This window comes from Euprymna scolopes, chromosome 28 (assembly GCF_053919585.1).
Source record: "Euprymna scolopes isolate OS-2025 chromosome 28, ASM5391958v1, whole genome shotgun sequence".
NCBI lineage: Eukaryota > Metazoa > Mollusca > Cephalopoda > Sepiida > Sepiolidae > Euprymna > Euprymna scolopes.
Window position 1 is genome coordinate 45392183 of NC_136509.1, and position 72089 is coordinate 45464271.

Sequence of the window (72089 nt, forward strand, 5' to 3'; positions counted from 1 at the left end):
ATATTGATATCTTATATATATACATATATATATATATATATAAGGTATCAAGGTATATATACTCGAGATCCAAAGCAATGTAAATAACTGTTGTCCTAATTCTTCATGACTTGTGCTATGACAACAGTATATTCTTTTTATTGTTTTGACTCTCGAGTATATATCCGACACAGTTAGACACAATTAATCAACCGAAAACCACATCACTCTACATAAAAACATATAAGATAATATATATATATATATATATATATATATATATAAATATATATATATATACATAGTCATCCACATAGAGTACTGTTTCGCTGTTTTACAGCTCATAAGTGTGGCTAGACAGACAACTGCCACAATCCAGAATCGAAACCCAACCGCCCAAATAACAATCAAGTATTCTCACCATTAGGCTATACGGATGATGCGTAGTGGGTAATGAATTAACGATGTTTTGACATATATAGTATATTTATGATATTTAGAGTGATGTGGTTCTCAGTTGATTAACTGTCAGATATATACTCGAGTGCTGAAATAATTATAACATATTTTGTTATCCTAGCTCCAGTAATGATGAATTTTTTTAGCAAATACTGTGTGCTGTTATTCCGAAGTATATTAACGAGAAAAAGAAGCGAACATCCTGCGTTTTACATTTTTCTTTTAGCTGTAAAACGAAGGTTTGTTGCTTTTTATCTGTTTATGAATATCATTAAGTGAAAAGCGAACACGACAACACAACATGTTGAGAAATAAGCACCATATAATACACTTCTTGTGAGAAGTGATGAATCAAAGTAATTTACTAAATGAACGTATAAAGAAAACGAATGAATTTTGAATGACCAGCTATCACGTGAACACGGTTGGTAATCGAGAAGTTAAAATACCGTAATTCATGGATAAAAGTAGATATACTTTTATGTCAATCAAAGCAGACTTCATTTGCGTCTCTTTGTGCTAAAGTGTTTCGGTGCATTTTCCGAAGGGAAACATTTTAAATTATAATTCGCGTGCACTTAGATACCTTTTCATGTATGAAGCAGGAAAATGATTCAATATACGATATTATATATAACGTTCAATAAAGAAACGTTTTAATAAATACAGTAATTTCGATCCTTCCTTTTTCAAGCTCCATAGCTTCAGGAAAAGAAAGCACGTGCAGAGATGTGTTTAGATAGTTATTTCTGAGTTAAGACAAGAACATTCTACTTTCGATCGTTTTTAATTATTTGCGGATAGTTCTTTTCATCTTCGTAGTTGTGGTTCCACTATGTTTCGGCAAACTCATCCTCAGGCCTTCTTCAGTGATTAGCTCCAGGGATAGGAATGCTGAGTGTCGTAACTGTATCCCCAGCAATTACTGCTTTCCAAATTGTGTGTTGTTGTCTCACCACATTTTTGGCCTGCTTTTGCGTAGAATTGAAACCGCTCTTTTCAGATAATACTCACCTGAAACCGTCGAGATTCAACGCCTTTATCCACTGCGCCACTGGTCCCAAAGGCGATCAATGTATACTTTTAAAGGTTCCATAGAAGGCTAGAGGATGAGTAGGCCGAAATGTGGTGAAACAACAATTTTATGTTGAGGATAACTGCCCGCAAATAAATAAATAATACACCTCTAAGGATTCCAATAAAATAAATTATATTTTTCTATCGTTTCGTTCATTTTTTTTTTTTTTTTTAGTGCTGGTAGTCTTTCGTAAGAAGAAATGTAAAAGAAATCCATAGAGGTTCTTTATTCGCTTATGTCTACTCTTATTCGTTCCGCCGACACCGTTAAGAGAATGTTATAAGGAACAAAATTTGACATGCACCGGTTCGTCCGCGTTGTCTACTAGATCTTCAAAAATATTTCCTCTTGATTAGCATAACTACCAAACTAATTCAGTTGTCAGCTTATTAAAAAAAAATATAAATACAATATTTATAGTCGCTAAGCTTTTAGAAGGGCTTCATATAAATGGTCACGGAAATGGCGGGGTCTCTAAATGACTCCTATATTATGATTAGGGCTATCACAACAACATATTCTTTTCATTGTTTTGACTCTCGATTATATATCTAACACAGTTAGACATAATTAATCAACCGAGAACCACATCACTCTGCATAAAAAAAACATAAGATATCAACGGGTATATACATGAGAAGCAAAACAAGGAAAAGAATATGCTGTTGCCGTAGCCCTTATCATGACAGTAGAAAAGTTCATAAAAAGAGGGTTATTCGCCAATAAACATCGCATGTTTACGTTTTAAGAGTCTCAAGTTATCCTACTAACGTGTTAAAAGTAAAATATTTTTTAATCATCTACATCATAATTAAGGTCATAAAGAGTTATTGAAGATATGATGATTATTTTCATGTTTTCTTACCTCTACACAACGGTGAGTGTGTCCCAATGATTACCTCAATGGTCGTGCTATAGTAAAAATATATTATAGATATGACTTAGCTGTGTGGGTGTGTAACATTGTCTTTGCTAGGGATCCCAAACGCTGTTGTCCAGTTGTGTGCGCCTCAGTGACAATCTTTGTCTGATATTGAGTCATTGACTCTCTGATTCTATTGATATGCTTATTCAGATTAAAATGTCCAGATTTCTAATTTGATTTCTTATTTTTCTATTAGAGGTTCATAGTAATACAAGAAGCCCACTCTGCGTTGCACGGATATAAGTGTAATATTATGAACCTTTTTTCTAGAATTCAAATACACAACAACACATTTGGTATAAGCAACAGTTCGTTTCTATTCCTCGTTGTTTCTCTGTTATGGTGGAGAGAGAGAAGAGTGGAAGGGAGACAGAAAGAAGTATATCGTTGCGTCCGCTTGGTTGACAATCAAATCACAATCCCCAATCTTTTTGTGTCATTTTTTCTGTCAACTTTTAAAAACTAACATAATCAGATTCCTTTAACTGCTACATTTCTTCTTAAACAGTAACAAATTTTGTTTACATTCGTGAGAAATATTGAAACTATTTTGATTTAGCTGGCATGTTCCCCACATTCCATCCGCAGACGCGTTCCACATTTTTATCCATATAAATACATATATGTATATACACATATACACATATATATACTAGCATGTCAACCCAGCTTAGACGTGGGCCTTTGTGTAACATAAGATACACTTAAATATAATATTGTAATATATGCAGATTGTATATTATTATAGAGCCAATTCCTTATTGATTATTATATTATACCCAATATAAGGTAGTTATTTTAAGTTTTCTATAAAAAAAACTGACATGGGTGCCATCAGCTGGAATTGAAACTAACCCATATAGTGTTCCAACCTTAGTCTTAAAGTTTGGAAAATATGCGAGAAATGGTGTCATGACGTTAAAATTTGAAACAATGACAAACAAATTCAGACATTTTTATTATTACAAAATTCAAGGAAGCAAGGTCGGCGGGACAGTCCAAAACTTTTCTAATCATTAACATTTGTAGGCCTGTTTGTGTACATGCAAAGGTCTATATTTCCTTTTTTATAAGTTTAAAATATAAAATTATAGAAGGTGAAAACTGACAATAAAGATAGTAAGATATACCGCGACTCACTGGGCAAGCCTTTATAACGAAGAATACGATCGTATCCATGTGTATTTCTCTTTAACCACTCATCAATTCGAATTGGTCTCTGTTATATCTTATATCTTTACAATGAGAATATATAACTATAATATAATGATAATAATTTTGGCTATAAGATTCATCGATGAATTTACTTTCGTTTCGAAATGATTTTTTTACATTTCTTTCTCTTTAGATTTAACTTAGTTTTGTCGTCGCCATTTTGGATATTTTAAACATTAAGGGAATATTGAGTCATAAATCGTTGAATTCTTGAAAGCGAATAAGTCATTCGAAAACGATTTATTAAATAAAATGTGAGCATTAATTGACTTTCATTGTTTTGTTTTTTGCGTGTGTGTGTGTGTTTTAATCAGGGATGCAACTGAACAATTATGTCTCTTTTTGCTAAAGACCTTGATTCCCAAACAATCCATGTCTAAACGTTTCTTAGCATCGATGATCAAACGAAAAACATTTTGTCAATGTGATTATACTATATAACTATTAAAATTAGAATAAAAAGGAGTATGTGTATGTATGTGCTTTACGGTGTCGTCTATTAGAGGAAGCGATCTAGTAAGTTAACATGATTTGGATACCAACTTAATTCTGTAAACGACGTAAAAATGATTAGATGTCTTTTGTCACGATAAAATAGTCCTACGGGGTTGTTTCGGGGCATTACAGGTCATCTAGATGTGCGTTATTGTAAATTGCTGGAAAAGCAAAACCTAAAACCCAGAAACGAATAAAGGCTTATTATTTTTGTTGTTGTTGTTGTTTTTGTTTTGTTTTTTTGTAGTTTAAAATTCCTCCCGTTATTCCAGCAGCAAGTGCGGGATAGCTGAGAGATGAATAAACACAAAGAAATTTGCGATGTGTCGACAGAACACAACAGCGATATAATATCCTAAAAAATAATGTATGTAACACCTGCCATGTAATAACTAGGGATATGACAAGAGAATATTCTTTTCATTATTTTGACTCTCGAGTATATATTAGTTAATATCTTATGGTTTAGAAAGAGAGATGTGGTTCTCAATTAATTAACTGTGTCTAATTATGTCGGATATATACTTGAGAGTCAAAATAATAAAAAGAATATTCTCTTGCCATAGTCCTAGTCATAACTAATGTTATTGCTATTGTGAGTACCTTTCTGCCAATTATTGCCATTGTGAGCACCTTTCTGCCAATTATTGCAATTGTGAGTACCTTTCTGCAAATTATAACCATTGTGAGTACCTTTCTACCAATTATTACCATTATGAGTACCATTCTGCCAATTATTGTAATTGTGAGTACCTTTCTGCCAATTATTGCAATTGTGAGCACCTTTCTGCCAATTATTGTCATTGTGAGTACCTTTCTGTCAATTATTGCAATTGTGAGTACCTTTCTGCAAATTATTACCATTGTGAGTACCTTTCTACCAATTATTACCATTATGAGTACCATTCTGCCAATTATTGTAATTGTGAGTACCTTTCTGCCAATTACTGCAATTGTGAGTACCTTTCTGCAAATTATTACCATTGTGAGTACCTTTCTGTCAATTATTGCCATTGTGAGTACCTTTCTGTCAATTATTGCCATTGTGAGAACTTTTCTGCCAATTATTGCCATTGTGAGTACCTTTCTGCCAATTATTGCCATTGAGAGTACCTTTCTACCAATTTTTGCCATTATGAGTACCTTTCTGCCAATTATTGCCATTGTGAGCACCTTTCTGCCAATTATGTCAATTGTGAGTACCTTTCTGCAAATTATTACCATTGTGAGAACCTTTCTACCAATTATTACCATTATGAGTACCATTCTGCCAATTATTGTAATTGTGGGTACCTTTCTGCCAATTATTGTAATTGTGAGTACCTTTCTGCCAATTATTGCAATTGTGAGTACCTTTCTGTCAATTATTGTCATTGTGAGTACCTTTCTGTCAATAATTGCAATTGTGAGTACCTTTCTGCAAATTATTACCATTGTGAGTACCTTTCTACCAATTATTACCATTATGAGTACCATTCTGCCAATTATTGCCATTGTGAGTACCTTTCTGCCAATTATTGCAATTGTGAGTACCTTTCTGCAAATTATTACCATTGTGAGTACCTTTCTGCCAATTATTGCCATTGTGAGTACCTTTCTGTCAATTATTGCCATTGTGAGCACTTTTCCGCCAATTATTGCCATTGTGAGTACCTTTCTGCCAATTATTGCCATTGAGAGAACCTTTCTACCAATGTTTGCCATTATGAGTACCATTCTGCCAATTATTGCTATTGTGGGTACCTTTTTGTCAATTATTGCCATTGTGAGTACCTTTCTGCCAATTATTGCAATTGTGAGTACCTTTCAGCAAATTATTACCATTGTGAGTACCTTTCTACCAATTATTACCATTATGAGTACCATTCTGCCAATTATTGTAATTGTGAGTACCTTTCTGCCAATTATTGCCATTGTGAGTACCTTTCTGCCTTTTATTGCCATTGTGAGTACTTTTCTGCCAATTATTGCCATTGTGAGTACTTTTCTGCCACTTATTGCAATTGTGAGTAACTTTCTACCAATTATTACCATTATGAGTACCATTCTGCGAATTATTGTAATTGTGAGTACCTTTCCGCCAATTATTGTAATTGTGAGTACCTTTCTGACAATTATTGCAATCGTGAGTACCTTTCTGCCAATTATTGTGATTCTGAGTACCATTCTGCAAATTATTGTCATTATGAGTACCATTTCTGCCAATTATTGCCATTGGTTGTACCTTTCTACCAATTATTGCCATTATGAGTACCTTTCTGCCAATTATTGCCATTGTGAGTATCTTTCTCCCAATTATTGCCATTGTGAGTACCTTTCTGCCAATTTTTACAATTGTGAGTACCTTTCTGCCAATTATTGCCATTGTGAGTACTTTTCTGTCAATTATTGCAATTGTGAGTACTTTTCTGCCAATTATTGCCATTGTGACTACCATTCTGCCAATTATTGCTATTGTGAGTACCTTTCTGCCAATTATTGTCATTGTGAGTACCTTTCTGCCAATTATTGCCATTGTGAGTACCTTTCTGCCAATTATTGCCATTGTGAGTACCTTTCTGCCAATTATTGCCATTGTGATTACCTTTATGCCAATTATTGCCATTGTGAGTACCTTTCTGCCAATTATTGCCATTGTGTACCTTTCTGCCAATTAATGTCATTGTGAGTACCTTTCTGTCAATTATTGCCATTGTGAGTACCTTTCTACCAATTATTGCCATTGTGAGTACCTTTCTGCCAATTATTGCCATTGTGAGTACCTATCTGCCAAGTATTGTGATTGTGAGTACCTTTATGCCAATTATTGCAATTGTGAGTACCTTTATGCCAATTATTGCCATTGTGAGTACCTTTCTGCCAATTATTACCATTGTGAGTACCTTTCTGCCAATTATTGCCATTGTGATTACCTTTATGCCAATTATTGCCATTGTGAGTACCTTTCTGCCAATTATTTCCATTGTGTACCTTTCTGCCAATTAATGTCATTGTGAGTACCTTTCTGTCAATTATTGCCATTGTGAGTACCTTTCTGCCAATTATTGCCATTGTGAGTACCTTTCTGCCAATTATTGCCATTGTGAGTACCTATCTGCCAAGTATTGTGATTGTGAGTACCTTTATGCCAATTATTGCAATTGTGAGTACCTTTATGCCAATTATTGCCATTGTGAGTACCTTTCTGACAATAATTGCCATCGTGAGTTCCTTTATGCCAAGGTAGATAAGGCTTTGACTTCGTTAGGAAATATTAAAACCTGTTTATATTTTGCACTTTAAGGCATTATGCTACGTTATGTTTCAAAACTAAATGATCGTAATGTGGCTGACGTCCTTGCGTATCCAATGCATACAATAACCATAGAAAATTGACCTGCAACCAGTTCTATCCCCTTAAACTTAGAGAGTACCTGTCCTACATATGAAAATATTCCAACACTAAAACTATTGATCAGTTTGGTCTTCGCAATCTTCATTCTTAGACATTTACAAGAAGGTTCGTAATTTTACTTTTCCGTGTCAACCATTAAAGGAACCGATGGAGTAATTCAATGTATATATATATGTGTGTGTGTGTGTGTGTGTGTGTGTGTGTGTGTGTGTGCGTGTGTGTGTTGCAATATCTTTCTCTGGTATTTTTCGAGAAGTAACATCTTGACATCCGTAGCAACTTTTCGTCAAATAAGTATCCAGATAATATTTGATCTTAGTAAGCAAATATTGAGACGCGATTGTTCTTGTCGCACTTTTATGGTAAGTACGTTGTGTTTCCTACAGAAATGATCTTAATTGGATTTTGTCATCTCCCGAAAAACAAAATATAAAACTGGAATAATGTAAATTGTAGTAAATAAGTAAAATTAATGGACGGCAACCTTCGTCGTTCATGTGTTTAAATCAAATAAAATAGAAAAATAAACAATTTAGGCATTTCCCTTTTAATGCCGTATGCGTTCTTTATACGATTACCGGAGAATAGAACAGGCTTTTAATACAATGAAATAAAGCAAAGCACTAAACTAAGGAACAATATACAACGTGCAATTTCTTTTCTGCCCATTTATTCGATTTCTCAAAACATCTAAAATGTGTCCTTCCCTTTTGAAAATGGATCTGCAAAGATTTGCAAAGGACTCAACCATATATGTTTACGGTTAAATTTAAGGGAAAGATAAATATAAAAAAAATTATGAATTGAGCATTAGTATTAGATTATCTCTTGGCGTCATATGATGTGAACTCAAAATGAAGATGACCTTCTTTGCATAAAACGCAAGGAAGATAATAAAAATGTTGCTGTTTTCTGTTTCCTGTTTATTGATTTTTTTTTAACAGATTTGGAATATAAGAGAATATATTAATATTAATTGCAGATACGAAATAACGATAGCGGACGTAAAAACTAAAAGATACGGTTATGATCACGTTGACTCGTTGGTTCAGGTTAAGTTAAGAGATGTTGAGTTTGGTCAGCACGATATGGGTAACAATTTTCGAAGACACAAGAACGCAACCATAAAAACAATCCACAAATCGATAATATACAATGACAAAGTTGCTTCTGTGTCACCTTCAAAGCGTTCTATGTTAAACCTTCCTCGACTTCGCAAGCAACAGCATTCTCCTCAATCCTGTTTTTTCGTTTTATTCCTCCTCTTTCATTTCTTTCTTTCTTCTTCTTTTATTTATACATCATTCGCCTGCTCTTATTATTTTCTTATTGTTCGATGTTTATTTACGTCATACACCTCTATGACGTCACTTTTGTTCCTGACGTCTCCTAATATATAAAATGTGTCCTTCTCTTTTGAAAAATGGATCTGCGAGGATTCGAAAAGGACTCAGTCATATATGTTGACAGTTAAATTTAAGGTAAAGATAAATATCAATAAAAATGCGAGCATTGATAAGACGTATCACTATCTACAGAAATGTCTGTATTATTTTTTCCTGAAGCTATCGTGCTCGAATAAAAAAGGGTCGAGGTTACTTTATTATATACTATAAATGTAAATAGAATATCGTATATTTGATCGTTTTTCTGCTTTATTTAAATAAAGGGTTCCGTTCGAAATATAGTGTAGGTTCATAAGTTCGACAGAAAACATTCCCGAGTTCGACAAGATATTTGAAATCCGAAACATTCCAGATGAGAACAGTAGTCCGAAAAATCCAAATGAATATTGCAATTCAGAAATAAATACTCATATTTTAATATATATGATTAAAAAAGAAGAAATAACAAAGAAGTCAGATTTTACCTCATTCTGCTTAATCGAGGGATTTTATTTATAGTTATAAGGAAAAGAAAATGAAGGGAAACTTACATACTAAAATAAATCCTCGCTATGATCTGGTAACGGGGAGAAAAAAAATGCAAACAAAAAAACAAGGCAGACTATATATTTCAAATTAAAGCTGTGTGATGATCGATTTACAATGCTAGAACTTCCTTTAAGCTTATCTCATTCACACCAAGGAAAGATTCTTCCTGTTTATTAAGAAAGTGTCTCTTCAAACCAATGTGAATAATCTCCAAGATGTTCAGATGAAAGCTTGAATGAGCATGACCGGGAACGGTAAACGAGTCAATGCTGAAGTTTGTAGGTAAATCCGACATCTGATTTTGCTAAAGGTGTGCTGTTGGACTCTACTATCCAATATTAACGTCGTTTTACCCATGTAGTAAGCACTGCAACTAAATTTAAATCGGTAATTTACATTATTTTTTATAGTGTTTCAGAATGGCTTTTTGGGAGAATGCCATTAATGATTCAGTAGAGAACACAACTCGTACATTGAAAGCAAACATTTTTCTACTGTTGAGTTCATTTAGTTGTCGAATTTCTAACTTATAACTCCAGTCTTGGAGACTATTCACGTTCGTATATATTGACATGTTCTTCATAAACAGAAATATGTGTCCCTTAGGTTAGAACGTTATTAGTCTCTAAGAGATTTCAGCATTGTACATAAATAATAACGCAGCTTTAATTTTAAATATGTAGGTTCTCACTTGTATTTTCCCCCGTTAATTAACCATACCGTTGCTTTATTTTAGTACGTAAAATTTTCGTCATGTTTTCCCCTTTTAATTATAAATAAAATCCCATGATTCAACTCTAGAGGGGTAATGGAGAAACCGGTGTACTGGCCATCTTGTTTTGTTGCTTTTGTAATCATAAATATCAAACAAAAATAAGTCTCCATTCGTTATTGCAATATATATATATATATATATATATATATATATATATATATATATATATATATATATATATATATATATAACTACTTCATTTACTCACATAAATTAATATACGAAAGTATAAATTTATGCGTAAACTTTACGTTTTTACTTCAACAGTGCTCAATACGTAGGTAGAGCTAGTTAGTAAGTTATAGATCGCTTAATCGCTTATAATATATATATATATATATATATATATATATATATATATATATATATATATATATATATATATAGCGTAATTGTGAGAAGCCCTGACTGTCATTTGGGCAGTCGTGTTTCGATCCTGGCTTGAGGCAGTTGCCTGTCTAGCCGAACTGATGAGCTGTGAAACAGTGAAACAGCGAAACAGTACTGTATGTGGATGACTATAATGCTCCCTATCTTGGGTTGAGCATACTGGGAAGTGATATACAAATTGCCATTAGTGTATTAAGCGACGCTCCTTGTGTAAACAAATTGAACGGAGGCATTTAGACGATGTCAAAACATTGTTCAATACATTACCCTCACAGCAGCAGCCGTTTAGCGTAATGAGGAGAAGCATTGGCTGTCATTTGGGCAGTCGGGTTTCGATCCTGGCTTGAGGTAGTTGCCTCTCTAGCCGTATTGATGAGCTGTGAAACAGGTAAACAATACTGTATGTGGATGACTATATATATATGTGTGTGCGTGTGATAGAGAGAGAGAGAATGTGTGTGCATAGAGAGAGAAAGAAAGAGTAATTTTTAAAAAATATATATGGCAATTAAGCTACAGCGTTTTATCCTCGTGAGGATTTGTTAGGCAAATGTATAGAATTGATGTTGCTTCTTGTTTTTATATATCCACCTGCTACTGGATTTGTTAGTTAGCCAATCATAATTTTAGTTACGCTCACGCCCAATTGTGTGTAGTTAATGATCGCACACACTTGTTTCTTTGTTTTATCGAGGAATTGTCTTTTTTTGTTATCTGAGATAACTTAGTTTTAATTTAGATGTGTATTTACATTTTATGTTATACTACACTATTTTCGTATTTGTTTATTTATTAATTATTATTTCATGATTATCATTTTATTATTGTAGTTGCTATTATTATTACTATTAGTAGTAGTAGTAGTATCAGTAGTAGTATTAGTTCATATTTTTCGCTATCTTAAGTTAAAGTTTATTTTGTGTATAATTGTGTACGATTGCTTTTTCACTCTTGTAGCTTAATAAATTTGAGAGTTCTAATTTCTCATTCAAACATAGTCTACACGGCTCATCTAGGTTTCTATAAATGCTGGCTTGCCGTACTATTTTCCACTCTACTACTCCACTTTCTTTGAACTCCCGGTAGTGGTTACGTAATGCTGTTTTTATTCGCCATTTTTAGTATTTAGATGTACTTCTCTGATCGTAATATCTGCTTTTAAAATTCAGGGAGGTCATATGTAATACGTAATATTTTTTCGTACTTTGGGGTTTCCCTGGCAAAGAAATTGTGGCCTGATAAACGATACTTTTAGTTAGGCATTTATTTGTAGTGGTCAGGTATCTGATTTTTGCAGTTTCATATGCTGGCTCATTGCTAGTGTTTTTAGTTCTCTTAGGAATTTCTTCAGTATTATTTTAGTAGTTAATATATTGTTCTGTGTGTTATTTTCGTTGTTGTTATATGTCGGTCACATTTTTATTCATTTTATTATTGACTTCTTCTAAGTAGTATTTGATTATTATGTGCTATTATAATTATGTATTATTATCATCTATGGATTTTCACAGCAACCGTAACATTAGCTTGTTTTTCGTAACGGTTTTGTGTAAGGGGTGTGTTACAAGAGAATGTTTTTCGATAAGGTTTAAGTATATTTGACCAAGTTTTGTTTTTACCATTTGGTTAGAGGGCAAAATATACTACAGTATATTTCTGTTTTCGTCTTTTTTAGTATAGTTGTAATTATTTATGCTCTGTGGTTTATATTTGATATCGATATTTATGGTATCCACAAGTTTTTATATCTGTATTGTATACGTTGCTTGATTTTTTAAAAACATTTTTGTCGCTAGAAGTCTTTCTAAATCTACTCTCGATAGAGTAAGAGATCATTTTTATAATTGATTAGGGATGGCTGTACTTTGGGTTTACGTATATTGGATTACCGTTATCTTTTAACTATGGCGGGTAACTCTTTTATTAATGTTTAGAGTTACATCTAAGAAATTAATTATTTTTAGGTTAGCAGCTACTTCTATTTTTAAGTCTATCTTTCATTTCCATATGTATTATTCTCTTATGTTTTTCCTCTTAACTTTGTTAGAGTTTCTTATAGCTAATTCATCATTTCTATATAGACTATTATCTGTATTATTAAATATATTTGTAAGATTATATAAAATGAATAATCTTACAAGGTTTGATGACTTTGCAGAATCCAAGGCACTTGTGACAAGAACAAAGGAATTTGTCATTTTTATTTTAACCCATTAGTTGTTAGCGTTGAATAATGCTACATTCATAACAATGTGGATTTGATTTTTGGATATATCGGTATACATATCGGAAATATCCAGGGTATTGTTGAAGTGTTCCTCGGATTTGGATGGATAGAAGTCAACGATGTCAAATTGTAGAAAAGTGCATTTAATTTCGTTTTCGATTAATTTAAACCAAGAGATTGCTTCGGTAATACTAGCGCATTGCTTTAATTCCAGGTCTTTTTCTATCGTAGTTTATGGACTATTTAATAACATTCTAGAGAAATACAAAAGGCATAAATGTTGAGAGTTAGTGGGTCATAGAGGATCTTATATATATATATATATATATATATATATATATATATATATATATATATATATATATATATATATATATAACACGAACAAGGCCGCTTCTGGTTCTCAATTCCTGATATGACACTCCAAGGAATGACAAGGTCGTGTAAAACAAAGGGAGGCCTAATTCGCTCGGTTACAAAAGTTCCTGAGAGTCCACTTTTTAAAATTAAAAATGCTTGCTGTGTGTATCTGATGAACTCCGGTTCACTTTTGTGCATGAGCAACGTTATTGTTATCAAAAGAAGTCTTCATTCAACAGGCCGATGTGTCGTTATTCTTAGCAAGAGTGCAAAGAGAAGGAAAGAACAATAAAAATAAACGTTTCATTTACTCGATGGTAGCAACAGCGAAAAAGGGAAAGAGATGCAACGACAAGCTAATGACACGATTCTTTGGTTTGTATTTTCGAAAAAATATATTTGCAACAAGTGTCAGCAAGCGACAATAGTTCAGTTGTGTGAGGGATACAAAACAATGAATAACAAGAGAATATGAAATAGATAAAAGACAGCGAAAACAGAATGAACCAACGTCTTTTAATTTAACAAACCATTGTCCCGCAAGCTATTTGTTCTTCTCTCTCGTTTATCGCGTTAGTTCTGTGCTATGCGCCATAGCAGTTGTCAGTGCTTAAGAAAACGAAGGGGTTGCGTTCACCTCACAAGCGTTATCAATAAATTAATCGGGCTGGTTTTTACTTAGTCCCTTTTATGAAGTAGTCTATTAGCCGGATTGAATGTAACAAGCCCTTCACAAGTTACTGGTAATCTCTTGGTACTTGCTTTACAATGTCTGGAGAATGTCTTTGATTATCACGAGTTTATTATTACGGGCCTCAGTCTTTGATTTCGTCGGTGTTACGGGTTTGGTTCTGTGGTTCCAGAATTACGTATTTCCGGATGCTTTGCAAATGTTCGAAATGTTTTGAAGATTTCTTCATTCGCCCATCTTTGGGAACAAGTCTGTTTTACTCCAGCGAACCTTACCATTCCTGGCCTTCTACTCGGTAAGTCAACAGCACTGAATGAGTTCTCAACTCCAAACTAAACTCAGCCAACTCCAATCCCAACTAAAGAACACAAGTGGACAGCTCTCTTAATACTGAGGAAAGTGTGGATTTGGGAAACGCCATCTCTCTTTGTCCACAAGTTAAGGCTCGTTAGTCTGTCTTCTTCGCCAGATTGGTAGCATATCAACAATACTTCTTGGGGTAAATTATATATTCACAACCATATTATTTGCAAAGGTCAGGCGGAGACAATTTCAGGCTTGACATTTTTGGTCGAGAATCGAGAATTACAGTAAATTCATATTTTCTCATCGCTCGATAAGATAATCTTAATCGAAAGAATTATTGTTTCTCTTTCGCTTAGTTTTACGTTCAATGTATCATTCGGTCATATGGATATATATATATATATATATATATATATATATATATATATATATATATATATATATATATCCACTCTGATTTCTACTAATGGATGTACAGTTAACATAGTAAGTAAATTATTTCTATATTCACTTAGATTTAGCAATTTGCTGACTTCTCTACTCCTACCTCACTTTGCCTTATGGTCTAAATCTGTCGGGGCTAGCTAGACTGATGCGGTACAGGGTTTTCACTTAAACAGTAGCGTTACACACACAAACAAACAGTTGTATGTCTAATCGCACTGATGAGTTGTGATACAACAAAAATGTTGTGATACAACAAAAAAGCACTGTATTTTTAAATGTGGATGATTATATATATATACATATATATATATATATATATATATATATATATATATATATATATATATGAGCGGCGTTCCAAAATTAATGCCTCGTATTTTTAATTCCGCACAAATGGATCAGATGGAATTACAAATGGCATTACTATGATTAATGATTTCATGCATTCATGACCTGAAAGTTGCATCTCTCTGTTGCAGATATTTTGGGAAAGCGGCAATAAAGTGGTACACACTTAAAATTACCATAAAATAGATTAGCATAATATTCAAAATATTTTTTTAATTCCACAAAATCAGGAAAATGAGGCACTTTGTTATGCTCTTCCAGTGTACCGAATTTCACATCTCTGCATTTCATAGCAATTTCCAAATTAAAAACAATATTGACTTGGAAAAAGCGATACGCAGTGTTTATATATATATATATATATATATATATATAAATATATATATATATATATATATATATATATGTATATATATATAAAGGGCGCGGTATATGTAACGCCTTTTTTAGTGAAACAAAATTAGAGCTTTTGTAAATAACCTTTTATTTTTTTAATATCAGTTTATTTAAAAGAAAATAAAAGTAAAAGATATAAGAAGACGTTACTTATGCCGCGCGCTGTATATATATATATATATATATATATATATATATGTGTGTGTGTGTGTGTGTGTGTGTGTGCGTGTGTGCGTGTGTGTGCGTGCGCGTGTGTGTTTGTTGTCAGCAAATCATTATTCAAGCACGTCTGATTGAATACGACAGTCATTCTTTTTTCCGGTCTTTCTGTATATCTTTTCCATTTGCCGAGCGATCTTCTTCATTTCAGCAGGCATGTTGTATAAAATTGCGCCCAAAAGTTGTTGTTCAGCCATATTGTTCTCAAGCGCTTTCTATCGGTGCATCCGATTATCATCAGGACCGATTGTTGCTGTTTTCTTTTCCTTGGTATATACATATAAGGTGCCGCTGTCTTATCAAAGAACTAACTTCTGAGTTTATGAAATTATTTTTACATAATTACTTGAATTAAAGTAAAACGTACTAAAATCAAGTATCATGGCTCAATTATGCTCTAAAATGATACACCTATTTTGAACGTGCCCTGTCTTATTAAAAAAATATACTTTTGATTTTATAGGCTGGGCATTTCTGCTTGTGCGATGATAAAACTTCTCAAATACAATTGCGATATTATGCTGTATAGAAAGTGTGGATTTTGGTCAAAATCGGACATTGTTTCTTAAATCAGATTGTTTCGATTATCGATTTTCGATAATTTTTGAAAGCATTCCAATGGAAAAACCTATGTAGCAATACTTTCAGATATATAATACGTATGAAATTTTAAAAATATCAGTGCAGAAGTTTTGGAGTTTTATGAAACTCACACACAGAGACAAAGTTGATTTTATATAATAGTAGATATATAGATATATATATATATATATATATATATATATACATACTGTATTTCTTATATTTATATACATATATTATATTTCTTATGTATATATATACATATATATATTATATTTTATATATATATATATATATATATATATATATATATATATATAACCACTCATATATATATATATATATGTATATCTTAAATTAATTGATATATATATACACTTGTGCCCGATATTATTCATACCCCACCTTGAAAATTGAGTTTATTATGTGTAACTTTGTAAGAATTTATTGTTTACGTCCATATTGATACATATTCTTAATAAACCTCTTCTGATCATTTTCGTCATTTTAAAATCTCGGGATACTTGTAATAAAAGAAATATACAGCTATTTATAAAATCTGCAATGTTCAAAAATAATCATACCCCCTTATTTTTTCAGTATTAATCGAATTTCTGACTGTTTGTTTCCTGTTTGATTCTTATTTTGAATGCTTTTATACAACCTTTGATTAATTTCATTTCGTTTTTTGCATTTTTCAGAAATTAAAATGATATCAACTGAAAACCAATAAAAGAATAAAAATTATTAGAATGGGGAAGAAAAACGAGCTTAGTAATGATCTTAGGACTAAAATTGCGAATTCACATAAGGATGGTTTAGGTTACAAGTCAATTTCCAAGAAATTTGAGGTCCCTACAGCAACAGTACAGAGCATCATCAAAAAATTCCAGAGCCACCACACAACAAACAACTAGATTGGTAGAGGAAGGAAAAGGAAACTGTCTGCTAGAGCCACCAGGAATATTGTAAGAAGTGTTAATGCAAATCCAACCACCACTACTAAGGACATTTTAGAAAATCTGGAGTCTTCTGGCATAAAAATATCAAGGCAAACATTGCAAAGGACTCTGCATGAAAATGGTCTGAAAGGAAGAAGACCAAGAAGGACCTCATTGCACACCGGAAAACACCTTGCAGCACGTCTAAAGTTTGCTAGGACCCATGTGAATTCTCCAGAGGTCGTTTTCTCAAGTATTTTGTGGACTGACGAAACAAAAATTGAATTGTTTGGCCATATGGATGCTTCTTACGTTTGGAGGAAGAAAGGAGAAGCTTACAACCCAAAGAACACCATACCCACGATGAAACATGGTGGTGGTAGCCTAATGTTTTGGGGCTCCTTTTCGGCTAGTGGTCCAGGTAGTTTGGTCAAGATAGATGGAACCATGAAGAAGGAGCAATATTTGGAGATACTCCAGAAAAACATTAAACAGGATGCGGAGAATCTCCATTTAGGACCAAACTGGGTCCTTCAACAGGATAATGATCCAAAAAATACTGCCAAAATAGTCAAGAAATGGTTTGAGGATAATCAAATTAATGTTTTGGAATGGCCTTGCCAGAGTCCCGACCTGAACCCTATCGAAAACCTCTGGCACATATTGAAAACTGAGGTTAAAAAGCGGAAACCTAGAAATTTGAGGGATTTAGAGAACTACTGCATTGAAGAATGGTCAAAAATCAGTGTTGATGCTTGTAAAAACCTTGTTGATAAATATCCAAAACGGTTACAGGCAGTTATTAAGAATAAAGGGCATGCTATTGACTATTAGTAAGAGAGGTATGAATAATTTTGAACTAGTGCCATTATTGTTTTTCTTTGTATAATGTTTCAAACTAGCATAATTTATTTATTTGTTGAGTTTAAATTAAATGCCTATGCTTGATTTATTGTCTGAAATCCCTTTAATATTGTCTACCTTCTAGTTTGAGCAATATTCTTATAAAAATCTCAAAGATCCGAGGGGTATGAATAATATCGGGCACAAGTGTATATGATATTTCTTATGCATATACATATATATGGTATTTCATATATATTTATATATATTGTATTTCTTAATTTTATATATATATATATATTTACATATATACCTACATATATATGTACATATATCATAGTTCTGATACACTCATATATATATATGTATATATATATATACATATATATATATATATATAGAGAGAGAGAGAGAGATAAAATCTAAGTAAATGTCGCTAAAACAGCAGTATTTCAGGTGAAAGGATTTAATTGCTGCGAAAATATTGTAAGCAATAGGTCAGATTATATTTTTATTTCTGTTTCTTTTAATTGTTTGTGTTTTTTGTTTTGTTTTTTTTTCTTTTAGATGTGTTTCACTTGTTAAGCGTTTTGGATATTTTATGACACAATTCTTTAGATGATAACGTTCTGAATGTGTTCGTGTTTTCTTTATACACATGTCATTGCATCAGCATTGCGAGCCTTTGTCTGTCAAACCCCGTTTGCTACGAAACATCATCTGATTTTATTTAAAATTGTAAGGATGATAAAATGTATTTATTCCACATCAATATAATTTTGCACCACTTTTATATCATTCAATGCAAGATTTGATAATAATAATTATTATTATTATAAAAATAATAATAATTATAATATTAATAATTATAATAATAATTATAACAATAAGAAGAATTATAATAATAATAATTATTATTATTATTATAATAATTATAACAATAATAATAATAATAATAATAATAATAATAATAACAATTCAGATCAACGAAAAAGTAAAAGCGATAAAAACCCAAGATGACTAAAAGTCGATAGAAAAGCAGAAAGACGCTTTACTAGAAACAAGAATTAGAGTAATAACAATAGAAGCAAAAGGAGGGAGATTAAGACGATGCAGATACAAATCTGAACTCTGCAAACCAAACAGAATCTTTGAAAACAATGAAAGTCAGTTTTATCAAAATGTGAATGGACGAAAAACAATAAAAAGACAACCGGACCCAACAGAAACAAAAACGCTGTTGGAGCCAGATATGGGAAGAGTGGTAGGATAATAATAGAAATGCGGGATAGCTGAAAGACATGAATAAAGAGTCACAGCAAATAAAAGAACGGGCAGAGAATCAAATCAGCAAAGAAATCCTCAAGACAACCTTACAAACCATAGCAAACATTGACTGAATACGTGCATATTGGTTTTAAAATCATTTACAATTCTACAGGGTGGCCGAAAAGTCCCAGGACACTGGCCGAAAAGATGTTCGAAGTGCTTTCACAGAAAGATCTGGAAAGCCCGCGCCATCAAGAAGTAATCTGTATCTGTGGGAGAAGAAAATTTTTGACACAGGTAGCGTTCTGGATCAGGCAAGAAGTGGCAGGCCTGAAACACGAAAGGAAACGTGTGCTGGTGTTCAAGAATCACTGCAACAGTCTCCCAAGAAATCCACCAGAAAACGTTCTGCTGAACTTGGAATACCAAGGGCTACCATGATGGATCATATGAAAAAGGACTTGTATGTCAAAGCTTATAAGCCATGTGTATAGTGTCCTGGGACTTTTCGTCCACCCTGTACATTAAAGGCTAATTCAGAACTTGAAAAGATTTATCCAGGAAGCCCATGGATGACCAAAGGCAGAACAATACTGGTGCAAAAAAATACAGAAAAATAACCATTCCAGAAACTACAGGCTGATAACATATTTACCTATTATGTGAAAAATAATTACAGCGCATCTGAGAGAACAACTTTACCAGTCTTATATAATCGCAAACTACCCATTTAGGAACTGAAAAGATGCCAAAAAGTAAAAAGAAGAACACATGACCTATCATACATAGACCAAGTAATCTTGAAAGAAGTAAAATTAGAAAAAAACTAAGCCATGGCATGGATCGACTACAAGAAAGTGTATGGTAGCATCCAGCAAGCATAGATAAGAGGATGCCTGAGAATGTAAAAAAATATCAGGCAAAATTATAGATTTAATAGAAAATGCAATGAGAACATTGTGACTTGAACTGTCAACTGATGGACAATACATAACTGAGATCAAAATTCAAAGAGGTATCTTGCAAGATGAGTACCTATCACCACTATTTTCTGTGTTACCATAAACCAGCGCCACTCCAAATAAGTTAGAAGGGTCAAGGAGGATGGGAAGACCGAAGAGGGAATGCACTAGCATGAGATCCGCTAGGTTAGTGCAATTACCACCTAAATTCCAGTGAAGAATAATGGTCGCTGCCAATGAGAAACCAATGGTAAGCGGTTGTTGCGATAACGCAATTTTACTAGAAATCTGGAGAAATATGTTGTCACTCACACTCCAGAGAGTATAATTTGTTCTTAAAGAGATTTTTTTATGGTGGGTTGTGTGATTAACCCTAGTAAATAATAATAATAATAATAATAATAATAATAATAATAATAATAATAATAATAATAATAATAATAATAATAATAATAATAATAATTATAAACCTTATTTTAAGAATAGTTATTCGAATATAGATCGAAACCCTGTTCATGATTCCGATTTCTGAAAATGTCGAAATTAAGGCTGCATCTTTAGAGGAAATTAAAGATCAAGGAATCTCCCTACTCATAACTCATGCCTAAATTCAATGCAAAGCTGCTACATTTGAATTTTCAAATAGAAGGTCGTTCCCATGTTTTCCGATCTCATTAAAATAGTCCAAAGAAACTTAAATCTAGGGAACATTTATTAATTAATGTACAGAGTGCGGGGAAAATCCCCGATCTTGTAAAAAATGTTTATTTAACAAATAATAAAGGATGAAATCAATCAAAAATCATCATAGTAACAGATTGAACATTTCTACTGAATTATTTTTCAATATGGCTACCCTTGGCTGCAATTATTCGTTCAAGTCTTCCCCTGAAGCTCTTTACTGTGGCACGGAGGATTTCCTGGTGAATTTTGGCCCATTCTCACTTAAAGGACTTTTGTATTATCATGAGATGTAGCGCAGGTCTCCTTCTCTAAGATGGACCAGACACAAAAGTCCGGAGATGAAACAGGCCACAGTTCCTTCCTCCAAAAAGCAGGAAAGTGACTCTCACACCAATCCTGTGTGTTGTTTGAAGTGTGAGAGGGCGCACCGTCCTGTTGAAATTGAGAGGTCTATCCTCGAAATGCTTCTTTTCGACATTTGCAGGAGTCAAATAGCCTCGAAGTACAGATTTGCGTTAATGTTTGTGCCTTCTTTAACAAAAATGTCAGGGGATTTTCAACTCTAAGAAATGGCAGCACAATCCATTACCGATGTAGGTTTTCACGACGAAAAACATATTTCACGGAATAGGGAATGCTATTCGCGCTTTTTGCCGAAATTATGTCGTTCTGCGAGTTGAATTTGACCTCGACAGTGAACATTTTCTCGCTAAAAAAGATGATTTCACCAGCGTCCGTGACATACCTCATTCAATTCAAGAGAACCTTTTTTGTTTCTGCAATGTCGTAAGTTGTTTTTTTCTGCTCGTAATCTTCAGAGAGGACAACTTAAAATCTTTAACACTGATTCTAAGTATTTTTTCGTCAATTTCCAAGCTCCTACCCATTTCTCTCATGCTTCTCTTAGGGTTCCTTCTTATTTGCTCTCTAATGACCTTAATTTTGAGTGATGTACGAGTCGTTTGGGGTCGTCCACATCTGGGTGATCATTTGTTGTCTCAAGTTTTTTGTAGCGCTTTACTTCATCCCGATCTGTCGATTTTGGGGTTTTTAAGACCTTGACAATCTCTGAGTTTGTCTTTTTCGTGCAATGTAGCTGGATAATAGCCTCACATTTACTCATTTCTACAAAACATAAATTAAATTTAGGAAAATTATGAACTGAAACATAGAAATATATGTATCTGCAAAGACAATGAGTCAAAATAGACAAATTTAGAAATTATATAATAACTTAATTTGATTTATGAAAATTCGATTGGAGACTTTCTCCACATCCTGTATAATACCTTTCAAGAGTTTCACTTCTACATTTATCCTTAATTAAAACTAAATTAAACTGAATGCAGCTTACATTACTAGCACTGAGTGTTCAGTTGTTTAGACGTTAATTCTTTACATATAAATATATAAACATATAAAAACCGAGATAGTTTTTTTTATATACTTTGTAAAGTATATTTTCTGCTCTTTTGCCACAGTTTTATTTTTGTCCTCGGTGAATTTTTTGTTTCCACTTCAGACCATCCTATTTGTGGGGCTGAATTTGCGTTACATCAAAGATTGACCTTGTGTAAGTATCTTACTTCGTTGAGATGTAAGTGAATTGATACATACATATGGTTGAAACAGACTTTTATTTTGTCCGTCACGCTTAATTTTGTGATTAAAAAATTATTTAGTCAGCCATGTTTGTATTTTAAGTTTTATTTACAGGCAAATTGACTTGACGTATCTTCATTAAGATACGTCCAAACGTGTTATAAGAGGACATGTATGTCGGTTTGTTTCCTACGCGTAGTTTGCGATAGCATTTTCGTACTCGATCACGTTTACATCAGAAATAGCATTTTTTATCTGTCAGGCTTCCCATTTGTAGATTATACGGATTACTACTTGAGAATTTCTACCTGTTCACGTTTGATTGAACGAGAGCATCATACTTGTTTGGATATAAGAAAAAATTCCGTTCGAAAATCCGTGCAGATTTCCGAGTTCAATAAAAAGACTCCTGCAGTCGACAAATACACCTGTCGAAGACGGGAGGTTACATCGACCAAAACGTCGTGAAAATTACATTCAAAATGAGAGTAATAGTCGTGTTAGATACAGCAAGGCAACGCCGAAGGAATTACTAGTCGACGATTGTTATGATCGTTGTAATATTTGTAAATTATTGTGGCTATTTGTAAAGACATAATGTTATAGCAAAATAAATATTTACAGTTCAAATTATTTTTGTTAAGAAATTTAAGAATGTAAAACGCAAACAATAATTTAAAATAAATTGAACTCTAGAGTCTGACGACTCATGTAGAAGTCATTATAAAGTGACGTTGAATTTAGTGTGAGTTTTGAGAAAAGATACGAAAATTTGATAAGTCAGAGATTTGGAGTGAGAGAGAGCAGACGCAGTCAAAGATCGGGATTGAGAGAGAGAGAGAGAGAGAGAGGAAGCGGATGGAGTTGGGCGGTAATGGCTCCTAGTAGAAGGGGCGAAAATGCCTTAGTCTAGGCCAGTGGCGGTTATCCAATGAGGAAACAGCGGAAATAAAAGGTTGCTGAAGAGAGAAAAAAAATAAAGAAGATGACGTAGCGTTGATGGAGACAAAAGTACGTCTGTGTAGCTTGACGGCGCAAAAATTTATCGACTTAGGAGCAAGTCATCCCCCATTTACGTCATGTGCGGATCGATGGAAAGGAGAAGGTCTAGCCATAAATAAATAAAATTATCACGGAGAGAGGGAGAATGAAAGAGGATCAGGAGAGAGGTAGTTGTTTAGTATGGGTAAAGACTATATCCTGTTTTTATTCAAGTTACGAAACTCCGTCCTAAAATAATAATAAAAAAAAATTATCCAGTGGTTCATTCACGGACGACATTTGGAAAGATAGTAGCATGCTCTGGTTTTCACATAATATGTTAAGAACTTAACGAGTAGAAACACGCACGGAACGATCGAATGTCATTAAGTTTGTAATAGTATTTTAGCTGCGTCCCGGCATTTTTATATGAGACCTTTTATGCCTGTCAATCTGCAATGCTTGTACTTTTTAAAAACATTTTTATTGGTAAACGTGCAGAGTAAATGGACGTAGCTTATAGTTTTAGATACGTCCAAATAAATATGTATCAGAATCTGGTAATTTTCAGAATACAGATCTTGCCATTTTTCTACAGTAAAGTTTTTAGTTAAATTAAATTTTTACGATGCCTTTTGTTTATTAAATTGTTAGGTTAAAGTACGAAATAATTACAAAACGTCCTCTCCTCCCAACGTTCACTATGAGATTCTACATAGTAATGTTATTATTATCGCGCGGTTCGTGTTCTGCATAAATACTGAGAATCTGTACTTCAGTCGATCTGCCATACTTAGATTTGTGTTTACATTTTCGTCGCTCTGTTAGACTTAAGTCTTAAAATTTATTCAAAGTTGCTTCCAAGCGACTCAGTAAGAAACATTTTCCGTGTGTCGGTTCGTTACATTTGACATTTTAATTGCAGTTTTCATTTGAATGGGCGTATCTGATTTTATTTACGTCTAGTATCTCTATATAAGATCGTTCCTTCGGCCAGTCTATCACTCATAAAGTTGGGATATCATATTCGTCATTCTGTGTAGTTTAATTTGGTACATAGCATTTTTATTTCATTCATTTATTTCTATTGTTGGCATTGATTTCGTCAATAACTTTCTTATAAGAATTCATTCTAGGAAGACATCGCGTACTTGTAGGAGGAACCACGTGAAGGTTGCCAACATCCTTGGTAAAAGTATTTCTGTGGAACAAACTGGGTTTGTGCTTGGCACACCCAGATTGTCAGTCCATGTCGTAAACCATTTAGCCATCGTCATCTATCGGCGACTTTATAAATGGGACTTTTCCATCAGATCTTTCACATACGACCTTTCAATTGCATTTCCATCGCTTTATGCACATTTTTTCTTTGACACATCGAACAAATTCTCGAAAGATATTTCGTCTAGTCTGTCTTTCACATGTAAGTTTGTAATATCAATCAAACGTGAAATAGAATTTTCGTCGCTCTGTTACGCTTAAGTTTGCAATAACGTTAGTAATGCATCCATTTATAACTAGCATGAGTGCCCGGCGTTGCCCGGGTGTTTGGAGGTGTATGCTGAGCAAAAAAAAGTGGGTAATTTTTTAAACTTTGACCCCTATTATGACCCCTGAAAATTTATTGTTTTGGCCTCAAATCAAGTTATTAAGTTAGATCCATGTCCACGGAAGCTATACCCAAAATTGTCGGAGAAGTTTGGTAGAGTTCTCAAAGCTCAAATCGTTGAACTTTTACCCCTTAATCGCCAAATTTCTGGCTAAAAACCGATCACATAGATTTTTCCAAATCTCAGTACCCTGTATATCAAATTTCGAGTCTGTAGACTAAAAATTGACAGAGTTATTTCGTAGGGAAATGTACACACACACACACACACACACTTTCACTTTTATAGATATATAGATTTAAAATTTGAGTCTGACAGAATGACAAAATTATATTGCAAACCGATATATTAAACAAACGAACTTCAAATAGACAAATGAACACATAAGTAAAAACAATTTAGAAAACATTTATTATTCCACGTCTTTTTTTTTACAGACCTGACGACTGAGGTTCGCTCTTAATAAAAATTGTTTTTTATAGTCTTAATTTTGACTTCCCTTTTCATAAAAAACTAAAAAAAAATCAAGAAAGAAAAGAAATTTAATTTTATTTTTTCATTAATTTCTTTCTGTGCAAAGCAATTCTTTCAAACTTACTCTGTTTCCAAAATGTTTTTATTTTATTCCCCTCCCCCTTCATTCATTTTCCTCCGCATCCTGGCAAGTATTAAAATAAACCATTTATAATATTTATTTATGGATTTATTTTCTTATCATTTCTTTTGTATCGGTAAATGAATTCCATTAAAAAAAAACTGTAAAAGTCACGTTAAAGGTGATTAAGTTGGAAAGTAAGTAAAAATTTACCCTTTTTACTTTTATACGATTTCTGATCACTTTGAAAAAGGTGTGTGTGTGTGTTTTAAAAATGTTTTTTAACTGCTATAATCTCATTTATATATATATATATATATATATATATATATATATATATGTATATATATATATATATATATATAACAACGTGAGTATTCATATCGTGGGTTTGTATTACTGTACACATAGATTCGAAAAAATAGTCAAAAACAAATATATAAATAAATGTTATCAAAGGCAAGATAAGTTACTTTTATACTTAACTGGATATATTTTTTGTGTTTTTATTCAATGTAATATATTTATTCAGCTCGAAAAACATACAGTGTTTACCGATGTGTTGGAAAATTCAAGATGGCGTCTCACACCCTCTTTAACACCGTAAGTTTGGGAAAAGGTGTTATAAATAAAAAACTATACAAAATACTATTAAAAACCCGCCGAATATATGTCAACCTATGTCACGGTAAAATATATTGAGCGAGTTTTTAACAGTATTTTAACAGGGCACATCGTAAAAACTGAGCCATTAATTTTCCTGAAGTAAAAACTATATAGTTTTTAAACTTTTAAAACTATACATTATAAAAAGAAAACTGTTCGAGTGATTTTTTTTTTTACATGGGTGTCACTACTTATCAAGGCCCAGAGGCCACTCAAGGATAAGGGTTAATAGGTATACATTAGTCATTGTGGTTTTAGCATAGTAAACAGTGGGAATTTTGTAACTTGGATTACTTGAAAAAGAAAACTGTTCGAATGATTGAAAATGAAAACAAAATAACAATGTAAATATATTGATAAGAAAAAAACAAAAACAAACGAAGTTTCCGTTTCAGGAACCCGAGTTTAATTTTATGTCGTAATCATTCAACTCGTTAGCGGTTTTATTCAGCGATTAGGGATAACCATACGACATATCTAATTACCAAAGCGATTTTTTTTTTTTATTAAAACTAAACCTGTTTAGTTTTAATGAACCAATTTTTTTAAAGCCAACACTTTAGTTATTTTGAGAGCGTGCAACTGCACCCGAAAGGTTGATTAGGAAACTCCAAATCCTTTTATGACTCGAAAAAAAAAAAAAAAAAAAAAAGGCTTTTTATCGGCTAAAATGATAAACTAATGTTAAATATTAGTATTTAATATAATGAGATATCAATCTACACAATTTGCCATCGATTCTGAAATAAAATGAAATCCTGACATTGTGATCATTTTTGCAGGTGTTATGTGCCAAATATTGAAATAAGAATGTTTAAATTCAATTATTGTAATTTAAGTCTTTAATTTTAAAGTCGATTTTATTTATAAAATATCTTTTTAGAAATCAATCTCAAAAACAATCTGAACAATAAATCTCTTTTGTTATGGCTAATTTTTTGTCAAGGGTAGACATTATAATAGACAAGTATTCATCCATGATGACATTTTACCGATTTCCTGGTTTACAGGTATTCTTCCTAAATTTCTTCGAAAGAATTGACATAAACAATACTTCAACTAAATACGTATATTTCATGCAATAATGACTTTTGTTTCTTCTGACTTTTCCTAAACTAAACATAAAACATCGGTTAGGGTTAGTTTAACATTCTGTAAAAGTACCTTCCGTTTTTTTTTTTTTGTACTTCTGCAGAGAAGGTAAAAAACCGATAAAAACTGGATATATTTTTCGTGTTTTTATTCAATTTAACATGTTTATTCAGCTCGAAAAGCATACAGTGTTTACCGATGTGTTGGAAAATTCAAGATGGCGTCTCACACATTCTTTAACACCGTAAGTTTGGGAAAAGGTGTTATAAATAAAAAACTATGCAAAATACTATTAAAAACCCGCCGAATATATGTCAACATATGTCACGGTAACATATATTGAGCGAGTTTTTAACAGTATTTTAACCGGTTTTTTATTTATTACACCTTTTTCTAAACTTACCGTGTTAAAGAGAGAATCGGCCGCCATCTTGAATTTTCCAATAGATCGGTAAACACTGTATGCTTTTCGAGCTGAATAAACATGTTAAATTGAATAAAAACACGAAAAATATATCCAGTTTGGTAGAAAAGTAATTTATCTTGCCTTTGATAACATTTATTTGTTATATATTTGTTTTTTGGCAACTTATTCGAATCTATGTGTACAGTAATACAAACCCGAAATGAATTTAAGACCACGAGTGAAATGAGAAAATGAAGAAAATCACATTTACTGTGTGTGTTTACTGTTTATGTAAGTCAGCGGGTTTGGTTGCCATAACAACGTGACGGTAGTGAACGTGTGTGTGTGTGCGTGTGTGCGCGTGTGCTTGCTAGTACTACTACTAAGTTTGTAGGAGCGTTTGATTTCGTGTAGTTTAGTTTCGTATAATAGTTTCGTATTTTTTTAATTTGTAAATAACAAGTTATTAAAAAATTAAACCCTTCCAAGATGGACAATAAATAAAGCCATAATATTTTATGGTAAAGGTAAGAGCGTAGAAACCATTGTTTTTTTAGGAGATGTGATTATTGGATTAACCAATCAGAAATCGTCTGTGGCACACACATCTCTGTTTTTATAGATATATAGAAGATAGATATAGATAGATATAGATAGATAGACGTTTTCCGTGCGTCGGTCAGTCGCGTTTGATTTTTAAATGGCATCTTCATCACTAAAATCGCCGATTTTAACGGACTCATGTCACAATAAAACGTGTGTTAGTATTTTCTTGGATCTTTATATTGGCTACGGATAAATTTAAAATAGCATTTTCGCCAGTCTGTCACTCATACGAAAACAATTCATGCATCATTGTAGGTTGATTTCCATTTTCAGATTTTTTTCTGTCACAAGTAAATTTGTTAATATTCCCGTTATTCTGTGACACCCATGTATGAAATAGCATTTCGGGCTGCGTTAGTAGGTCTGTCACGTTCGATTTAATAAATAGAATTTTACCGTTAAACCAACTTATTTGAATGAACACGCTTCAGGTCTCTTGTTAATAATCGTCAATCCTCTAATACCCAATCGTTTCAATTTTTTCTTTTATTATCACTTTCGTTCACAATTTCCCACGTTTTTTTCACGCGTTTTCTGCAAGTCGTTATATTTCCCTTTTTTATTTGATATTATTCATATGCTTTTTTTTATTTCTTCGTGACATCAATCAGTTTTTAAAAATGTTTAGCTAAAAAATGCTATTTTTCAAACTGCATATAATTGGACAGTTGCAATTACTTGTGTAACCTGTTAAGATAGGACCCTTATAATAATTTGTTTGTGGTGAATTGAAAGAATGGATGATGTCAGGGGAGGGGTTCGAAGAAAACGGAAAGAGAAAAGGGAGAAAGTGGGAGGGGGTGCTTGGTAGGTCGGTAGTGCTTTAGTTTTGGAGTTCAAGAAAATTAGGTGGTTGTGGAGGGTTTGGGAAGTTCATCTCTGGTGTGGCTAAGGACATAGGGATATATGGAGGGGGAGGGAGATATGTATGGGTATGAGGAGGGGGTTACTTTAAATTTCGGGTTCTAAGGTTTAGGATGCTCATATGCAAACATGCATAGTTATTGGTACATTGTATTATATGCGTGTGTGTGCGTCGGTGCTCACGTGTGCATCCACATCAAATCATTAAAAACCTCCACTAATGAAAATATTGCGTATATGCACCTAGGAATGAGTTTATCTTTATATCTATGTATGCTCATATCTACGTTTTACGAAAGTATTACGTCTATATATCCACGAATGAATTTAGATTTACATCTATGTAGACGAATATCTCTATACCAATAACTGTCTGTATGTCTGGGTATGTGTATATATGTATGTATGCATGTATTAGTACATGTGTGTGTTCGTGTGTACATGAGGGTATCGATATATGTACGCACCTATGTATATGTATGTGTATGTGAGAGTATATGTGCCCGCTACCAGCTGTCCACATATGTATGTATGAGCGTGCAGCTGTGTGTATGTCGATGTATGAGTTCACGAATATAAGTATTTGTATGTGCGCGTATGCTTGCATATATGCGTTGGAATGCATGTATGTCTGAATCAATATATGCAGTATACGCTTGCATGCATGCATGGGTGTCTGTGTGTGTATGTGTGCGTGTGTATGTGCACATCCATGCTTACGCACACATACTCAACTTAACCCTTTATGGTCAACTGAGGTCATCGGGAGCAATGCGGGTGTATATGTATGCATGTTTGCATATGCGCATGTGTTTACATGTTGAGGTGGAGAGGTATGTATACATGTGCGCGTCTCTGTATGTGTATATATGTGTGTATGCACGCATGTGTGTGCTCGCGCGTACGGCCCTAGGCTAACCTTCTCAAAGTACTTAACAACAAATAAAATCAAATAGATAAACCGAATCGTAACCCCCCGCCTCCCAGCCAAAGCGAACACCCAACAGGTCAAGACATACTTACCAAGAAATCATCTCACTAATTAACTAAACCTTAATACCCGAAAGTTAAAGTAACCCTCTTCTCTTACCCCTACATATCTCCCTCCCTCGTCCATATATCCCTATGTCCTTAGCCACACCAGAGATGAATTTCCCAGACCCTCCACAACCACCTAATTTTCTTGAACTCCAAAACTAAAGAACTACCGACCTACCAAGCACCCCCTCCCACCTTCTCCCTTTTCTCATTCCGCTTTCTTCGCATCCCTCCCCTGACATCATTCATTTTTTCATTCCACCATAAACGAACTTTTCTGTAAAGTCTGTGGAGGCTACATAACGGCCAAAAAAACGGTCGCGTAGCTGAAACAGTAATGTAACTAAACAGAAAAAAACGCTTATAAAAATAAAACGTATATATATATATATATATATATATATATATATATATATATATATATATATATGGAGTAAAATGGAGTCTAAAAATAGATAATGATAAAATAAAATACAGAGCAACTTTCCTTAAACACATACATAACAAATCCACACGACGTTTAATTGAGTCAGCTATAATCTCCCATTCCAGCAATATAATTAAGCAAAGAAAAGGTTTTTTTCCACGTTGCTCCCTTTCTGTCGGAAATAATTATTAAAGAGAACAACTTAGACACCGGTTAAACGCGATATAAAAAAATAAAAAAATAAAAAAAATTCGTAATTTCACTTAATTTTATTATTTTTATTTTACTTATTTACTGTATTTTATTTTATCATTATCTATTTTAAGACTCCATTTTATCACCTCCTATTCTTATTTTTAGACATCATCTTTTAAGTTATTACGCTATTTTATCCCAATTCAATTATTTTTAATTTAAAAACAAAAAAAATTCTTTCGTAATCTCGTGTCATTTTATTTATTTAATCTATCACCGCTATATTTCCAAACAATTTTTTTTTAATCTTTACGATATTTTAACTTTTAGACGTAACCCACTACACTAATTTACTCTAATTTATTTTTTTCTCTCATAAAATGTATATATATGTATATATGATATCTAATTTACATAAGGAAAACACGTTGCTCTCCCCCATCATTATATATAGCCCCAATCCTCCGACTCTCTCGTCAATGATCATCCCTCTTGAAGAAGCCCGCATAAATCGGGCGAAACGTTGAGTATCCAGGTCCTTCCACCTCCATTTTATTTCATATCGTCGGATTTAATCCAGCTCAACAATCATATATATATATATATATATATATATATATATATATATATATATATATATATATATATATATATATATTGTCTTGGAGGTTTTTAACCTTTTAAACTATACAAAAAACGTATTTAATTTTTATTTTTATCATTCGTTAGAAAACTATATAGTCAGTAAGACATTTAATAACATACAATAACTGCATCAATTTGTTCTCTCGAATTCACTATAGTACCAATTGCAATTTAAGGGATCATCAGTTGTTTACGATGAAACACTGTTTTAGGGACTTAAAAACAAAACAGTATATTAAATTATGGCTCCTCAGCACTGTTGATCAAACACCACCTCTCTTACTCTTTAGAAGAAAGATGTTACAGATATATATTAGATGATGTTTCCTATTCTTAATTAATTTGGCTAGCTATATATATATATATATATATATATATATATAACTACTTCATTTACTCACATAAAATTAATATATGAAAGTATAAATTTATGCGTAAACTTTAAGTATTTACTTCAAAAGTGCTCAATACTTAGGTAGAGCTAGTTAGTAAGTTATAAAATATGTATGGCGAGTAAGCTACACTTAAGCCTGAAGAGTCTTAGTATGGATGAAACGATGAATATTCAGTGTAGCTATATCGCCATATATATTTTATAACTTACTATATATATATATATATATAGTAATTATATATTAACGTTTAAAGTTATTATATATTAACGTTTCGTCATAGTAATCAGGCAGTCAGCATGAGACTTAATTAGTAAAATTACATTTGAATCTGCTGTTGTCTCGAACGTGAAACTAATATTAAAATACACTTCTTGGCTTAATATCTATTTTGTTCGAAGATGGCATATTAATATCGTGGGGTCTTCATTTGCGCCGAACTAATACATATATGTTATAATTAAACAGAATATTTTAATAAGTACATTTAGCTTGAACAAATATGTTTTAATATGTTGGGTAGAGGGGGTCATCGTGGTGCCGAATGTCACAGTATGGTGATATGTCCCAAAATCAGACAAAGTTACAATTGTGGAATTTTTACGGATTTTGTTAATCTATACATAATAAATACATTAATAATGTCTTTTTCGTACGTACGTAACCAGCTTCACCCAATAAGTATTAGTGCTACACCTGATGCCGTTAAAGTTTTTAAAAAGTAAAACTTTATCGTTTTACTAGGAATTTATCTTAAATTGAGTTATATTGCCTCATCGAGTAAAACAGTATAATTTTAAGTAAATATATTTCAAAAAAGACATTTGTTTTATTGATTTCAAGACTATTAAATGGCAATGTTTTACAATAAGAAAATGAAACATTTATTGTTTTAAAAAGAAATAATTTGATATTGTTTTAAACAGAGACAAGACGTGTCTGTTTTTTTTATATCTATTTATTTATTTAAAGAGTATCTTACTGGAAATGACAATAAATGTGTGTCTTCCTTAATAGTGTTGACTGTAGAGACATTAGTTACAGACGAATATCATTATTAACGGTAAATTATAGAGATTAATGTCGGAAGCATCGTGGACTTTCCACGGGTCTCATTGATAAAATTACATTAGTTCCCAGTGGATGTGTAATGTATTACCTCAAATCTACGTAAGGGAGTAAGTAATTTCACGATTGAGTTTAAGGATAAATTTTCGTTGTCATGTTGGACCAAACAACCCAGAAATAAATGTATATATATATATATATATATATATATATATATATATATATATATATATATATATATACAGACTTCTTCAGTCTTTGAAAGAATATGGATACTCACGAAGAGGTGCCTGCGCGTTAAATTTTGGTGACAGAATGTGCGCAGTCTCCTACTACAACTCTCCTGATTCGACATGGTTAAATACCAGTGGAAAGTGAAGCGTATGCACAGGACGACTGGAAACAAATGTCGAGATAAGCGGAGAGCACATACAGCACCAAGAATTCTCAAATGGTCACCCATCTGGTATACACAGGCTCAACGTTGCTTAACTTCGGTGATCTGAGAACCGGTGTGTCAACGTGATTATGCTGTATATACGGCGTATATATATATATATATATATATATATATATATATATATATATATATACGAACAAATGATTAATAAAACATGTCAAAAGACATCTTGAAAAAGAGTTAAAAACATATTTAATTTTAAAAAAGGAAGCACAAGATAAGTGGATAGTCCTTAATCCGCGGAGTTTCGAGGAAATACTCTCCTTCTAATCAGAGGGCAGGAATTAGCAAAATGCGGGATCAGATTTTGCATATAAAAGTATTTAATGAAACTACAAGTAAGTCACATACCTTACTTGGTTAAAAAAAGGGTGAGGTAAGGGGAATAGGAGGTAAAAGAAAAATGATAAAAAAAATTCACATGAATGGATAATCGGGTGAAGGGTAAAAAATCCAAGAATGGTAAAATCCAAAACGGCCGAATTAAAAATTTCCAATCCAATGGGTGAATTCCAAATGGTCCAATTTTATATATATATATATATATATATATATATATATATATATATATATATATATATAATGTTAAAAGTCCACGTATGCTTCTAGGATAGTGATTTAAAGGTTACGAGGGTTTTTGAAGCATGAAAAACGATGTTACTTTTCGTATTTAATATTTTTATTGTTAGTTTTTATATTTCTAGCGGACCTCCGCTCTTGGTCACAAAAAAGTATTAAAAAAACCCATCTTGTGACCAAGAGCGGAGATCCGCTTGAAATATAAAAAATAACAATAAAAATATTAATGCGAAAAGTAACATCGTTTTTCATGATTCAAAAAACTGTCACAACCTTTAAATCAATATATATATATATATATATATATATATATATATATATATATATATTAAAGCCAAAAACAATGCGGAGGAAGACCGGAAAAGATGAAGTAAAAAAGAAAAACAAATAGATGTAGACGAGTATGGTTGAGTAGAGGAGTGTCTAACCTTTATTTGACTATCATTCTTCACTTCATGTATAATTATTTATAACCAAGTTGCTGGTATGTCCGGTGTATGTAAAGTCCGGACTTTACATACACCGGACATACCAGCAACTTGGTTATAAATAATTATACATGAAGTGAAGAATGATAGTCAAATAAAGGTTAGACACTCCTCTACTCAACCATACTCGTCTACATCTATTTGTTTTTCTTTTTTACTTCATCTTTTCCGGTCTTCCTCCGTATTGTTGTTGTTGGCTGGGTCGATTTACTTGAAATTCCACACAAACAGTTTTTATGTGTCTTTGAATGTTCATATATAGGTTTTGGATCAGAATGCCCCTGATAAATATAAAAATCTATCGTCGAAATAATACGATTAAAGAAGCAATCATCCGATTTTCACAGGCGTTAATACTCTGAGGCAGCCTAACATAACAAATGAAGTTTAAATATTTTATCAGCACACAAACAAAAAGGCATAGCGTATAAAATCAACAGTAAGTTCCTTGATAAAACAGTGGCGTGTTCGAAATAAATATTTCTGTTTAGAGTGCAATTCAAACATGATGTCGTTTTCATTTTCGAATTTAATTCAATTTATTATATAAAATATGTGTATAAAATCAGCTGTAACTTCTCTACAGTGCAATGTAGACTACGGGGAGGCATGTGAAGCTTCCTACAGGTTCACCACAATTCTTTCCCAATTAAAGCAGGCAGTGAACCTATTTGATTGTAAAATAGCTAATTTCACCGATTTCGATGGCAATCAAAGTATCGGAGGTAGGGAACATTCATTGATCTGAATTCGATCCCTGGGACTGTAGGGTCTCCCTGATTCTATATATATATATATATATATATATATATATATATATCGAATATTACACCTCGATTTTTCTTTTATTTATTGACGACATAAATTTGAATTCCAACACGAATCGCTGTTTACTATATAGGGATTGCGCAATTCCAATGTTCTATGTTCTCCCATTTTACTATTCAATTCCCCCGGTGAGCATTTTAAATACTCAATTGCTCATTTCATTCCTACTTATTTTACAATTCGCTTTTCCATTTGTTTTTATTTCTGCAATTCGAAATTACAGTTTTCATTTGTTTCAACGATTCGTTATTGCATTATCGTTATTTGAAATATACATTGCTCTTATTCTGTTCTCCTTCGTTTTTTTTTCAGAAGTTCATTTCGTTTTATAGCGTTTACTAATCATTAAACAATTCTTGTTCAATTGTTACATTTTTACAATTTCCTGTTCAATTTTCCTTCATTCTCACAAATTGCTACTTCATCCCAATTCATTTTAACATTTATTTAATTCTCATTGATTTTAACAATTCGCTATTCCATTCTCCATTCATTTTTAAATTCCCTACTCTCTCTCCTTCTTCATTTTCAAATTTATTTTCTTCTTCATTTTCACAATTCGTTATTTGACTTCTCATAATTCTCACAAATCTCGGTTCCATTATTCTTAAGAATCTCACAATTCACTATATCATTCTTGTTTATTCATACGATTCACTATTCCGTTCTTATTTTGCTCACAATTCGCTTTTCTATTTCATTTAATTCTCAAAATACGCTATTCGATTTTAATTAATTTCCACTATTCGCTAGAAAAATCTAATTTATTCTAAAACTCTGTTTATGGCATTCTCATTTATTTCTCATTTATTTCTCATTTATTCTTACAATTCCATTCTCTATCATTTCCATAATTTGCGATTTTGTCCCCCGTTGAATCTCACAATTTGCCATGCAGATATCCTTCATTTCCCACTTTACTTTTTTAATTATCATTCATTCTTACAAATCGCCATTCAATTCACAATAATTTTCAAAATTCTCCAATTCATTTTCACTAATTTCCACATTTTGCTGTTACATTCACTTTAATTCTCATAATTTGCGTTCTGTTTTATTTTCTACATTTCGGTATTCCATGTTCTCTGATTATCCCAATTCGCTATTAAATTCTCATATTTTTTTTTTTTTTTACAATTTTCTATTTATATCTCAATTATTTTTAGAATTCCCCATTCAATTTCATTTCTCATTAATTTTAGCAATTCCGCTATTCTAATCTCAATCATTTTCACCATTAGTTATTCATATTGTTTTTATATTAAGAATATGCCATATAGTTTACATTAATTTTTATGATTCGTGTTTATTTCTTATTCGTTTTTAAAATTCCTATTTATTTCAATAAGTTTCATAATCCACTGTGCCAATCTCATTAATGTCTATATTTCGCTATTCTATTTTCAGTCATTCTAACAACTTTCTATTCTATTCTCATAATTCTCTATTATATTCTAATGAATCTTTACAGTTTCCTGTTGCATTCTTATTCATATTAACAATCTTTGCCCGACTTCTTTCATCTTTATAATCTGTTATTCAATTCTCTTTCATTCTCACGATAAACTATTTCATTATTTCATACCCACACGTCGCCTCATCTACACAATTCGTGATTCTATTTTCCTTCATTTTTAGCCATTACTATTCATTTAATGATACGCTATTCCATTCAACTTCATTCGCAGTATTTGCCTTCCTATTATCCATAATTTTCTATGCTATTCTCTGCATTTTTACAATTCATAAATTCTATCCGTCTTTTTTCTCTTCATACATTATTTAATTCTTCTGCATTTTTATTTAATCTTTGCACTCTTCAGCACGTTTGGTGTTGACTTTCAAGCCGACTTCGAAGATGTGAGCTGGCATGATATGGGCCTCACTTGAAACCAGAGTAAATAACATAACTGTGGCCGGAAACTGTGTTTTCATCACTGTGTATACGTCCTTGTTATTCTTGGCAATCCGGTGATGCATTTTGTGAGTGCTGGCAATGGTTCTGTTTTCATAACTTTGATCAGTGGCGAGCGTGAGTTGTACAACGGTACATCTCTGATCTCGCTTGTTGAACATTGTGTCACTTTAAAATATGTCGCTCTTAGGATTTGTACATAACTGGCCAACTAGTAGATTGTGTGCAACAAAAGAAGAAAACCGGTTTCTATTAAACGGGAATGGAATCATGTCGTCTTTTCTAGTGCGACAATTTTATCGTTCCACCTTGTATTTTTATTATTCACTTCTTGTTTTCCTACTGTATTTCTATTTATACATTTTTTTCTTTCTCCCTTTCATACGTGCAGTAACCTTCTATTCACCTTAAGTTTGCAATTTTTTTATTTTTATATGAAAATCAATATAGTAGAAAACAAAGATTACTTCGTCCGCATGAAAAATGGCCATAATCCTTATTAAATGCCGTATATTACGACAGCCTGTCTTTCGGTTATATTCTACTCTTTGTCCCGAACGTCATTAAAATGTGCTTTATGAGGCCAATATTCGCCCGTTTTCCGCTATGTTTCACAAAGACAATGAATATTTACAATATCGCCAAATGCACAAAAGTCGCACAAAACTTGGAAAACATATCGTTTATTTCAAATAGGAATAAAACCGTAATAATATATCACTTTCTGAAGTAAGCACACACAGATACACTCACATATATATGCATATATAGTTTCCTGCATTATCATACGGCATGATAAGGCGATATAATATATTGCGTTACAATTAATCCGATTGTAGGAATTAAAACAAGAAATGTGGAAACATAACAACTAAATGTTTCGCCCACTATTACACGGGCTTTATCAAGAGAACACCTAAAAGTTGCACATGGCGTTATCCGCCACTTATAGCTTTCCTTCCTCTCTTGATATAGCATGCCTAACGTTGAGCGAGACGTTTAGTTGTTAGGTTTTCAATATGTCCATTTTAAATGAATATATTATGTATATATATATATATATATATATATATATATATATATATATATATATCCGATAATTGCTTCAAAACTGCTAACTACGTCAGTATGACTTATATATATATATATATATATATATATATATATATGTATATATATATATAACTACTTCATTTACTCACATAAATTTAATATACGAAAGTATAGATTTATGCGTAAACTTTCAGTATTTACTTCAAATTTTATAAATTACTATATATTTATATATATTACTGTTTTGGGAGGAAAGAATTCTAGATACAGTCAACTGCGCATAAATTAGTAAAGTGAAAATGGGCATTTAGACAATTGTAAGTATAAATATTAAGTATAAATTAAGTATGAAAATTATGGCTACCTTAAAAATACAATGCACATATATAAAAGACTTAGAAATAAACACCATGCATACCTCCTTCAACTCTTTAAAATAAAATCAAATAAAAATGGTTAAAAAATAAATAGGATAGATTAATTACCCCCTTGGACCAACTGAAACATGGATTATCTCCCCTTAACTGAAACAAATAAGATAAAGTAAGTATCTCCCTTGCATCAGCTAAAATTAACAGAAGGCTGACCGGAAACCATGCAAAAACAGAACAGTACATATTTACTAAAATGCATTAAATAAAAAATTCAAAAAATTAGAAAATTCATATTAGAACAAAATAAAATATACAGAGATAGGAATAAGCTATAGTTAAATAAAAATTAACATTATAAAAAATAAATGCGGGCCTGAAATTTGTTCCTCGGACAGAAACAACATGGCTGACGAGAGCCTAATATCAATGTACGTTTTACCATTAACTGGTCCCCTTTATGTTGGGCTTGAAACCGACGGTACCAATGTTTTTCTGAACTTCTGTACTATTAAATATATATATATATATATATATATATATATATATATATATATATATATATATATATATATAATACGGCTAGTATTTCATCTTTCCCGAATCAACAGTGCAGGAAGTTATGATTGTCGCTGGTCATATAATTCGAACCTCGCAACGAAGCTATCTCTGTCTCAATAGCAAGTACAAAGCAAACTACAGTGGCACGGTTAACCACAATTTATTAAAACTGAAACATTTATAAAGCGTATATATATATATATATATATATATATATATATATAGAGAGAGAGAGAGAGAGAGAGAGAGAAAGAGAGAGAGAGGGGGGATAAAAGATAGATAATTGTGAAATTCTAAATCAGCTTCACAAGGAATAACAAAACAAAATATAGCTCTAGAGATATCAATCGGGTGTCTCCTATATCTGCGGTACTTGGAGCACAACACTTTTAAAGTATTCGTATATTAAGAGAAACATTGCTCTTCCAGACCCTTGGTATATTATTCTCTACAATATATATATATATATATATATATATATATATATATATATATATATATATATATATATATATATATATATATATACTAAATATTAATACCTTTCTCAAGATTGGTAAATTGAAGTCCATAAATGGGAGTGTTTAGCATCACCATACGAAGATTAATCGAGTGTATAAGGAGTAAGAGTAATACAAAGTTATTGCTCCTTTGCAACTGTAGTTTACCATTCTGCTTTACGTGATTACGACTGATAATTTTCTCTGGGTTTCACTAGTCTTTGAGTATTATATTTCACGCAGATTATAAATCTTTACGTAAAGTGGCAGCTCCAATCATCTTGTAATCGTGCAATATACTTTTTATACAATGTTATCATATTCAGACAATGCTATTAGCTTCCAGTGTACATGTGAATGATCGATATACACTGGCTATATAGATTGGCTTATGCAGTCGAGGATTTTTTTATTATCGTTAGCATTTACTTACAAGAAGTTTTCTCACAAGTCATCCTTGATCACTGACAATGATAATGTCCCATTTACCTTGGGTAACAAAATGGTTCCACGTATTTCCAGTACTCTTCATTTCTTTCGGTAACCATTGCAAATTATTTTGAATTGACACTATAATCGGTTATCATCGATTTCTCGCTAGCAACACTCGTTGGTCTTCTTCGAAATCTAAATGATAATAAATCACTGCAAAAGTCTAGCGTACTCCGAACTCGTCCAGTAAGAAATCAGGTTAGTGATCTTGCTTCTGAGTCTTCCCGTCCTCCTTGACTCTTTACGAACTCTTTGTCTGGTATCAGCCAAATCTGCTGCCATCAAATTGTATGTGTTATTTTTATTTTAGTGTGATGGCTGAGTTTATATCTGCTATAGTGTCAGTACATACATGTTTATCTGTGCATTATAAATGTATGTGCATATGTGTGTGATAGTCCCAGATAATATATATATATACATATATATATACATATATGTATATATATATATATATATATATATATGCTAGCAGGGAGACCCAACGTTCCCGGGATTCAATGATAGTCAACGAATATTTCACACGCCTATATATTTGTCATCGAAATCCGTGTAATCGCACACGAGTAAGCTTCACATGCCTCCATGCAGTAACTTAGTCCAAAACATATGGTTTTCCACATTGTACTCTAGAGAACCTATTGTTTCTTTTATAAATTATTTTTTATAAATTTCTTGCCAGTTAACGGGAAAAAAATTAAGAAATTCATGTGCGGGGTTTGAACCTACACACCAAGTCATGCAAAAAAAAATCTAAAAAACACGCTATCAACTTACCCACAGTAGATTTTTCACAGCCTGTTGTTCTATCATTGTGGCTAAGCGCCGACATGGAAAAAAGTTTTGCCGATGATAGATAAACTAAAATAACGTTTTCGATTATTGATTATGGGTAAATATATGGGGTATTCTGAGACAAAACTTAACTAAGATCACTCCTAGAACTCACACACAGACAAAGTTGCATTTATATAATTGTAGATATATATATATATATATATATATATATATATATATATATATATATATATATATATACATATAATTATGAGAGATAGCTACAGAAAAAGATACATCGATAGATAAAGAAACCGGGATATTCAGGCGGGCCCTTGCAAGTACATTAACCTATTACATTTAGTTCTCTAACTAATCCATATGATATGGGATTCTTTTTCCATATGCATGATCTCTGCTGTTTTAATTGTCAGCCTCCATTTGAGGAGATGAAGCTATATCCTTCAAATGAGTGAAATTGGTGATTTCTTTCCACATGACGACACGAGTCATTTTATATTCGAAGTTTGCTAAATTTTAGATGAACAATAGACGTTTGATTGAATTCTAAGTAATAGTACCTAGTGATTATGGCGGAGATTTTAGAGGAAATATGTCCCCTCCTCACACTTGGTGTGTAATCAAAACAAAGTGCGAGGACATTTTGCCATGGCGTTTTAAATGACAAAATAAAAAGAATAAAGAAACAGCAAATGTAAACTCACTATTTTCTTCCGCCTATCACCAGAGAAAGTATGGCACAGGATCGAAATGTGGGGAAAGTCAGTCAGTGCACAGAAGGTAAGAGATCTTATTTCCTTTCTAAAACATTACCCCGTCAACCTTCCCCAATGAGTGCACCTCAGGAAGTTCCCTATGAAGTAACTATTTCTCAAATCTAGAATACAAGGCCTTAGAGTGGGCCTGCTAGAATTGAATGCAATAAATATAACCATCCAATAGAAAATAACCACCTTCGTCGCAATGTTTGTCGGACTTATTGTCGAGGACGCATTCTCGACTTTTATGATTAGTGTAATGGAGTAAGACGGTTTTCCTCGCCAATTATACAAGTAGACTCTATTGCACAACACAATAACTGAATGCAGCAAGATAGCCATAAAGCAAAATGAAAATAGACAGGACTGGGTTGGAAACATTGTCCCAAAAAGTATCAATATATAATGTAGTACTAGAGCTTGTTATCTCCTGTGTAATTTTGCTGTTTTGTTGTAACAGACCTATAAGAATATAAACAGCTAATAAGATAGCATCATCATCATCATTATCAATCCGAAGATTCTATTATTAGCATCAGTTTCCCGAGTAGTTTTGAAGCCAGAATTCTTTCTGGAAAGACATCGGCTACTTATGGCCGGGATGACGAGAAAGTTGCCAACATTCTAAGTATAAGTGATTCTTGTGGAACAAACTGGATTCGAACTTGGAACTCCCAGGACGTCGGTCCGTGTCGTTAACCACTTGATTACTGTCACCTCCCATTAGATGAGATAAAATGTAATAAAACAATACATTTTGTTGATATATTTTCGCTCATATCTGAATATCAGCTATGCAGAAAATGGCGCAGCCCCAAAAACGTTCTTCCAAAGGTACAATATATTGCTTGTTAAAAGGATGTGTTGATCGTAATCGCCAACGTGGAAAGAAGTAACGAGATTACCTCGGAATGATCAAAAACAAATTGAAATAGTGAATAAAAATGATAGTAAGATTATGCATGTCAAGAGTGAGGGAATGCGGTGTGTTTGGGCTGCGACTTCGATTATTTTTATTATCGTACGTGTGAGGCTAAAATTTAAATGCGAAACATTTGGAATTTACTTACATTGAATTTATAAACGACCATGTTGTCGTTAACTGAAAATCAGCTCCAACATATAGAGTTCAACATGCGGGAAGTTCTATGAAATAAACCTTGGAATTTTCCTTTAGTTTTAGAAACAGATAGAGATCACGTGAAATTGTTGATGGCGATTGTTACTAGACGGGTGTTTCTTGTGAAAAGAAAGACGTTAACACGTATCCTTTATTTAGCGAGAAGAAAAAAACGAGAAAGATAGAGACAGATAAAAAAAGGGGGAGCTTGTGGTGTGTTTCACAAAATCAGCTCATCTGTTCTTCTTGAAGTGTCGCAAGTAAGAGATAGAATTCTCTTCTGACGGAAGTCACACGATTTCAGTTTCTTAGTTCCTCTTCGCCACCTAAGTCTCATTCAGAGTTTTTATATTCAAACGTACAGCCTTGTTTATATCTCTATAAAAACTCAACTATTGCACATCTTTATGTGTTTATTTGCGGTTATCCTCATCTTCATCGCCGTTGTTGCTTCACCACGTTTCGGTCAACTATTACTCTGGCATTCTTAAGGTGGTTAACCGCAACGAGATAGAGATGCTGTACCTTCAGTAACTACTTCTGAACCTATGCTGCAATGGATAGAGACGTTAAATCTATACGGTTCCAAGTAAGCATTGTCAGAAGATAGCGGTTTCAATCCTACTCAAAGCAGGACAGATGATTAGTTGGTCAAAAACGTTGTGGGACAAAAACAAATATGGAAGGTACTGAGGATAAAGTTATGAAACTCAGCATTCCTATCTCATCGCGGTTAACCACCTGAAGAAGTCCAGAGGAATAGTTGGCCGGAAGGCGGTGAAACAGCAACTATGAAGATGGAGATAACATTTCACAAATAAATACAATAAATGTACAAATTACTCCTCTCACAGGATTTCAGTAGAAAATAATATATATTACATTTCTGTATGAATTATTGCCTAGGAACGAGCACAACAAAATGACACGAGCCACTGGAACTGGAACTGTGTCAATGTTTGCAAATAATTGGGTTTCAAACGACGATTAGTGGTCTCTGACTTTTATATATCATTATGATTCTATCTTTTTTAGGTGATTACCGTTGTAATATTCAAACCTCTTACGTAATTTAAAACCGACTATTTCGACGCGAGAAAATCAAAATCAGAAAAAAGACAAATATTCTTTATTGATCGAAAGACCGTGTTCGCCGATGGAACAATTTATATGGTATACTTTTCTCAAGTAACACCTGTTAGATACTGACCGAGCAACGCTAAAAGGTGTGCTGGTCAACAATTATTATTATGATTGTTATCAATATTTGTAAAAAAAATAATAGGATCGGAAAAAACGTTATCAACGCGAAATAAATATTTACAACTAAAATATTTTATGTTAAAATGTTTTAATACAAATGAATGTAAGATTTCATAACTAGCATAAAGAAAAACATTAACTTGGTGAAAAATAATGTTAGAACATAGATAAAATGACGTAACGAGTTTAAAAAGGCAGGTAATCAGATTAGAGAGTTGAGAGTTACGAGTGGGGAGTTCACGGACCGTAATGGCTCCGAGCAGGGGAAAATGGCGATAGTAAAAATATAAGACTAGCGTGTCAGCTTTTAAATGGGGAAAACATCCAGAATAAAGATCCTATAAATACCACCAATGCTATGTTTCCCAATTGGTCGATGTAAAACTCCCAGAGACTGTCATCTGTCCCCTTTGTTACATTGTTATGCATCCTAGGAGATTAATAGACACATTCATATGTAGCTGATCAAATATATCGACGGGTTAATATATACACATCATATATACAACTCCTCTGTGTTATATAAAATCCCACTATACCACACACGGAATTAATATAAGAGTGTGTTTGCTACTAGATATTCGCCATATAGTAAACTTTCCTAAAAGCACCGTATTCAATGTAACAGCTTATCTGCAACCTAGTCTCTATCAATACTGATCTATATCACTAACTGATCTGCTGTCAACTTTAATTATGTTTGTCTTTTGTGGATCTCAAAGCACGCTGTACGCACGCGGTCGAGAGCGATATAAATTCTCTCGTTTGAGCGTGTACTTTTCTTTCTTTGATGAAACCTCTACATGTTGGCGATGAAGAAATTTAAACTTATAGTTTTAACTTGCGTCAGTTTATGAACTAGCATAGCGAAAACATTAAAACATTTTTTAAAAATCCGACATTACAACTTTCCATATGCGACAAAATTCTAATCAGTCTCTCTCTCTCTCTCTATATATATATATATATATATATATATATATACTCATCTACATACAGTACTATTTCGCTGTTTCAGAGCTCATCAGTGCGGCTAAACTACCTCAAGCCAGTATTGAAACCCGACCGCCTGTACGACAGTCAAGGTTCCTAACAATTACGCTAATCAGCGGCTGCAGTGCGAGTCGTGAATTAACGATGTTTTAACATCGTCCTGAATACCTAAGCTCGATTTGTTTACACAAAGAGCATCACTTTATACGCTAAAACTGCGTCAAATGCTTTATTCCAGACTAGCATTTCAGCCCGGCGTTGCTCGGGTGTTTGGATGTGTATGTTCAGCAAAAAAAAAGTGGTAGTAGCAGGGCAGGCTCGAACCCGTACCACAAAGGAGGAAAAGAACGGGGAAAAATCCTTACGTCTATGCTGTTACGACCCTCGCCAAACCGGACGTGACATTTTTAAAAATTTAGGCTAGACAATCGAAAGGAGAGGATGACTTTTAAAAATATCGGCGAAAAAAGCGACCCTGCTGTAGAAGAGTGCCTAGTTGAAGGTGAAGATATTACTGTTTTAAGCTAATTTTTTTTATATTTGTCGTATGAAATGTCGAACTTTAAAACGATACAGATCTTAAAAAAATACGTCGCCTCTACAAAAGTGTTGGGCAGACATGCAAACATATATACATACATACATGTATATATTGGTAACAAAAAATTTTCCCCTCAAACCGATGAAAAAGCTAGCCCTATCTCTGAATACACTTTATGTAAAATTTCAAAGCTTAGACAATACATTGTCTGAGTAATTTGATAGAGACCGCAGGGGTCAAATTTTTTTAAACATTGACCCCTATTATGACCCCTTAACATTTTTTGTTTCGGGCTCAAATCAAGTTATTAAGTTAGATCCATGTCCAAGGAACCTATATCTAAAACTTCAAGTGTTTCGACCCAGAATTGTCGGAGGAGTTAGGTAGAGTTCTCAAAAGTCAAATCGTTGAACTTTGACCTTTAATCGCCAAATTTCTGGCCGAAAACCGATCACATCGATTTTCCCAAATCTCAGTCCCCTGTATATCAAATTTTGAGTCTGTAAACTAAAAATTGACAGAGTTATTGCGTAGGGAAATGTACACAGAAAGACAGACACACATACACTTTCACTTTTATATATATACTACATGGGTGTCCGGCGTTACCAGGGTATTTGGAGGTGTATGTTGAGCAAAAAAAAAAGCGTTCAATTTTTAAAAACTTTTTCCCCTATTATAACCCTTAAAATTTATTGTTTTAGGCTCACATAAAGTTATCAAGTTAGATCCATATCCAAAGAACATATATCCAAAATTTCAAGTGTTTAGACCAAAAATTGTCGGAGGAGTTTGGTAGAGTTCTCAAAGTTCAAATCGTTGAACTTTGACCCCTTAATCGCCAAATTCCGGCCGAAAACCGATCATGTCGATTTTCCCAACTCTCAGTACCCTGTATATCAAATTTCGAGTCTGTAGACTAAAAATTGTGTAGGGAAATGTACACACACAGACACACAGACTGACAGATACACAGACACGTTCACTTTTATAGATATATAGACTAACATTTCAGCCAGACGTTGGCCGGGTGTTTTGATGTGTATGTTGAGCAGAAAAAAGTAGTAGTAGGAAAGCATGTTTGAACCCGTACCGTGAGGGACGAAAAGAACGGAAAAAAAACTGACGTCTTTGCGGTTACGACCACCGCCAAACCTGAAGTGACTTATGTTAACATTTAGACTAGACAATCAAAAAGAGAGGATAACTTTAAAAATTTCGACGAAAAAAGCGAACCCCTGTAGAAAAGTACCTACTTGAAGGTGAAGATATTAATGTGTTAGCCAGTTTTCCGATATTTGTCGTATGAAAGGTCAGACTTAAACACGATACTGATCTTTAGAAAATCCGTCGCTTCTGTCGAAAGTTTTACGCAGACATGCAAACATACATACATACATACATAAATACATGCATGCATTTATATATTGGTAACTAAAAATTTTCGACCCAACCCGTTTAAAAAAGCTTGCACTAGCTTTGAATACCCTTTATGTAAAATTTCAAATGCTTAGATCAGAAATTGTCTGAGTAATTTGGTAGAGACCGCAGAGGTCAAATTTTTAAAAACTTTGACTCCTCTTATGACCCCTTATCATTTATTGTTTTTGGGCTCAAATCAAATTATTGAGTTAGATCCATATCCAAGGAACCTATATCTAAAATTTCAAGTGTTTAGACCCAAAATTGTTGGAGGAGTTAGATAGAGTTCGCAAAAGTCAAATCGTTGAACTCTGATCCCTTGATCGGCAAATTTCTGGCCGAAAATGGATCACAAATATTTTCCAAAATCTCAGTACCCTGTAAATCAAATTTCGAGTCTGTAGACTTAAAATTGACACATTTATTTCGTAGGGAAATGTACACACACATACACACACACACACTCACACACACACGTTCAGTTTATAGATAGATAGATAGATAGACTAATACATTAAACAAAAATATATACGTATACATAAATATATATGGAAACAAATTTTTGTTTACTGTAAAGATTTTACGCAAATATTATGCAATTATAAATCATGTAGAATATCTGCATGAATATAATTACACGTAATAGTTAAGTCTAGATGCTCATCCCGTAAGAAAACCGAAAACACGTATAGGGAATTAATTAAAATGAATGTTTAAAAGAATATGCAAATTAGCTAGATCATTTGAGAATGAATGCATTTCCACAACCACTATATAAGAAGATTATATTTCCTTTTTAAATAAATAGAAAAGAGGGTTTTTAATATGAATATCAATACACACAAAAGAAAAACGAATTTATAGGAGTATAGAAAAATTAGTGAAATATCAATATTTCACTAAATATGTCACAAAAGAAAATAAAGATTGTATAATCAAATGTTTGCTTTAAGGTTAGTTATTTCACAAAATTTTATTCAAATTCATGCGATATTCACAAAGTTTTGGCATTTTATTTTGATCAAGAAATTCTAACTGTCCATCGCTTTATTGCAGGTCTTATAAATCTTGTATTAGGGCAAAAATATAATGTCTAATCATGAAAACTTTACTTATTATTATATTTTTCTGTTAAAGAATAATAAACAAAAGCACATCCTAAGTGCTAAGCCTCAAATAAATGAATTATTTATCGCCATATCCAACGTTTTTTTAATAACTTTAAACAACGTTTTGTCCACCGAAAAAGTCAATTGTTTGATATGAAAAGGAATTATGGTTCTGGTGACATAAACTACTTTCCTCCATAGGGCATTCTTTGAAGTAAATTGCTCCCCTCCCTTATAAACACCTCTTTTCAATATTGATCAGTGATATTCAATGGGGTTAATGCCCGAGGAACAAGGGAGCCAGCTTATGAGGGTTTCTCCAAAGAAACCCATAGATTCAAGGAAGGCTGCAGTCCTCCTAGCAGAATGGGATGGTACATTGCCATGCATAAAAATCATCTGAAAGCGACGTGGTAGGTCATCTAGCCATGGTGATAATTGTTTATCCCAAAAGGTTGTGTATGCATTGCTGGTAAGTTTTACACCCTCTTGAACTCGGAATAGTCAACGTAACTTATCCCTAATGATTCCTGCGCAAAACATGATGCTTCCACCTCCTTGTTGGCGATGAACTCTTTAAGGAGTTGGAGTTCCGTTCGAGTTTCAAACTTTGGCCAATACCTCCAGACCATCAAGAGTAGCAAGGGTCTCATCTGTAAATAGGACACGTTAGAAATCATGCAATTCTGTGCCCAAGCCATTCGTTTTCCTCTATATCGTTTGCTCAATGGAGGCCTTGGAATAGTTTTGATATTCCTTGCCATCTCCTTCAACACATTACATCGGACCTGCCTGAATATTGGCGCGATTCCAGCTCTTGGTGCTGTTTGTGTTTCGGTTAACTTCCCTACGATTTTTTAGAATATCACGACGTGTAATGTTTCTCCTGGTACCCTTATCCTTTCTGGATTTGGTGTTGGGGTTGTTCTATGAATGAAGCCAATGTTCCTGGATCCTTTGCCAGCTCCATAGCTAAATCGTTGATGAACAATTCTTCAGTAAGTCCAGAAACAATCCTTAACTTTTCAATAACCATTAATTAATAATAATTATTTTTGGCATTTTAAAAGACATGCAATAAAGCGATGGACAGTATAAATTACTTGATAGTAAATAAAATGTCACAACTATGTGAATATCCCATGGATTTGAATATAATTTCTGGAAATAACTAACCTTGAAACAGTCATTTGATGATAAAATTTTCACGTTTTCATTTTTTTGTAACGTATATTTAGTGAAATATTGATATTTTACGAATCTGAAATAAAATGATTGACGCAGTTTATATATATATATATATATATATATATATATATATATATATATATATAATAGCAGGCTGTTCGGCGCAGCCCCGTCGTAAAATACGCGTATATATTATATGCAGATTTATCTATTTATTATTATAAAGCCAATTCTCTATTGATTATTATCTAATAAATATTAATGATATAAAAAGTTATCAAAAATATAACTTCAATGCAATCCGCTAGAATTGAAAACAGAAGTCAAGCGATCCAGCCGTAGTCATTATATATTTTTATAGCAGAGTTACCTAACGAGCTACCGACAGATTGATACGAAAGATTTAAAATAAGTGACTATGAGCTATAAATGTTTAGTTTTTCGCATACGCAATAGTAACAGCAGGATATTGTTTTATTCAGCTTACTCTGCAAGGTCAACCGTTTTGTTTTAAATTTTAACCTCTTACCATCATTTTTTACCAGCTTGCAACCGAATCAAAAATGTGCTCCAGGTCCCAATATCCAACATGCAAATTTCAACTCAGTAGAATAAATATTTAGAAAAGAGTTTCGTAGAGACTTTTCGCACACACAGGTACAAGGTCAATTATATACACACACATATATATATATATATATTATTTGTAAAATATAATTATCCACTGACACGTGTTCCGTCGTCTACGACTAATCAGAGTGGATGAATCTAGCGAGATTCGAACTCGGGAACACACGGTATTGAGCCTAAACCCCTTCCCACTGACCCATCTCGCACAACTGTCCGGATATATCGCGATTTACTTAGATGCTTTTCGCTAAAACCAAAACAAACAGCATATATATATATATATATATATATATATATATATATATATATATATATATATATATATATATATATATATGTATGTATGTATGTATGTATGTATGTATGTATGTGTATTAATATTGAGTAAAACAATTCATAATTGTGAATGAAAAACTAGTTTCCAAAATAAAAAAACAAACAAAATCAACTCGATTGTACGGCCGTTTCGGAAACGATCTTCATTTTATTGAAATTGAAAATAAGTTTTGACAATAATTTGACAAAACTTTTGTCCTTTAAAAATAGTCTCCTCGTCAGAAAAAATAGGAGGGGAAGGAGTTAAAGACCCCCAAAGTAAACTTAGCATTTTCGTCGTGAGTAAACCGGCTATTCCTGGAAATATTTAAAAACAAAATAAAGGAAACGAAGTTATGAATTTTATGTTGATAAATAAAATAAAATCGTATATTAGGAATAAGGTTAAAAGAAGGAATTATTTTTTATATAAAATTATATATATATATACCTTATTAAGCTCCACTATAAAATGTGTTTTAAGTTCAGTCAGTCTATCTTTTGGCATGCTGTTATATTTTGTCTCTGAATTGAAATAATTACTTAGAGTGGATCTTACTTTAAAACGCTATTCTAATGTATGGTTAATCCATCTTTATTGTTGGAGCGCTAAATTCAAAATTTAAACTTATAGTAAATAAACAAGGAAAACAACTGCAATTTTTTGAAAAATTAAATAGAAATGAAATACTTTTATTGATCAAAGGGAGAAAACTTCTAATAATTTTAGGGATTAATTATTTATTTATCGTACTGCCTAACATAGTAAAAATAAATAACTTCAATAATAGTAATGGTATAAATGATACGATAATAAATAAATACTAATAGTTATAATAATGATAATAAATAAATAATAATAGAATCTCCACACATAAACACTTTTTCGAAAAAAGATCCTTAAAAAGCCAAACAACTTTAGCAAAATATATTTGGCATCTCAAAGATATGAATACCCCCTTTAATTTAAGATGGAAAACACCAGGCTCTTGTGAAGCATATACGCCTGGTAACAAATTCTGCACACTTTGGAGATTTGGAGCCCTGGCTATATTTAAATTCAATGACAATACATCCACACTTTTAAACCGTAAGGACGAGATTTTTCCGGTTATATCCATAAACGTTGGTGGAAGTTTGACAGATTTAAACCCCCATAAAATAATAAAAATAATATGGTTAGTAATCTGATTTTACCCGTTTATAATTAATAATTTAATAACTATTATTATTATTATTATTATTATTATTATTATTATTATTATTATTTTACTCATTCTATTATGCTATTGCTATTATTTTCATTAATATAACTATTGAATTCATTTGTGAGAAAAAATTAAAATAAAATGGTAAGATTCACCCAGGCTTAAACAGGGGATCATTCGATCTGTAATACAAATGCCCTACCATTAACGTATATTTCCAGATTATGTTAAATCAGTTTTTAAGAAGAAATAATTTGCTAAGATTTTATTATATCCCTTGGCCGGTATAACGTAAAATATTCACTTGTAAAAAGTATTCAGTTTTATCTCTAAGAGAGAAAAGCTATTTTTAAGATCGTTTTTTTTTTTTCGATTTTCGATACTTATCGATATCTTTCAATTTTCGATACTTATCGATATCTTTCAATTTTCGATACTTTCTGTACAAAACTTATCCAAGAACACTGCAGAATATAAATTAGCTGCATGTGAAATTTGAAAAAGATGGACTCAGCCGTTTCGGAACATATGAAGAAGGAGCTCTCACACACACACACACACACACATATGAAGAAGGAGCTCACACACACACACACACACACACACACACATACAAAGTGACTTTTTATATAGTAGTATAATATAATTTTATATATATTTAGACATAGATTTTAGAATTTAAGCTTATTAAAATGCTCCACATGTGTTCGTGCTTTTGCTTATATTATTTTAATTCATGTCTACATATTCTGCTGCGGGGGTTTTCGTTTATTACATCTCTGTTAGTCGGTTTTTGTTTTGTTTTATTTTTGTTTTGTTTTTTGTTTTGTTTTTTTTTTGTTTTTCTGTTTTTTTTGTTTTTTTTGTTGGATGCCTCCTGGATTTTACTTTGAATTGCTTTTTTCCCTGAAACATATTCCATTATACTTACAGTATTATTATGGCATTCGTTTTCCCAACGAATCTTTTAACAGATAATTGAATTTCTTAGTTCTGTTATCGGATTTTATTTATTTTTTTTTGTTTAGTTTTTTGTTTGTTTGGGAGGGAGTCACAATTCATTTTTTTGCGTTTTGTTGTTGTTGTTGTTGTTGTTGTTGTTGACAACAAAACCGCGCATAGAATTCAATCTCCCCGAACCAAAAGTATTTGGCTGAATTGAATTATTTTTAATCATATTTTTTTATAATTAAATTAGGTGACCCTATGTTACAGAGAGCTCGTTTTGTCATACTAAGCTCGTTTAATGGCTGTTTTACTGTAGTTAATACCGTTAATAAAATGGAAAAAGGACTGGTGCCTATCTACTGTTTACATATCTAGACGAATCAGATTGGCTGAACCACTGTGCAAAAAATCAGATACAGTGATACGCACAAGTTCTATATCTAGTGTAGTCTTGTAGCAATATTTATTGTTGGGTGGGTTAGAAATGAAATTTTCATATAACTATAAACTAAATAAAGTACATGTCAGAAAGTAACTTAATTACACGAAATCGTTGTGCTAAATAAAATTACCTTTTTCCTCGTCGCCAAAACAACGAGGCATTTAAAAAGACATTCATATTAAAGGATGGTGTTGCTACCACCACGACAAAGGCGTTTCCTTTCCCCCTTTCTGTATCTAGCGCTGGGCGGAATTTTCATAGACAGAGCTTTTGCATAAGCGCTTTAGACATGCGGAATATATTACAGTGTGAATGTTTCCGTGCTGATTACAATTTAATCGTCTATAAATTCAAGGTGAACAAATTTCTGTTCTAAACCTCGCCATTAGTTATCAAACACAGTTCGTACAATTAATTGATGTTAGTGATCTGATAATTGCTTTCATTTTTCGGTTGATAACACTGAGCAACATTTTTTTTTAGTTTTAAATAGGGTCTAGATTTCTACAATCAAATTAGAGTATTTTTGCATGGTTCAACCAGAAAATGTCATTTGTTCCTTTCCATCCGGTAAAGTTTTGATTTGAAAAAAAAGAATCAGATATTTTGGTAAAATCGATTACAATTTTCTGGCATTTTCAGCTGATTTTTCTCAGCACATATCATCCTCACTATGTTTTGAAGAGACAAAATGATTTATAAACAACATATATTGATTATCTGATGGAAATATCTATTACAGTAAACTGAATCGTGGGTATTGATAAACCTAAGTACACGTAAATTGCATGTTGTTTCACCATTGTTTAAACTTCCGGATTTGAACTTCCGTTTCTTTGAACACCTGAAATACTCAGCGCCAGGGAGGTCTCTCTTCAGATTGCAACAGTATTCAGTCATCATGACTGAGTCCCGGCGACCATCATACCTGGTCTCCATCTCTTTTAGATCCTGATAGAATCTCTTTCACTGCTCGTCACTCATTGAACTCAGAAAACCGATCCATATAAGGAAATAAGTAGAACGTTTGGACGCTCACGTTGCAGCCTAGGTTTCTGAAAGCAGTTAGCCTGATGTTGACAATTCTGCGCAGTTTCTAGCTTTAGTGTTGCCAAGAAAGTTCTTCACTGCCAGAACAAATACCTTACACGCTTCTAGTTTCAGTGTATTAGAATTTGTCCTCGAATGGCTATTGACTGTGATAAGTGGTAACCAACTATCAAAAGCGATACCCGAAATAATGTCCAAACACATACTCTCTTCCGTAAATTATTTTCCTTTCAACTTTCTGGCTCACTCTGTCTCGCCTATCCACGATGCAGTTTAAAAGTTGCATTCTTTTACTGTCACTCGGGAGACATATCATATTCGATGGGCTGTTTAAGTTTCAATAATACAAAATAAGTTATACGGGTCAGATCATGTTTATATTTCGTTAAATAAAAGACAGTAAAGTAGATCATGGTATTAATTATGTAACCAAACTCTATTTGAACTAAGTGGGGATGATGCGGACACGCTGGAAGCTAATATTTCTCGCGACGGCACATTATAAAAAATTGAATCTGAAAGTGGAGAGAGATGGAGAGAGCCAAGCTCCCACCATTGCAGCAAGCAAGTACATTCACCCGAGATATACCCCTCTTTGTCCCTTTAAAAAAAAATTCTCAACAAGTCCATGCAATTTCTGTATTTCTTTTTGAGACCAGAATGATATTTTAGTAATATTTGTATTTGTCAGAGATGTCTATAATTTGCCATTAACAATCGATTGCTGGTTCTCATGTAGTTGCTGTCTTTCTGATTTTACTTTCGCATTTTCTCGATCACATGCCGCTATTCCGCATTCGTAGCCGCGCGCTGACATGAGTGGACTGTTTTTGTATCAAAACGGTCATTAACAATTTTACAACAAAATAATTAAATTAAAAGAAATATTTATCTTATTTTGAATCAAGTAAAAAAAAAATTCCATTCTAGAAAATTCCCTAACAATTTAATAAAGAAAAATAACGTTAAATCTACATTTAACTTAAAAATACTGAAAAAAATGTTGTTTTTTTTTTAAATTCAGTACTTGATTAAATAATTCGAAATAATAAAAATAATTTTTATTTAAATTTGATTATATTTACTGTGCAATAATTTATAACAGTTTGAAATAGGTCGAAGTTAAACAAAACATAGTTAATAACCGTTTTGATACAAAAAGTCAACTGAAGTCGACCAACTGCTACGAAATCGGAATAGGGGCATGTGAGCGAAAAAAAAAGCGAAAACAGGAACGGAAAGACAAGAACTACATGAGAACCTGAATGGCTTTCATATATTATAACTACTTTGATGTACATTGGAAACTTTCATGCCTCTGTTTTACGTATACTGTGAGAATCTAGATTGAAATAATTCTATAATTTTAGTGCCAATTAAGCCTTATAACCAACAGACATTTATTTAGAGTATGAATAAAGACTTTGATTGGTCACACAACAAAAGAAGGGTGGACCTGAAAATTCACCCTTGTCCGTTCGTCCGTTCGTCTGTTCGTCCGTTCGTCTGTGTGCACTTTTCTCAATAACTAAGCCTTGGAATATTTTGAAATTTTGCACAAACATTAAACTTGATATGAATAAAAAAGTAACAGAACGGGCTAATAAAAGCACTCCATTTTTGGGACTAATTTACTATATTTGTCCAAATTTTTCTGTGTATGTCTATTTAGCAGTTTTGCATGGTGCTGAACTCAAATTTAAATATATTAAGGCCTTGGGGACTTTGGGGGACAAATTGGGCGGGGGCGACAAATAATGGACTTAATCATTTATTTATTTTTTATTTTTTATTTTTTGTATGGTGCAGAACTCAAATTTACATATATTAAGATCTAAGACTGCACTGTTTGTTCATTTTTACTAGGATTTTACGTCTCCTGAGGACTATTGAGGTTTAGTGAGAGGGGGGGGCAAATGTTGAACTTAGTCATCTTTCTGCCTCGTTCACTGTGCCTCACGGCGAACCATGCATGCTTCACATGTTACCCTTACCAAGTAATTGTGTGAATGCCACTTTACTATGAACTAACATTGTATTTACAAAAGATTTTAGTAAAAAATTACAGAAAAAAATATCGAACACAAATGCCAGAGAATGAGAGATAAATATCGAACTGAAATGCCAGAAAATGAGAGATATATTTTTTTCAATAATCTACACTTATATATTCATGGGGAAATTTGAATAGTATCTTTCGGTCAAATCGTTACATATATATGACCTCTTGACATTTGCTAAACTCGTGAATTTTCAAAAGTAGTAAATCAGTAAAAGAAATCAACATCTGAGTTATTTATTCACTCAGAAAAATTCATTTCTATATTAGTTTAAAGTAATTGGATATGACTTAGACTTTAGATAGTCAAAAAATAGCTGACCATTGACTTAAGCATTATCATTTTATTTCAATTGTTTACAGGCGTGACAAATTGTTCTTAACATTAAGGAAATCAATACGAACCCGAACGCGTATATATCCTCACACGCATCCATAAATATATTGGCTTCATACAGTGAAATATACGTAAAATCTATCTAACGCATAAACGGTTTTCTATATCTACAAACCAACTTCAACCCAAATACATTTCAAAGTCAGTTTTTGTTGGTTTGCTAATACCAGAGAAAATGATACAAAAACCCAATTCAAAATAATCCAAAGGCAGCTGCAAAAAAAATAGTAGCTTTCCTCTATGGAGCTAAAAGACTACACACACCTGAGAGTATCCTGTACATCTATAAGACCACCATTCGCCCATGCATGGAGTACTGTTGCCACATATGGGCTGGTGCATCTATTACTAACCTATCGCTCTTAAATAAGGTCTAAAAAAAATGTTTTAAATGTAATGTCCCACTTTGTCAACTAAGTTCCAACGCCTGTCCCATCACCGCAATGCTGCATGTATGTGCCTGTTTTACAAATATTTTAGTGGAATGTTCTCTGATAAACTCGTTACACTTGTGCCCTCTCGACGTAAATATACCAGGCGAATTCACTTAGCAACAAAATGTCACCCCTTTACTGTTAAGGTTCCCAAATGCCCTTGAATAGCTACACTTTGGAATTCTCTTTTTGATACTTGCTTCCCTAGCTGTACTGATATGCAGAATTTTAAATGTCACGTAAATCAACATTATGTTAATCTTTCCTCGGCATGGTCCGAAATAATAGCCCCTTAAGACCAAGTGGCGATATACCTTGTTACGGGTTATATATTCTATATAAATAAAGCAATAGATGCATGTATGTGTGTGTCTTCGTAAAAATATTTGACCGATAAACTCTTAAACTACTGGTTACATGACACTGAAATTAACAGGAAATAGTAATCATATACCGAGGAATGTTTATAGCGAGTAAAATCTTTGTTTGAGGGGAGGAATAACGCGTACAGAAATATGAAGGAACTTCAAATGCAAAACGTTTATTTCAACTTGCTGATATATTTCTATTACTGTAGCGCATGCGCATATTCATTGATAGCTGGAAGTGGTTTCATATAAAATATTGCCCGTCTATCAATAGTTCAAACGGTAATAAACATAGCTGGAACGCTAACTATTTTAATATTTGGCTTCGATTCAAGCTGATAGCATCCATTCATTTTTTTTTACTTTTAAAGTCTTGTATATATATATATATATATATATATATATATATATATATATATATATATGCATATATAAACCATATATAGGTATATATAAACCATATATATATATATATATATATATATATATAAACAATATATATATTATATATAAGAACAAGTAGTTAATAAAACATGTTAAAAACACTTTGTAAAAGAGTTAAAAACATATTCAATTTTAAAGAGGAAGCACTAAATAAATGGATAGTCCTTAATCGGCGAACTTTCGAAGAAATACTTTTCTTCTCATCAAAGGGTGGGATTTAGCAAAATGCGGGATCGGATTTTGCTTGCAAAGTATTAAATGAAACTACAAGTAAGTTCTAGATTTTACTTGATAACAAAAAGTGAAGCAGAGGAAATAGGGTAAATAAAAAAGTGATTTCACCTGAAGGGATAGTCTGGTGAAGGGTAAAATTTCCAATGACAGTAAAATCCAAAGATACGGAATCCAAGAAAGTTAGTTAAAATTCCATTCGCACAAGTAAAATTCAAGGGAACCCTGTAATTTGAAGACGATCCAAAGTAATCCAAGAGGCAGAAATCCGTGGAATAAAACTGCAAGGAAAGTATTTCTTCGAAACTCCGCGGATTAAGGACTATCCATTAATTTAATGTTTCCTTTTTCAAATTAAAAATGTTTTTAACTCTTTTCCAAAGTGTTTTTAACATGTTTTATTAACTACTTATTCTTATTATAAGCTCTATCTCCTATTTGGTTTTATCGAGCTTTTACATCTGGTTGAGATTACTTTATAAATATTAATTCTTTAATATTTATAATTTACTTTAGTTTTGCCATGTTGGAACATTTTGGTAAACTTAACTGTAATTCTTATTATATATATATATATATATATATATATATATATATATATATATATATATATAGATATATATATAAACAAATGATGATCCATTAAATTTCATTGGTACTATATTGAATTCGAGAGTGCAAATTGATGCAGTGATTGCAGGTTATTACTTATTGACTTAATAGTTTTCAAACGAATGATAAAAAATAAAAATTAAATTCTTTTGTATAGTTTGAAAGGTTAAAAACTTCCAAGACTATATATATATACTAACAAAAGTACCCGTCGTCGACTGGTTCCAGAAACAGCCTACAGAAAATGGATTCTGATTTATGAAAGTATGATAGGTTATGAAAAGAAAGGGTTGTAATGAGGTAGCTTCGAATTCGGGAGTGTCAAAACCAAAGCAAAATATGATGAAAGTAAAAATAAAATAGATAAACCCCCTAATTTATTATACCATACCTGTTACCACTGAACCACTTATCACAATATTCTGTGGATCTATATCAAAACTAGTTTAACTTTGTGACATATTTCCATTCTATGGAGGTCACGCGCGAAGAAACATCCCATAATTTTATTATACCATATTTCTTCAAACTGAAACATAATTGTCAAAGTATACTTACGCAGATAGATATGAAAAGTCTTTATTAAAGTCTGTGCCTATTTCGATTCAATGGAGGCCAGGCGCGAACGTAGACTCCACAATTTTATTATAACATCCCTATTTAAGTTGAAACATACTTATCAAAGTATTCTTATGTACATCTATATCAAAATCGCTTGTAAACTTCTTTTTTTAATTTTAATTTTTTTTATTTTCATACTTTGTGGACCAGGCGCGAACGCAGACCCCACAATTTTAATGAACCACTGTTCTGCCAGATCAAACATACCCATGTCTCGATACATCTTCTATCATTATATGTAATCAGTTTTTAAAATAGTTAACCATATAGGAGCCTATTCGTGACCAGACACACACACAGATACACACACATACATTCAGCTTTATATTATAGAAAGAATGATATATATAAATATATATATATACGTATATATATGTATGTATATGTTTGTATATATATATATATGTATATATATATATGCATAGATCATCGTATAACGATTAGATCACTGTCTGACTGACGTAAAGAACATTTAAAATTAAAATGTTTAAATTCAACGTTATTTCACGCGGTTAATCGAGCCAGAGATGCCTCGTGTTGCCGAGTTCAAATCGTTCGTCTGGTATTAATCGTGACACCTTCAACTGAAGATTCCCGAAAGGATGAAACACTAGTGTCTCTAGGTATTTAATTATTATAGTAAAAAAATAATTATATATATATATATATATATATATATATATATATATATATATATATATATGTAATTTGTTGGATTTATGATTAATTTCAATAGAGTAAAAATATAGAATTTTTAGATAAGAATTTATCATTTGAAATAAGGAATACAAGAAAATTATATATTATGTCCTTAATACATGTATTTTCATTGCATAAAACTTATCTTCAGAGGAAATATATTTAGCAAAATAGTCATTATGAGTAAGCATGAATCTTAGCACATAAATTGAAAATTAAAGTTAATATTTTTAGGGCATCGATAGTTTAAGGTGATCCAACGCGAGGATTGGGTTCACTAAGAAAATATATATATATTCTGAATGGCACGATTCCAGAGAATAGTGATACAGATAAGTTTTTATTCTATACTTTGAAAGCAATGTCCGAAATTGTAGAACCCAACGCTTAGAGAAGTGGCACAAATCCTTGGAAAAAATTTCGGTATTTTAAATTCGATTTATCTTTGTAGTCCATAGAAAACAGACATGGTAACATCTAACCGAACTATGCAAATTTGCCAATTAGCAAAAACAAGCACCATATATATATATATATATATATATATATATATATATATATATATATATATATATATATATATATATGAATGTATGATAATTGGGCATTGATGGAAACTGATGTCGAAATTAAAAACCTTCAGCAAACGGAGCAAGCATTTGGTTTGCTTTCCTTAGGATATTAACTATTAATTTACGATTGTAAACCATAAGATTAATTAATTTTTGATTTAACTCAACTCATTTAGGATATATATATATATATATATATATATATATATATATATTAGTCTGTAGAGAATTGACTCTGTAATAATAATAATTTGATTACGCGTAAAATTACCGGAAAAATGATATGCCGTTAAACAAAGCTATACCAAATAAATCAGTTACTTAGATAGTAACTGATTTATTTGGTATAGCTTTGTTTAACGGCATATCATTTTTCCGGTAATTTTATGCGTAATCAAATAATTTGGGGGGAAATACGCTTAAGTTCTCGGTTGTTTTTGTAGAGGAAAATTGTTGGTTTTATTTTTGTTATTGCAGGGCATGATTGAGTTAGGCAAAGAGAAGAGGAAAACAATAACAGCAATGTTTAGTTTATTTTATTCCAGGAAACCAGTATGGATAAACAGTATGTTCTTTTAGCACAAAAAGGTCGCAAGCGAACGCCAATCTGTTATAATACAAGGTAGAACAATAAAATTATCACTATAAAGAAAGCAACATCCCAGATTTACTTTAAAACTTCTATTGAAAAAATCAATTCAGGTAACTTGATTATGTAGTAGGGCTGACATCTATTATATGTAGCCGCTCTCAGCCTCAATCTTTGCCTTGATACGGGTCCAGAACATGCCTTTTCCACAAACATCGGTGAGAGCTTGACAAATACTTGGCGGATAGTGGCGATCAAGCTAGCTTTAGTGTTGTGGGCGATCATGTTGCTGATGTTCTCGAAGTATAACTAAACGCAGTATTCTAGCGGGTTAAGGTCGGGCAGAAGTGGTGCAGTAAGAAAAGAGTACAAAGTTATAGCACACCTTTTGAAGCCAGCCCTATGTCTCTTTGGACTTGTCGGCCGATGTTGAGTCCTGCTGCCACACCCAGGGTTTGCTAGCGACCAGTTGATTGCACCAGGGGAACGCCACACTCTTCATCACACCCAGGTACACTTTAGTGTTGAGTTTAAAGCCGACTTCGAAGATGTGAGCTGGCATGATGTGGCCCTCACTTGAAACCACACTAATGACCATAACCATGGCCGGAAACTGTTTTCATCACCCTGGGTACGATCCCAAGCGTTGAACAATTCGGATTTGCATTTTGAGGATGCTAGCAATGGTCCTGTTGTCATATCTTGTCAGAGAACATGAGTTATACAATAGCGCATCTCTGATATCACTCGTTGTGCCACTTCCAAACGTGCTAGAAGGTTCCTGTCGTTCTTTGGATTTGTACACAACTGGCAAACTAATAGATGGTCTGGAAATGTAATCATGTCGTCTTTTCTAGGGCGACAATTTCATCATTCCACCCCGTATTTATCATAGTACAAGTAAGGTAATGTGTTTTCTTTTTCTCTTTCTGCCCAGTTGCCATTGTTAGATAAGGAGTACTTTCAGTATTTCATTTTTATATCTTCCTACTATTCATAGATAACCAGATCCTTTCATTCTACTTTTTTCGTTGTGTTTCTGGTCAAGATATGCTACATTATCAACTCTTAATTATTTCTTTATTTGTTTTTAAATAGAGATAAAAGATTGCTATCTATATGCTGTAACAGTGTTGATCTGAGTAACCTGAAAGTTAAGTTTAATGCTCGTTAGTGATGATTGTAAAAAGAACTGGAAAAACATATATAGAGTCGAAAGAAGTACTTTTCAGAAAAAATTATTTTTGTTGGGAATGTAACAGGAGTGTACATTTGATAGAATAGAATTTAAAAACAAGTAAAAAATGTTAGTGTTAATAAGTTGATAGATAAACAAAAGTACGTGACAGACATAAGGAAGTATTCATGGGTGATACGTGTAGAGAAAGCTGTCCGGGAAATGTAGATAACATGTAGATATAAAGAGAGCGTACAAGTTTCTAAAGGGAAACATATGAAATAAAGTTGCTGAAAATACAACAGACATATCTTGTATCCTTGAGATAAGTTTTCTTGCGGCTTTTCCAAAACCGTCAAAACAAAACTAAGATTGACAAGGTATGTTTTCCTCGTTGGCAGATGTAAAGCCCCAGAGAACTGTTATCCGACCCTTCCTGCTGTATATGTTATATGCCTTTTGAACTGTACGTGTTAATATATCGGCACGCAAAAACAAGAGAACACTATTCGATAATAGAAACGCTCATCAATATATACACGTTATACACGTTCAGAAGGTGCATGAACACATGAACGTTTATATATACAAGTAACTCGTTATATACACCCCAGTATATAACATATTAGTTTTATTTAGACCAGTTTGTAACATAAGCAATAAGAGACAGCGGAGGAAGTTTAAAATGTAAGTCTGAGTGCGGTCGTTTTTATTTTTAACGAAAGTCATGTACTTTAAATGTATGCTTTGCGACAATGCATAGTATGTTCGTGAACGGAACAAGCATGACAGACAATCAGACTGTGGAATCATCGAAACCGAAGTAAAGACTGAGAAACAAAAAAAAATCAAAGATACAAGAGTCAGTCGAAATGTCAGAATTTTACGATTAGATCAAAAACGAACGGACTCAGAACGAATGTCCGCGACTCAAAACAGAAACACGAAAACGGCTTCGCAACGATGCATTTTATGTGACAGATCTCCTGTGCTGGCATCGTGATTCGAAGAGATTTCTAGACAGAAAGAGATCGGACGCAATCAGATCAAATAAGTAAAACTTAAGTAAAACATAAAATAAAAATTAAGCATAAAGAAACGAATACGGAAAGAGTAGAACGTTGGTGTATGTCTCACTTTTGTCAATCGAGGAATTGGTGGACATGGTGTCGACGAAGGTCAAGAGGTTCTCTGAAGAGTTAAAAGTGAGGAACAAAATACAAGCATCGCCGGAAGAGATAGAACTGAAGTGTGCTTATATATATATATATATATATATATATATATATATATATATATATATATATATATTGTTTTGCTGTCTAGAGAGAGTATGAATCTGTGAACGAATTTTGTCGCGTGGAAAAAGTATAATTTAAACTTTTGGAGAGAATTATTTCCTTTGTTAATATCCATCTACTGTTACCTTCCATCTATCCATTTTTATATCTCTATATCTATATCTTTCTCTCTCATTCACTTTTTATCTCTATTCTTCTCTTACTCTCGGTATATATATATATATATATATATATATATATATATATATATATATATATATATATATATATAATTCACTTTGTGTATGTCTGAGTTAATTCCTCGTATATTCGAACGCGGTTGAGCCTATTTTTAGCAAATTTCACACAAAGGTAATTTATATGTATGGCAATGTTCTAAGATATGTTTGTTACAGAAATTCATTCAAAAAGTATCCAAAATACAAAAAATCCGATCTTAAAAATAGTATTTTCTCTCTTATAGATGAAAAAGAAGAAGTTTACGAGGGAATATTTTGCGTTAAACTGACCACGGGAAATAATTGTATATCAAAATTACAATTATATCTTATGAAAATATTTTCCACAATCGAAAAAATTCGATCGTAAAAAATATTCTTACAATCTTATAGATAAAACCAATATTTACAGCAGAAATATTTTACGTTACACCGACCAAGAGAAATAATAATATCACAGCAAATCATTTTCCTTTAAAAAACAGATTCATTGTCATCTGCAGATAACTAAGTGGTAGGGCATTCGACTATAGATTGAATGTTCTCCTAGTCAAGCCTGGGTGTATCTCACCATTTTATTTAAATGTTTCCTATTTATAAGTTCGGTTTACAATAAAAGAAGAGGTAACATTTAACATCGCAGCAATCATTACCAGGTTTCGTGTCTCGCCCAACAGAGCTAAATCGAAGAAAATTGTTATTTAAAAAATGTGATCATGAATATAGCGGGGGTGGGAAAGAAGAAAAGTGTATAAAAAAATAAAATAACAGAAAATAAACAGGGAAAATAGCACATAGAAATCAAATTGAGTTCTAAGAGATTTTTTGTTTTGCTTGCAAAAAGAAGGTCTCAGGGACTTAATAAAAATGGTTTCTAGAATTGTTAGATAACGACGCGAGCTCAGAATCCTAAACATGCCAGGACCAAAATTTGTGGCACACGCATGGTCGTTTATGAAGTGCTCGAAAATCGCAGAACCATATGCATTATTCAAAACATATGAAGGTGAAAAATTTGCATAAATAATCTTTAATCGTACGTGTTGATTTAAGCGAAAATCCAATCTTTGCGATGTTCGCTCAACATAGTACGCACTGAAGCTACATAAATAAATAATAGAATCATTATAGTGGGGGGAACATCTTTACAAATGGACGGCAACATAAGTCTGGTTTGACTGTTTCATATATTCATGCCAACATTTTTAAATCGCAACTTTCCTCGATTAAGTACTGTTGCGGCTTTTTCATTTTTTTAGTAATTATGTTCGTTATTGGTCTATATTAAGGCATAATTAAATTTTGCACCCCCAAAAGAATTTTAATATCTATATATGTATGTGTGTACGTGTGTGTGTACGTGTGTGTGTGCATGTGTCTGTGTAAATTCAAAATGTTCAAGTTTACAAATTGAATAATCGTTTAAATTTAAAGCAAATATAAATATTTATATAATATTCATAAGACAATTCTTCCTAGATGAAAAAGCTCAATTATCGAGATACATACACACACACATACATATATATATATATATATATATATATATACATATATATATATATATATATATATATATATATATATATATATATATATATATATATATATAAGCGGGTTACTAAACGATAATCTACATAACCACTGGACGGCTGCTTCGACGTTTTGGGATTTATATCTAAACATAAGCCATTACGTTTACTTAAGAAATAACAGGAAGACACTAAATTAAAACAAGTTTCATCGTGAAACCATCGCAAACTTCTATATCTACATACGTTGTATTAGAAACTGAGAGACCCATAAAATCTTTAAATATTGAATTTTTTGGACTTTAAGAAAAATATTGCAAAATCTAGTACATGAGTGTGTATTTAATAATAATCTGCTGAAACTATTGAAAAAAAACGAAAAGAACTTCACCCAATCATATGGCAATAATTTAGTTTCGTGTTTCCTTTGAGTGGTTCCAATAAGAGGATCAATTTACTAGAATTTGGTATAAGAAATTAAGCACTACATTAATATCTTTAAATACTGAATTTTTTGAATCCTAGTTTTATTTGTTATTTTGAAATCGATAATAATCCGCTCAAAAAAATGAAACAAATATGGAATTAAAAACAATGGTTCTCTTGAAGAATTTTACCAAAATCTTCGGAATTTTTCGTCAATCATGGTTAGAGCTCGACGGCAGATCACCGGGTTAAGCCGAGCGTTGTTCAAATGTTAAAACACTAAATCGACATGTTTTTTTTTATTTGTCTAAAAAGTGTATTTTTTATTTTTTTTATTGTATGATGGATGGCATTCATCTTTTCTTATTAAAAACAACTTCTGTTTGCGAAAAAGATAAATAAAAAAATCGTTTACTGCCAATTTTCTTTTAAAAAACGCAAATATGAAAGGATTCTTGAAAAAAAAACTTTTACCTAACGATTTGCGGTAAAAAAATCATATTTTCTTGGAAATTTTGTTGATAAAAAAGTTGCAAAAAAATAATTGAAAGTAAACAAACGATAAACAATCCGACGTTTTTTAAGAAAATATATGTGTGTGTGTGTGTGTGTGTGTGTGTGTGTGTGTGTGTGTGTGTGTGTGTGTGTGGGTGTGGATTTAAAGGTTATGAGGGTTTCTTGAGCATAAAAACGATTTTACTTTTTGTATTTAATATTTCTTTTTTTATATTTCAAGCGGTCCTCCCCCTTAGTCCCCTTGGGGAACGCTTGAAATATACATCGTGCATGCTTTAAAACCCCCTCATACTCTATAAATCACTATTCTAGAAGCATACGTGGACTTTTATCATTATATATATATATATATATATATATATATATATATATATATATATATATATATATACAGGGGCCCGACATTATTTTTCGGACACTTTGAAAAAAGTACTTCAAGGTGGTTACTAGTGCCAAAAACTTTTGAGATTGTAAGTATGTAATTGAGGAGTAGAAATCCACTACTAGTGTAAACATTGTTTTAGTTTGGCTTTGATAATTTGGATTTTTTATGACTTTTACGAAAATTTGCGCGACACTATTTTTCAAGAACTATGTTCATGTATATGTTGCTGTATGCAAATTTTCTGCTTGTACACTTTGCTATCATAATTAGAATTCATTATCTGTTCTATTCTACTGGCAAAAACTTAAGTTTAATGAAGTAAAATGCATTCAAAATAAGTCGTTTGTTTGGCACGGAAGAAGCAGGAATATGGCCTTAGCATCAGAAGGATTCTTATGGATTTGAAGCTGTCGGAATCAACGGTCGAATACATGCTGAAACAAACTCCGAGCGGCAAAAGGAGAGAGAACAGAAAAGATCAATTGGCAAGAGGGCTGAAAGGAAAATGAGGAGGACAGAGACACGACTTTTGACAACTGGAGAAACAGTTACAGCAAAAAAAGTGAAGGAGAAATGTTAATTTGATGTCAACTTCCGAACACTACAAAGAACGCTGCATAGGATTGGTTTGAAGTATGCAAATGCTAAGAAAAAAACCTATACTAACAAGAAACACAAAGGATCAAGACTGTGTAGTGGTAAAATGTGGGTAATAAAGCATATTGACTTTAAGAAGGTTATATTTACTGATGAGAAGCGTTTGATGGGCCCGATGTATGGCGTACTTGGTCGAGAAGGGGTGAGCCTGTTGTACTGAACAGATAAGAGGAGGAGGAGGAGCTATGGGGTACGATCTTTGCTAATGGAAATATATGGTTGAAGTGGCTGAAAGGACGACAGAACAGCGAAAGCTACAAACAGTTGCTGGACAAGAAAGCCCTACTAAGGATAAGAGGAGAGATGGGAGATAATTCCGTTCTACAGCAAGACAATTGCAGCATCCATGGGTCAAAATGCATGAAAGAATGGATGGCTAAAGTGAATATGACTACTTTGGAATGGCCAGCCAAAAACTCAGATCCAAATTTAATAGAAAATGTTTAGGAAATGCTTGCGCAACTTGTCTATGATGGACCTGAAATAACGAAAAAGGCTCAACTATGGGAACGAATACTAGATGCCAAAATAAAACTAATACAAACACGTAGAGATATTATTGTGCACATGTTTAGCAGGTGTATGTTTGGCATCTGCTAGGATGCCCCATCCCTAGCTTAAACATAACGATAAGAAAAATGAAAAAAAGAGAGATTGATAAAAGTTATTGAGAAGAAATGTGGTATTACAGTTTTTCAACGATGTCCGAAAAAAATAATGTCGCGTGTGTTTTGTAAAAAGTTATGAAACTTAAATATTTTTCTTTACCTAATCGATTTTTTTCCATTTTTATTACAGATATTGTCTTTATATGTTAATGCTATTCTAGTGAAGGAATTTCGCCACTCTATGGTACTCGGTAAGTCGAATACTAAAGTGTTCGAAAAATATTCTCGGGCCCTTGTATATATATATATATATATATATATATATATATATATATATATATATATATATACATACATGTAGTCATCAACACACAGTCCTGTTTCGTTGTACCACAACTCATAAGTGCCGCTAGACTAGCATATATATATATATATATATATATATATATATATATATATTTGTAGTCATTGACATACAGTCCTTTTTCGTTGTATCACACTAGACTAGCACCTCTCCCAAGCCGAGGATTTAACCTAGACCATCGCGTTGATAGTCAGCAGTTCTACTGAACGACTCCAAGGGAACCACTAAGGATGCTGTCCTATCAGCAGGCGCAAAGTACTGGGACTGCTGTATTGCCATTTGGTGAGTGGATCTGGACCATGCAGTAGTCTCTGGTGGGGCCTCTCGATGCCATACTAGTGGGTAATTGTTACGGCTTTACCTTTTCGTGTGCCACGAAAAAAACATTTCCTGTCTTTTCCTCTCTTACTTTCCTTCTCTGTACTGCTCTAACCAAGTATGCCGACCTATTCCACAATCACAAAAACTAAACATGAAATATCTCCAGAATAAAAACTCGATTAAACCTAGAACCCCATCTTCCAACGTAGACCCCTACTACCAGGTCTCCTTCTCCAACATCAGGGATCTACGTTCCAACCTTCCAGAGGTTGAAACCCAATTACAGGAGACGAAAATGGACATATTATTTCTAAGTGAAACTGGAATAGGGCCGACCACTTCCCTAGATGAGTTCATAATCCACTGTGAAAAATTTCCCCCACTCTATATCTGTGCCTAAATCCAAACGCGGATTCCATGAACAAAGCTTCTTTCTTAGAACTGCACGCCTGTGGAACTCTGTTCCGTCTGCCTGCTTCCCTCCGGACTACAACTTGGATGTCTTAAAGTCCAATGTTTACAAATTCCTAATGAACCGCCCCCTTAAGTAAACACTTCATCAAAGATCCACACTAAGGTAATGTACTTGCAATAACCCTTATCCCTGAGTGGCTTCCGGGCCTTGATAAGTGGTGATCAACGTGTAAAAAAAAAAATTAAAAAAAAATAACCTCGCCAAATATATATTTAAAACAAACATCCGTCCACCACTTTTATAGTGCTCAAACAGGTTTTTATAAACAAACAGCGATACACACACACACACACACACACACACATATATATATATATATATATATATATATATATACGTATTGAGCACTTTCGAAGTAAATACTTAAAGTTTACGCATAAATCTATACTTTCGTATATTAATTTTATGTGAGTAAATTAAGTAGTTATATATATATATATATATATATATATATATATATATATATATATATATATATATATATATATATATATATTCAGTACATTTACGGTAGAGTTTGTGTTATTTTTATTTATCGTATTTCTATTTTTTCCGGTTTTTTAGTTTTGACATTCGTCTTCGTCTGTTACTTTGCTCGGCTTAATCGGGTCACTGCTGGTCGAGCTCGAACAATAATCGACGGAAAATCACGAGGATTTCGGTCAAATTCTGCAAGAGTAACAACAAAAGTGTCCGATAAAAATCCGACAGCCGAAAGGTTGATATTTAGTAATAAAAAAAAAAACATAATGACTATTTACATTTTTTTTTGTTAATTTCAACAATAACAATATTATATATCTAATTTGAGGTCACAATATTTAAATTTTCTATGATTAAACGAAAAAAAATGATTTCGGCTATGTGTGTTCTATCACGTTATATGTGACGTAAACACAAGAGAAATAGCTAAAATTTATAATTTCCTCAAAAACTATTCTTAATAACTAATTTCTATCTCATCGTTTTTCGTAAGTTTTTGATATTTTCGTTACTGCGACGTGGCAATTCAGTAGATACTATTATTTTCACTTGAAAATCGATATTTTGATTTCCGGATTTCGCTACAATAAAAAGAAGCACCAAAATGTTTATGAATGTTCTCATTAATTTTATTTGAAAGCAATATATTTTCTCAAAAAAAAAAAAATGTGCGAAAATAAAGATATTTATTTGAATAAAAGACAACAATTAAGCCAAACTATTTCCTTTTTTTTTTTTTAATCTTATCCTACAACATTTTTACCTTCTTTTCCTCTTTCCTTCTTCCTTCTGAATTATCATTGGTCTCCCATTTACTTTGTTGGTTAATTCTTTAAACATTTTTCTTTTCAATTTTTCCATCGATTTATTTTGTATAAAACATGATACTTTCATAAAAGAAAAAAAGAAAATCGGCTATTTTTTTTCATTTACGAGATTTTCCAGTGTGTGCCCACGCACATGTCCATAATAAAATGAAACCCTCCTGTTTTCCCCTCTGTCAACTTCAGGAAATACGGACAGTAAACGTGCATTGAATGATTTAAACGGATATACCATTTTACTTGAGGTTTTGTACTTCACAATTCGTTTGGCGTATTAATAAGGCTCAAGGACAATTTATACATTTGTGTAACTACATTCTGATTGCTTCTCACATGAACAAGTATATGCTGCGTGTTCTATAGTCAGAATATATATATATATATATATAATTAGAGAGAGAGAGTGAGAGAGACAGCTGGATAGGTAGATATTATTATCAATTAACTAGGCTTTCTCATGAGTGTCACTGCCAGCTATCTATCATACACTGGCAATAATATGTTGTGTTCTCTTGAGTCTGTGAGAACAAGTCTTTTCAGATATCCAGTGCTTTCACCCTTTCTCGACAACTAGCGCACGTGACTTCAACTTATCGCAACAACCGGTTATATTTGATCTTTCGTTGGCAAAGGGCGTTGGTATTCCCTGGGTTTTGAGATGCAAAACGCCCCCCACACAAAAAAACAGTGCTCTCCGCACTGTCCGAGTGGTAGTCTTCTTAGTGCTCTCCATCTTCGGTTCTTCCGTCACCTTCACGACCTTTTGGTGATGCGTCATCTGATGTAGGCTCCATCATTTCTGTATGGATCGAAGATTTTTGTGTGGAGGAGGCGAAGTTTTCTTTGGGCACAGTTTCTTTTGAGTGCACGTAGATTTTTATTGGGGAGAGAAGGGGACGTAGTATATATTAATGTTATTATTATTATTATTATTATCATCATCATTATTATTATTATTATTATTATTATTATTGTTATTATTATTATTATTGTTTTCATTATTCTGAATATTAGTTAATTAACGCCTGTTCCTCTAAACCGTTTTTAGATATAATAATCGCATACAATGCTCACAACATTTCGTCTGATGTAAACTCCGATCTTCTTCAGGTGTATCTTGTTGAACTCGTGAATCTTTCTTTCGAACTCTGGAATTTAGACGGAAATTACGGACGCATAGCGTAACGAATACTAAATTCAGATCTATATGACATTCTCCCGGATGTTGGAGATTCATATATGGGCGATACTAAGAATATAATTGCGAATTACTGAAGACTTCTACCAAGCCATGTCTTACGGAACGAGAGCACACTATTCTCGTGTTTTATATTCTGTCCAGATCTCCGAGTATGACAGAAAATTTTCCTAGTTCGACAAGATTCACTTGAAGTTCAGAGGTTATATCGGCCAAAACGTTGTGAAAATCGCACTTTACCCGATAAATCATATTAAAATGCGATTGATATTTTCTTTTATCCTAAAAAATGAAAACTATAACATAATACAAATAGGAGATAGCGGACAATATTTTAAAGGGAAACTATTTTTAATATAATCTAAAGATATTTTGTTCTGTTTTCCTAGTGGTCTACACACACACACGCACGCACACACACACACACACACACATATATA